General features: G+C 38.1%; 4 protein-coding genes and 1 long non-coding RNA gene across 6 annotated transcripts in view; 3 read left to right on the forward strand and 2 right to left on the reverse strand.

Moving 5' to 3' along the window:
- Positions 1 to 14,044: 14,044 nt before the first annotated feature.
- LOC104434412 (glycosyltransferase BC10) lies at positions 14,045 to 17,511 on the forward strand. The gene is made up of 2 exons (XM_010047348.3): positions 14,045 to 14,697; positions 16,535 to 17,511. Exons 1-2 carry the CDS (start codon positions 14,104 to 14,106, stop codon positions 17,174 to 17,176), a joined length of 1,236 nt encoding a protein of 411 aa, XP_010045650.2. The 5' UTR covers positions 14,045 to 14,103; the 3' UTR covers positions 17,177 to 17,511.
- A 5,581-nt stretch (positions 17,512 to 23,092) lies between these two features.
- Positions 23,093 to 24,587, reverse strand: LOC120289420. Its single transcript, XR_005547405.1, has 2 exons — positions 24,393 to 24,587; positions 23,093 to 23,514 (listed from the first exon to the last, which is right to left on the reverse strand). It is a non-coding gene; the product is annotated as an uncharacterized LOC120289420 (long non-coding RNA).
- Positions 24,588 to 46,419: 21,832 nt separating this feature from the next.
- LOC104434413 (protein SAR DEFICIENT 1) lies at positions 46,420 to 51,393 on the forward strand. The gene is made up of 7 exons (XM_010047349.3): positions 46,420 to 46,603; positions 46,748 to 46,823; positions 47,237 to 47,786; positions 49,918 to 50,078; positions 50,197 to 50,394; positions 50,491 to 50,590; positions 50,683 to 51,393. The coding sequence occupies exons 1-7, from the start codon at positions 46,515 to 46,517 to the stop codon at positions 50,916 to 50,918; spliced, it is 1,410 nt and encodes a 469-aa protein (XP_010045651.2). The 5' UTR covers positions 46,420 to 46,514; the 3' UTR covers positions 50,919 to 51,393.
- An 8,779-nt stretch (positions 51,394 to 60,172) lies between these two features.
- The window catches only part of LOC104421771 (protein SAR DEFICIENT 1), a 33,532-nt gene continuing 21,615 nt past the window's right edge, over positions 60,173 to 72,089 (forward strand). Inside the window, exons 1-7 of one of the 2 annotated variants that reach the window (XM_010033854.3) lie at positions 60,174 to 60,358; positions 60,496 to 60,571; positions 60,941 to 61,490; positions 63,686 to 63,846; positions 63,975 to 64,172; positions 64,270 to 64,369; positions 64,487 to 64,779. In XM_010033854.3, coding sequence (XP_010032156.2) covers positions 60,270 to 60,358; positions 60,496 to 60,571; positions 60,941 to 61,490; positions 63,686 to 63,846; positions 63,975 to 64,172; positions 64,270 to 64,369; positions 64,487 to 64,716 — 1,404 coding nt within the window. In that variant the 5' untranslated portion in view covers positions 60,174 to 60,269 and the 3' untranslated portion in view covers positions 64,717 to 64,779. Of the gene's footprint in view, positions 60,359 to 60,495; positions 60,572 to 60,940; positions 61,491 to 63,685; positions 63,847 to 63,974; positions 64,173 to 64,269; positions 64,370 to 64,486; positions 64,780 to 72,089 lie in introns of those variants that run through there. The other variant, XM_039305968.1, reaches the window with a different exon arrangement.
- LOC104434414 (LEAF RUST 10 DISEASE-RESISTANCE LOCUS RECEPTOR-LIKE PROTEIN KINASE-like 1.1) lies at positions 67,692 to 69,078 on the reverse strand. The gene is given in 3 exon segments (XM_039305825.1): positions 67,692 to 67,809; positions 67,811 to 68,618; positions 68,698 to 69,078. Coding segments are annotated over 3 exon segments (1,200 nt in total). The 5' UTR covers positions 68,972 to 69,078.

Consider the following 72,089-nt stretch of genomic DNA (forward strand, 5'->3'; position numbering starts at 1 on the left):
AAAAAAAAGAAAAAAAAAAAAAAAAAACAAATTTAAAAATAAAATAATAGAAAATATTGAAATGAGTGTATGGAAGAAAAGATTTATCTTATCGAATGGCAAAAACTAGTTTATTTTTAAGTTTCAGTCGAACATAAAAAAAAAAAAAATATAGCCATTTCCTAGAAAATGGCTTCTTGGAAAGTATTTTCTATAAAAGTCATATTTTTTGCAAAATGAGTGAAGTCTTAAAATAAAATTCTCAATTTTCACTCCATATCCAAATTTGTTTACTTGCCCACAAATCAATGCTTTTTTTTTTCGATATCATTAACTTCGGGAGGCTACTATTGTTCCATATGAAAGAGAGTGTGCTCATGAAGACATTAAATCTGATAATGAACCTTCGATTGGCCCAGATGTTGACCATTTAGAAGAAATGAGTGGTTATTTTTAGATGCGTAGTCAAATTTGAGGCTAAAATGAAAGTCGAGATTTTTTTTTTTTTGGAGGACAAAAGAAATTTGGGGTAAATTTGGGATTAAACCTAAAGGTGGAGTTTCTTTACGGAATTAGGCCAACATTAAACCGTATACTTTTTTTTGTCATTTCTTAAATTTTAAATAATCATATTTATACATTTCAAAAAGAGAAAGGATCTCCTACTCTCTGTGAATATTGGATGTCAATTACTGACAAATTCCAAATGTTACAATGTTAAATAAAGGGAGTTCTAATTTTTAAATACTTAGATGCCGTGCATCCGCGCGTGATCTAATTTTTTAAAATACCGTAGATGTCGCCATTGTTATGAATGTTAGATAACGACACTTAACTTCCAGAATTGCGGTAGCATGAAAAGACCTATAGAATTTTCAAAAATTGTAGATGGGAAATTATAAAAAGAAAAAGGATATTAATATATGCAAAAATCCCATGCTAGCGAAATTTCAAAAAAATAAATAAATTAATTGGCAGCTTACTTTTCTTTTCTTGAAAGTAAGTTGAAAGTTACACGATCATTCAATGATGTCACCTAATCATAGGGACGGCACCGGTTAAGAAGACGACACGACCCGAGTCATCGTTGCATGTTCACTGTTGGATTAAAGGGCGATGATAAGATCAAGGTCGCATGGGAATATGACACGAAGGCGATGGTATTGGCACCGGCGGGTTAATTATGTTCGGCATGTCATCCGCGTAACGAACTTAAGATTTCTTCTTTTTCCCGACAGAAATCCCAAAGGTACTAGCTAAGGCGAAAAGGGATTTCGCGATTGGATTTCCCCACTGTGGTTTCTTCCCTTCTCATCATCGTCTTCGTCCTAAATCTTCCTTTTTCGCTTGTTTTTCCAGTTGACCCCAGAGGGAGATTATGGAACCCTAGAAGTCAAAAGTAGAAGGGGAGGGTGATGTTTCTTTTGACTTTTTGTGCGTTGTTCTTGGACCGCGAGTGAGTAAAAGTTGTCACGTGAATGGAGCTGGCTTCCATCTTATCAGGAGAAAGGGTGGAGACGAGTAAGTTTCAGGAGTAGGTCTCCCACGTCCCGAAGAGAGACAAAAGTCTGAAAGAAAGTGAGTATAAAGGTATAAAGTAGTAACCGAAAAAAAAAAAAAAACATGTCATTCATAAAATATATATATATATATATATATATATTCGAATGTATCTCCCAAATAATAAATATAATAATTCATTAAATTATCCCAACTATCAAACATAACTTTAGATAACATGAAGACCCCATAATTTTTCAGATTAAGCTATCATATTAAAAAAAAAAAAAAAAGCTTCGAAATGTCCATTTCAATTGGTCAATTGGATGAGGGAGCCAAAAAGTCTTTTCTCTTTCTTCTCTTTTTTTCCATCGTCTCGTCAACCTTCAGCCATAGGGGAGGATTTGAGCTAGTCTCACCCTCTCCTCTCTGTTTTGTTGATTTTGTTTGTATTTTATTGTTCTTATTTTATTTTTTTTTTTCTCTCCCAATTTAAATTTACAAGCTCCTCTTTTGATTTAGTTTTCCATTTGAAAGTTTGAACTCTTCTGATCTAGATGAGGGAGTTTAATAAATATGCGTTTTGCAGATCTAATGCCCCTTTGCTCTGTTTGTTTAAGGTTCTTTGCTTTTAGTATTGATAATGATCGCAGGATTTTTGGCATCTTGTTGATTTACGAAGATTTGCTCCTCTGTATGTTAGATCCGTGTTTATTTGACCTATTTTAGTTGTCTCCATATGACAATAGTATAGAGGATGCTAAACTTAGCAACGGGCAATGTAGTAATTATTGGAGAAAGAAATTTCAGCATGTACACAAGATTCAATGGTCGGGTGCCGATTTTGTTTGACAAATCTGTTCTTGTAGATTGAATTTGTGTTTAATTTTGCTGATACTTCATTGATCCTTCTTAATTTTCAGATTTGGCTTTGCTTTTCCAATATTCATACTCTTTTTTTTTTTTTGGGAAAGAAATATTCATACTTTGTTTTGCTTTGTTTTGTCATGAAAATTTTATATTTTTATCCTTTTGAGTAATGAATATAATTTTCTTTCGAAAAAACTCAGTCAATTACAAGATGGAGGCGGGACATTTATGGTAGCACGAGGATGTTAGATGATGAGAGCCGTGAAGGAGACGCAACTTGGGAAATTGGAAAGGGGGAAATACATGGTGGACATCCAATTTTGATACATAACATATACAAGTGGAAAAGAGTTCCTTCACGAGAAGTTACTACTAGTGGAAATTTGAAACGAGGGAACTCGAGAAAAGCCATTTACGAGAAATTATTTTGATTTTCGAGAAATTATTTTAGTGCATTAAGAATACCATTTGCAGCTAATAGACCCGAAGTTTTCAGTTTTTTGACGAATTTGCATGTTTAGTTGTAGTTGTCGAAATGAATTCACACGTTTAGACACGACTGGAGGTCGAAAAGACCCGGCTTTCAAGATTTCACAATCCCGGTCCTTTTTGGCACCCCTCGTAGTGTCATCGAATGGTTAGGATTTCATATTCATTACGACTTGTAATTGTAAGTTACTTGGATGACATAATCATCTTATATGACTATTCTAAGTAGCTTGAGAGAGACGTATGAATTGGTTCGCACTATTCATAGCTTCGACATTTTCTAGGAACAACACGACGTTTGGATTGAATATTCCAAGACCACGCTCCAACAAGAGAATTAATTATTTTTTCATGTTGAATTAATCAAGGCACAATAGAATTTCTTGGAGATAAGGAATGGAGAAATCAAAGGTGATTATAGATGAAAAGGAAGAGAACGGAAGGTAAAATCATCAGGACGAATCCATCCAGCATGCGTGTATAGAGCCTCGTATCATGCACTTATTGCATGAGGGGTCATGCTTTGAATATGTTGGCGAGCATCCGATGCGTAAAAAGGTGGATCATAAGTTCATGTCGCCGGATATCAAATACTCATAGCATTAGGAAATCCAACCTGAAAACTTATCATGAAGGAAGTGGCAGGCCGTATGTATACATAGAGCAGGATAAATGATCAAATCTATCATAAACTCATTGTGCAAACAACAATACAATTATAAACTTTCTAATTTTTGTTGATTTTAGTCTTAATCCTTCACGCACAATTTCAAATGTGGCCCTCCTTATTAATTTTCGTTGAAAATTGCTTGCAGTATGTTAAGTAGGATGTCCGACGATGATTAGATGATTTCCGGTGAAAATTAGTCAGGAGGATCGCATTGGAATTTGCATGAAGATTTAAGACTAAATTGGACAAATTTGAAAATTTGAAAATTGAATTTGTATTTGTACAATTGATTTATGACGGATTGGGTAGTTTTCCTAGCGTATGTATGTATATATGTATATAACAACTCGAGCAATATTGGATTAGTGTAATGGAGTAAAACAATCTTCTCTTTTGTGCAAACCTAGTAGGAAATTATGTAGTAGAGCAATATAAATATTAGGCACACAAATAAAATATGACTTTTTAAACAATACCTTCTTAGTAAGAGGAGATAAAAAATCATAGGATCAGAGTTTACCCAAAATCCTCATTATTAACAAAAATGGATAAATAAAGTTCTTCTCTTATAAACAGTTCATAGCAACAAAGACATTAAAAACATTATTCTTGCGAATACGCATAAATTTTACAAGAGATCAATAAAAAATTTCACCAAAAATTGCAGGTTCGGTTCAACTCACAAAAAACTTGATGTAGAGAGCTCCAAGCAAAAATCAAACCATTTTGATTCGAAAAGAATGTCTCACGAATATGCTGGTAAAATTTCAGCTCAATCAGTCATGAATCGACCTCTAATGCTAACTTGATATTATACTCAATTCAGATTTTTTGTTCTTTTTTTCTCTTTTGTTATTGTGTCTCAATTAACCCTTTTTTGCAATGACCACATAAAATAGTGAGAAATCTTATTTCTTTATATAGATTATCATAGAAGCTTAAACTTTGAGGCTTGCAATTCACTGAGTTTCTTTACATGGGAGTAAATTCATCCAACATGTAAATTTTATAAATAAGTAATGTCAGATTTTTTAACATGGATAAACCGATTTTACCCTTCTCGCTGGAAATGGATATATGCAATATATATTTGCAGCTGATTTGTTTAAAAAATTTTCCTGATTGGTCCACGTTATGCAAATGTCTTGGAGTGTTCCGTACCCGCATTGATCAGAAGCGTGCATCTTCCACGGAACTCACGAGGGTTCTACCGACGGGACATAATGAGGTGCTGGCAGGTCACTTCGATCGATCGCGTTCATGGCCAAGGCATTAAAGCGAGACCAGATTTCTGGTCAATGGGCAGAAATGAAATCTCCCTCTATCTTTTTCCTTACGTTGGACCGCAAGCCATGAACAGAAATCAGTGCAAGCAATAATGATTTTCTCTGTCCATCTTTTTCTCGCTTTCGCTGCTCTCTCACTCGTCACGCCCGGATATAATAAGAGGGAATCTTGTAAGTTTAGTACACATTTGCTTTTTTATAAATAAAGAAGGGCTTTCGCACTTTCCTCTAATGTCGTTGGACATGACTCGAAAGCAATTCCTGATTGATTAGAAATCCAACGTCTGAATGATTTGTAAGAAAATTTAGGTTGTATTAGAGGAAGGTTGCATTAAAGATGTGCAAAATAGATCGCCTGAATTTAAGAATTAGCTAGTTTTGTTCGATTTTTAGAAGTGTTGGTCCAGTTTGCAATTCCTAAAAGTGGAACCCGTGTTCGAATAGTATTGCTCTCGATTCCCAATTCCAAAGGATTGGATCGGATTGACTAAATATACTTTTTTATTTTTTTTTTTTCTTTAAAAAGTTAGTGGGTTTAATTTATCGTTTCCGAGAAAATAGAAGCTAGCACAGGATTTGTCTATAGCTTTGAATTTTGTTCCCAATTATGCTTTGGACAATAAGATATCCGAATGTAAACATGAAAAAAATAGTGACCGGTAGCACTGGATTAGACCAATGGTTTGGTATGGTCTTTGATTCCCATTTTTGGGAATCTGATCGAATTGGGAACTAATCATCAGTGATTTGCATTGGACTCTTGTCGACAGGATCGCATATGAAGCAAAAAGGGAATGCCCATAATTTTTTATTTTGCATATGAATGATCTGTGGTTGAGTTTGGTCTCTTCTGCATAGCAAGAGTGCTCAACTTGTGTGAAAACTTGCGAGATACACGGAGAGCATCGAGAGGTGTTATCCAAGAGAGTCGAGAGCGTGAGAAAACTCCTTTTTTTTTTTATTAGTTTAGTTTAATTTAGTAAAGTACAAAAGTACGAGGATTTGTTTTTGTGAGTGGTCATCGAAGGAAAGAACCAAAGTGAAACGAAATGAATCAAAGTGATAAAGCGCGGCGCCCACAGCTTTGGGCGATCAGCCCCCGGAATGAATCAGAGCTAAACGAAATGAAAAATTCAACAGAAGAATGTTCGAATGACGTCGGAAGGCAGATTTTCATTGGCTTGGGGACAGAAAAATTGATTAATTGTAAGGTATTTGATTTTACTTTTGGTTCTCTGTTTAATTTAAACTATTAATAATGGCGAAAGAGGAATGATTAGCTCCTGGACATTACCATAAACATTTTACATCCGCTCAATTATAACTATTTCACACTATTTATGACTTAGAGGTTAATGATAGGGGTATGCTATTTCTGACACGAAATTATAATATAACTTTAACACGACAAGAAATTAGCAGTTCTGGATTGAGGGCAATTGAGTTCAGGTCAATTTCATGCCATCCTACGAGGCGACGAGTTATGATTGCATTGTGTCCTATAACTTGTTTAGGTTGGTAGATGATGCATTTAGACAAGATCGGGCACGACTATATTTCGTTGAATACGAATATGTTTTTTCATTTGATTTGAAGATACTTGGTCGATATGTTTTATGGGTTCATCTTGCCAGGTTGATCATGCAATCCCATTAACTCGTCTATTCATTACTCAATATTACACGCTATGTCAAATAGGCTAACACAATTAACCCATGTTGTCATGTTCGGGTCGATCGGTTCTACAATGAACACATACGTCGGCGCAACACGAACATGATCAATGAACACGAATTGTCATCCCATATGAGATATGTTGCAGTTAGGCAACGCGACACGTGTAGAAACATCGAACGGATGGAGATCGGTGCCCGTAAATTGCGGGTTGCGTTTGGTAAAAGGTTGATTTTAGAGAGAGAGAGAGAGAGGAATTACGTGGGGATCGGGCAATGGCGGGTCGGGGGGAGTTCGGGTGGCGTAGAGAGGGCACGCGAGGTGCTCGTGGGGAGCGTGCCACGTGGTCGCCGGCCACCCGCCTTGCCCACGCCCTCACGAGCCGTCATCCGTCATCCGGACCGTCCGATCCCCAACTGCCCCTCGTCCTGGGCCCCACCTCCCCCACCTACGGTCCCCACACGGGAAAAGCCCCCCTAGTTAGATCTTCCGCCTTTGACTCCAATTTCGCCCTCATCGGCCAGCCGACAACGACAACGCAAACCGGGCACGATGTTTTTCTTTAATGAATTGTGATAATCCAACGTAGAAAGCAGGTCCGGATTTATGGACTTGCAAATTATCGAGTACTTTGGTTGTGTGTACTGAGCATAGATCTTCTATGTCATCATTGGTATCTCAATTTGTATTGTATCCTAACGTTTATGAATTATAATTTCGCGTGATATAGGAAGAGGAAGTGTTCACATGAGATGCATATTGAAATCTGTTAACGAGATAGGAGAAATATGTTCCTTCACTGTACTTTGTTTCACATAGAAAAGTTAGGAGTCTGTGGGCCTCTTTATAAGTCTTGATGTCTTGTAATTTGTTTAAATGAAAATATTGGGCTAGATCCTCAATACTAGCGTGCGGGTGGGAGGTTAGCATTTTTCGTCCTCGTTCACTCAAGGATCATAATTGGTACCCTTCGAATTTTATTATTATTTTCATCTAAAGGTTATTATGCGCTTTTACAAACTTTGGAAAGTTATGTCTATTTAGACCTAATCTCTTAACATTTGGAGGGTTGTGTTTATTTGAACATAATTTCTTCTCCTCAAAAAGTTGTAATTTTTTTTTATTCTAAATTTTCGATGTCTTTTCCATTTTTTTTTAGAACATATTTGTTCGGACATAACTTGTCTTTAAAGATTGCATTCGGTTCGAAAAAGACATATATAAATTATATTAAGACGTATATTCATAGTTTTACGTCTTAATATAATTTATTCACTTTTTTTATTCTTCTTTCTAAAAAGATAAACAACATTCTTGCCAATCGTTTCCCTTGGAGAGATTCTGAAATTTTTTGCCAATAATCATTAGCAATGTTATGAGAGAACCAATTCCTTAAAAGGAATGTTATCACCCTATAAATTCCGATCCATTTCTTCCGATTCTCGACTACATTCCCTAACATATAGTCATTGGATGAATGAGATCCACGGCATTGATTCGAAAATAGGGATATGCACTAATCTCGGAGGATCAGCATTTTTTTGGTGGAAGCAGCTTTAGATTACTAAAGCAAATCTGTCCCGACATTGTTTCTAACGTGGACCACATTCCTCCGTCCATCTCACCCAAAAAGACCTTGTACTATCCAAGAAGAAGAACAGGCTGTTTTTGGCCATCAAAGGGCAAATAAAATAATAAAATGTATGAAGGTAATGTAAAATGTCAAAACATCCGATCCTCCTTGAAAGATGGGGTGTTGTGCAGTTGCAATTAAAAACATGTATCTTGCAAGCTTCTCTCTTTCTTTAACACTCAGAGCCCGGTCAGCTCGGTGATCTTATGCTTGCCACTCGTTTGAAAAATCATAAGTTCGAGTCGTGTCATGAGATGAATCCCTGACCGATATGTGCTCCTTGATGTTACTTCCTTCTAGGGAGAGAGAGAGAGAGAGAGAGAGAGTGAGTTGTAGACAGATTAAATGTTGATGGGGCCGGTCGCCAATCCTGGACCTCTAAGTATCACGTGTTATGCCGAGTGAGTGAGGGGTAACTATGACTCAAAATAAAACATTCTAATACGACTTCCTACTCTTCAAAACTATCAAATAAAAAAACTTTAGTTCAACATTGCTTGATCCGAGCTAGATCATCATATTTGAGAATTAAGGAGAAGTGATAATTTTAAAGAAAATTAAATTTTCCTCCATTGAAGCCCAATCATTTAATCAACACATTAGTGGAAGTGAATTTTATATTTCAATTGTGGACCGACGAAGTATTGAAAAAAGAGATGGTGGGAGAAAAGCACAAGAGCACGGATGACATCCCTACACGGTTCTAGATATACACCATCAGGATGGTGAAAGATAATTTTAAATTGGATAATATATTAAAAGTACAAGGATAAAGCATCTCCCCTCCAAGTAAAAAGGAGATAAGACTCCACGAAACAAGCTTTATGCTCCATAATGGTCCAATATCCCTAACAAGATCACCCCACTTTATTCAATCGGACGTGTGCCACACATAAGCTCAACACATGCACTAGAGCAAAAAAATTACTAAATTAATCTTACATAACTTAATCCTTGAGGACGGTGAAAGTAACATATGAATAAACATCATTATCTTCCCTACCTCTCTTTGCATAAACCTAAATTGCTTACTTAGTGACCTAATTGTCCTCTCAATCAAAGTTTAGCATTGGAGCACTATGGTACGAAGGACGTTTTCTTGATATGTGAACAACTTTGAACCTCCAGTAGTCTAGTTTGAGGTCGGACTCAAGAGGGTCGTGAGCATGAACGTATGGTCAGATCGAGATTACTTTACAAAAATTAGGTAGGAATCGTCATGCTAAATATCTACGTTTCTTTATGAGTTTGCGGTGGGCCTACTATTTTGATGGTTTTGTGATCTCTACAATTACGTGTGTTGGTGAAGTTATTGATGCCATTTCGGATGAAATTCGATTGGTATCAATCTTTCAAGAAATATGAAGGCGAAACTCTACTGTCAAATTTTCGAGGAGGACTGGATTCCAAGTTGGCTTTTCAATCGAAATTATGCTGCTTCTGACGTATTGTCATGATATCCTTAGTTGCCAATATGGAACGTATCTACAAAGTCCAGCCACGAGATTAGCAACCTAGCTTTAAAAGATATTATTCTGAACGCATTGAACAGTCTCCCATTGAGGCAGTGATCTCTCTCTTTGACCAAATGTAAAGAAGATAATACATGCAAGTCATAGGTTATTATCACAGTTGGTTGATCTAGGTTTTCTTACCTGTGTGGTCTTAAGAACACACTCATAAGAATTGTAAAGAGAAAGATGGAAGTTTTGGATTCTTATTACTTATGAGATGATATAAATGATGGAAGGAGACTCTTTATATATAAATGTTACTTAGATTATAAATGTAGATCTCTCTTCAATTTAAAAGGATGAGATTCTATTTCCCTATCTTCCAACTATTTACATTTATTACATAAACACTCTAGAATAATATATATTTACATTATTGCCCATCCCTAGGAATATTATAGAGAGCAGAAGAGAGGTTTGTTGGATGTTTGCAACCCAAGATTTCCATAACTAGAACAAGAACATGTATAATTGAGTAGAAAAATTAACGCATTTGTTTTGAGATCCATCTTGAAGCGGAAGGGGAAACACAGTATCACTAGCTCAATGAGGCGGTCCCCTCACGTTTAGCATTAGGTAAACGCTCATTATGTGAGGATACATGTGAGAATAGAGTTAGAGGAGAGACTTGAGTATTATTTATAGAGTTTCCAGCTAGGCTCTCTCATTACGGGCTAGGCTCAATTTGGCTCACACTAGCCAATCTCATATTAGACTAATTAAGAAACCTTTTATCTCACTTGAACCAATATTATTTTACGGTAACCGTAAAAACAGTAAATTATAATATCAATTAATATAGTCCACACCAGAAAAACTCTTACAAGGTTCGCCCAGTTTTCTTGGATCATTCACCATCCTTTGGACATGAGAAACCTCGGAGCTGTGACATTATCATAAAACCCGGTTGAACAAGATCTCGTCCCTTGCACAACTTTCGTTTTCAGTACATGCAAGCGAACCCCAGGTGGATCGAGCATCTATGCGATGTTAACGTCCAATGCATAAACTTGGAATCCTCCCGATCACGTACGCCAACCAGATGAATCTGATAAGTTCCTTTCTTTCTCGAGCAATCCTAGGGTTGGTCGCCCGTACGAAACAAGAACTATCATCGGGTTCCCAGGTCGAAGTCGAAAACTGAACGTGACATAAAGCTCATTTCCGATTAGAGCTTGACCGGCACGCTTTGGCTTAGTGGAGGAACGGGCAGCCCAATAAGACAGCACACAACATCATTAACGACGTCATAAGATCCTCCTGTCGATAAATTTACGTACAGTAAGTAAAGACAACGGCTTTGTGTCATTCTCTCTTGCAAGAGCAAAAGCAAAGTAGCGAGACTCGATAAGGGAAAGAAACACTCTTTTGCGTAATTGCATGTGACAAGGCATGCAATACCACCTTATCCGTCCATACTTTGGACAAGTGAAGGTGGTCCTTGTGATGTTAATCCGGACAACATTGCAAGGTGAGTCAGTCCATTTTTTTTTTTCCTTTTTGCCCTGGTAAATATCTAAAGCATGCTCTTTTTTTTTTTTTCCCCAAGGCGACAAAGGATGAAAGTGGGACGGGAAAGATGATACAACACCACTTCTAGGGACCAAAATTCATTTGGAGGAGATCCCCATGAGGCAACAAATCTTCCTTTTGGTTCGTTATCATAATTTTTCTTGCTCGATAAAATGACCCACCATGGTCTTTATCTCGATGGGATTAGGTTGTTGGGTTTTTCTTTTTCACTAGGGGGCATTGATTGGTTTATCCTATGGTCCAAAGTGGTTTGGAGCATCGGTGACAAGATGGACTCCTACCCTTCCATCTTAATTTGAATGTGTCTTCTTCTAGGATAAACATTAGGTAGGATTTCAGATGAGTCCAATTCCGAGTTTGAATAGTGGCGTCTCTTTGCTTAAAGCCATTTCGAGAGTCACACACCCACCATCATGTTGGTGGAGCTTCATCTGATATGGTGAGTGGATAACGGTTTTGCATTGCATCCGTGAGAGTAAATGTAATCGAAAGATGTGAACACCTCGTATTGCAAAGAAAGAAAAGAAAGAGATTCAAAGCATTAAAATCAGTAAAAATTTATGGATCATCCCCACAGATCGAATGCAAAATCCTTAGTTGTAAGTAAGGCCTGAAAGAGATATTGACTTGTCCACAGAAAGAAAAGATATTAGTACACGCTTCAAGATCTGGGCTGAATGTTCTTCGACCGAACTTATCAAGCTCTCCAAAGAAGGGTGTTTCCACTAGACTTGTTAATCTTGTGTATTCCATTGCAAGAGCACCGGATGCTCTTGATTCCATTACTTGGTAAGAATTTTTCCAGTGCCAAAGCAATAGATGATAAGAAGACATGGAGAGACTTGGTCGTAGATAGGGCTGGCCACCGGGCTGCGTGGCCCCCCACCATTGGGTGGCCGGCCGTGCCCCCATTAGGGCCGGATCAGGTCGGCCCATAGGCCCAAATGGGCTGGCCCAGGCCCGGAATTTTTTTAAAGGATTGGACCTTTGAGGCGAAATCCAATGGCCAAGCTCATGGGCCTAACCTTTATCATATAATGATTGCTCGCCTTAATTTTTTACCTTCCCAACTCTCTATTAGCTACCTTCTAATACACGACTAACCGTCTAGGAATGCATATTTCCATGACCCTCTTTAGGAGCACAAGCATGCGTGGCTTGCTCAAAGCATTGATGATTAGGGTTGTCAGAAGCGAATCGAAATTAGATTTTCATGCATTTTCTATTTGGTCCGGGATGTGATTAAAAATGGGAAAAGCAAATTGGGTCTTCGGTTTGGGTTGCGATTCTATTTAAAGTTAATGCACACCCAAACGGTTTGGTTTGGTTCGAGTCCCTTGAAAATCCAAACCGAATCGAACTATTGACACTCCTTTAAATAATTTAGCCTTAACCAACTCAATAATCTCTCAAGACAAGATCGCAATGCTATACCCTTGTGTGTACTAATCGGTCTCGAGTTCGATTCCTATGTTTCTGCAAGACTATTTTTCTTTTGGCTTAGCCGTAGTAACAATAGTAACCGAGTGGAGACCATTGAGTACATTAACAGATATCTCCAAGCCAGGAGGGAGAATGCATGGTTTTGGGCCTTGAGATGATGATCTTAAGACGCCAAAGCCCAACTTATGCGAGAGATGGATGGGCCAAGTGGGCCTGACTGGACCAAGCCTTTTTTGACTAAAATACTTTATCCATTTTAATGAAATTGTTTCATCGTTAGCTCATATTTTCCACGCGTCCTTAAAATAATTTCAATGAAATTGTTTTCTCGGAAGATCTTAGTTGGACAAACATTATTATATGCTCCGATTTCTCTTAATTGGATATAATTACAATAGACCAGATAACGGGTATTTATAAAATTAGTTACCTTTTATCAATCACAGTCTTATTTTTCTTCCAAAGATTGTAATACAATTGACATATTCATACTTTTACATTATTTGTTCTTAATCTATATTCTAACTTTTCCTCTCTTCTCTCTCTCTCTCTCTATAACTAGCTTTTTTTTTTTTTTTTTTTAATTATCATAACTCTTTTCATTCTCTTTTAAGTAATTACAGTCATGATAATTCCTAGAGATTGACCTCTATTTTTCCTACAAAATTACACAAATGCTATTGTAGTATACGTGATTTACTTTCCATTTACAAATAAAATTGAAAAAATTATTATTTTCCTGTCGATCACTTTATTATCTTCTTTTCTTTTATTGATCCTGTGTTAAATATCATATCATAAGAACACCATTTGGCCACAAATAAAATCCTATTCCATCGAGGAGTGACCAGTTGTTTTACTAGTTCTAGTTCAATAAAAGCAAAGATGTACTAATTTTTGAGACATTTTTCACTTGCAAAGTTGAGAAACAGAAAATATCAATTTTAATTAGTCTCTCTCAATCACTCTAGATGTCTCATTCTTTATTTTAAATTCCTTTAATTTTCTAGAGACACAAATTATGTTCCATATATTAAAATAAATCCCGTCAAGATTAGAATTAGACCGTGTTATAATTATATGTACGCGTAAATTGATCAGTTCACATTAGAGTTGACAAATTATTTCCTTTTCCATACATTCTTTTTGTATAGTTGTCCATGAACATGCAAAAATTACTCTATTTCTCATTTCAGGTGGGAATGCACGAATTCCCACGTGGCAAACTATGTAGTAAATTAGCAAATATATATTTATAGCCATTCATTTATTATATCCATTTGCTGTTGAAAAGGGTAAAACCCGACCCATTTGTGGAATTAAATGCAACCCCTAAGCAATTCATAAAAGTAGATTTCTTTCGCAATTTAAATCCCAATTTATGGAAATAAGTAATGGAATTTCCTAACAAGTAACAAGGGCAACAGGCACCAGCTAGCTTCTCCAAAATCTAAAAGAGCAGCTCCCTCCCTAAAGCAACCCATCTCTCTCTCTCTCTCTCAAAAGCAAACCATGAAGAATAATGAACAGCAACCACCACCACCACCACCACCACCACCACCACCAACGTCAAAACTCATCGCCGCCACCGCCCAGATGCACTTCCACCACCTCATCCACTACTTCCTCCTCTTCGCCTCCGGCTTGGCCCTTGGCCTCGGCCTTGCCATCTCTCTCAATAACTTCTCCTCCTTCAACCTATCCCTCCAGCTCAACAACAACAATCAACTCTCCCTCCAGAACCACCCCGCTTCGCCGCTGCCGCCTTCTCTCTTCAACCAAACCCCGACGCAATGGTGCCGCACCGTCGTAAGCGACTTCTTGGACCCGCCGACCCCCATGCACGACATGGACGATAGGGAGCTCCTCTGGAGGGCGTCCATGGCTCCCAAAATACGACAGTACCCGTTCAAGCGCGTCCCCAAGGTTGCCTTCCTGTTCTTGACGAGAGGCCCTCTGCCGCTCGCTCCGCTGTGGGAGAGGTTCTTCCGAGGGCACGAGGGTCTTTTCTCCATCTACGTCCACTCTCATCCAGCGTTCAACGCGACGGCGGACGGCGGGGAAAGCGAAGGCTCAGTCTTCCACGGCCGGAGAATTCCTAGTAAGGTCAGTGATGGGCAGCCTTTATTAAACGTCCAATCTTTCCTTTTCAATTCATTTTCAATTAGGCCTTGCTCTAGCCTCTTTAGGTCACGTAAGCACCATTGATCATATCATACGAATAAAAATCTCGATCACTCATATATGAAACATTAGATGAGACAAGCTCTTCACAAGTAGTACAATGCATGGTGAAAGGTTTTTATTACACGACTTCAATGCATGCATATAACCTTGGGGCGAGTCATGAGGAGCAATTTTTGTGAATTCCATAATCTCGGTAAAGATTGCGTGTGTATATATATATTTTTTTTTTTTTTTTTTTGGTAAAAGTAAAGATTGCGTATATATTATGATCTGATTTGTGAATACCTTGCAAAATCGATGGACCAATCGAATTCCGCCGAAGGAAAAGTTACCCTATATTAGGTGAAGGCTTAATCGAAAACGAACCTATGTTTAAGCTTTAGCTAGGCTGTGTCCTGTCAAGCTATGCCCCTCTGAGCTACGGCCTATGTAAAACCTTAACATAAGTTCGCGGTTATCTAGCGTTTAGGTGATGAAATTTCACGAAAGCAGCGAGTTCTTTTGTCTGCTATGAACAGTTCCCGGATCCGCTTTCCTTCCTGTGTCAACCAAACATTTATTGACATGAAGAAAACATCTAGTAAGTTGTTATTTAAGTCAAGAACATTGCCATTACTATGCATAATTGGCTAGCTCATGACCCGGTTAAGTCGCGGGATTCACCTGGGAGGCGGCCTACCGGGATCCGATAGCACTCCGGTAGGATGGAGGAAATCGAGCTTGTGCTATGGAGTTTCACGCCCGAGCCCGTCCCGTGGGGAGATCGCATGGAATTTGCCACATTCGAGACTTGCTTGGATTCCACTCCTTTTGCATGAAACTCAAAAAGAGAGAAGTTCCAATGCCTCGCTTCCTTTTCGGCATTCCTTTCTTCTCGCGGTCTCCTGAGTGAAAAGTGCAAAAGTGTAAAAGCCGAATTTGGCCGCCGAAACTTCAAGAGCTACGAATTGAACCTCCCGATACCAAACTTCGTTATCATAAAATGCGTATAGTACCTGAAAAACTTTGTTTTTCGCACGAGTGAAAGAAAAAAGAAAAATATCTCTGCCTCTTTAGTAACCCGAAAGATTTTCAATTAAAACTAGCAGGAGAAAAAAAAAAAATCTCCAGTTGATATTGCAGAAATTTTTTATGCGTGCTTCTGTTGCTGGGCTTGATCAGATGCAACTTAGCTAGGCCTGGACTTAAGGGTTAAATGTCCTCTGACTTTGCTGGGTATATACAAGCCCATGGCCATTCTCACTTACCCATGTCTCTCTATGATGTCGGCCTTCTCACTTTTCATTCTATAAAGCCCATTTTCTTCTTTGTTTTTACTTTTCTTCTTTTCTGTTTTTCAAATTATTTTCCCTTATACTTCTATTTGTAAGTAATAGCAACAAAGCACACGGGCGTGAGGAAAAGAGGATGAGAGATTTATTCTAGAAAATGAATTTAAATGAATGTTAAATGAGAGCTCTGTATGGTATTGGAAAGTAAGTTATGATGGGAAGTTGTTGTAGGATAGAAGAAAACTCAAATTTTGAAATCAAAATTCCCGAGAAGACTACAATTATTAATCAACATATTTTTTTTATGGAATCAAAATTTGTAAATGAGAGTTTGAGGGCATTTGAGAAAGGAAAAACATTTAAATTCCTTAAACATAGGAGGTCAGGTTTACTTTGTATAATGATAATATAGCTTAAGATTAGGGATATTATTGCAGAGTCAAGTCACTCAAATATTTAACGCTTCAATTTTTTGGTTCACACAGGAGGTCCAGTGGGGCAACTTCAACATGGTAGAGGCCGAGAGGCGCCTCCTCGCCAATGCACTACTCGACATCTTGAACCAACGGTTTGTCCTCCTCTCAGAGTCATGCATCCCCCTCTTCAACTTCACCACCATCTACTCCTACCTCGTCGGCTCGACTAGGTCATTTGTTGAGGCCTACGACAAGCCTGGGCCTGTGGGCCGAGGCCGATACAACTTGCGGATGCGGCCCGTGATCCAGATTGGACAGTGGCGGAAAGGGTCGCAGTGGTTCGAGATGGACCGGGGCTTGGCGGTTGAGGTGGTCTCGGACATGAAATACATCTCCGTGTTTAGGAGATTTTGCAAGGGCTCTTGCTACTCGGACGAGCACTACCTGCCCACACTCGTGAGCATCAAGTTCTGGAGGAGGAACTCGAACCGGAGCTTGACGTGGGTCGACTGGTCCAAGGGCGGGCCACACCCGACTCGGTTCGGCAGGTGGCAGGTGACCGTGGAGCTCCTGAAGAGGCTGAGAGGCGGGAGCAGGAAGTGCGAGTACAATGGGAAGAGCACGAGCGTGTGCTTCTTGTTTGCTAGGAAGTTCTTGCCCAATGCCTTGGACAGGCTGCTGAGATTTGCTCCAAAGGTCATGGAGTTCTGAAAAGCTAAGGAAAAAGCCCATGGATTTATACTTCTTTCTATGACCATTTTGATGATGTCTTTTGTCTTGTTTCACATTTTTTTAGGATTTCCATTGCTCCTGTTTCTTAGGTGAATTTAGAAATTATTTGGCTAATGTTAGCAATAATCCTGATCGGGTGTTGTGGGTGGCAAGCAAAAGTGGGGGAATTCACATTGAATACCTTGAGGGCCATGTCCTTTGTTGCACCTTTTTTTTTAGGTCTTTGTTGTCAATATCATTGAAATGTCTCAAATTCCCTGTGTTTTGGGAGGTAACAAGTAGCTATCTTTGATGTTTGAGATACTTGAAAATAATTGTTCTTTAGTTATGTTGCTGCACTCTCCTGCATGAGTGATATTGGTTAAGCGACAAAGTGGTTGCACTCCCATGAAGTTATCGTGTGGGCATGATGTAGTAAATCGACATCGTCGTTGTGTTTGGAAAATCTCAATGTCGATCGATTTGCTTCACCATATATCATTCCTAAAAGAACTGGAATCCTCAAAATTTAGGAGGAAAATTTACATCTTGAATTTACTCCCTGTAGATTATGACACGTCCTCAGTTTGCCTTCTTTGATTGTCCAGATGGCAGCTCTATGCCCACCATCCATCCATTGTCATCACAGGCCTCGACCGGTGTCTCTCGGCTTGCGCCGGTGCCACCACCCCCTGTCCCCCCTCGCTGCATCAAGTTTGAAGAAGATATGACCTTCAATAAGAAAATCATAGTAGCTGATTGAGTGTGGCTCATAGAGAGAGTAAACGGAGAATTCAAGGTCTTCTCCTTGTTCGAGTCATTTCTGCCCAAATACTAAGAAGTGAAGTTGCAGTTTCCTCAATCACAACTTTAAAGTCAAACTTTTTTTCTTCCTAAAACTTTAGAAAGACAATCCATCCATCAATTTAGCGTGATTGACTATTAATTACCTTCAAACTTACATTGCTTGAAAATCATCCTTAGTGACTTACGTGCTGGATTCCAGTTTTCTATATATTGAGGTTACATTTGTTATTGATTAGTCCCAAACCCTTTATCCGACAACTTTTAGTTAATCCAGTTGGTTAGCGACCAAAAACACACTAATTTCAAAAATCTATTCATTTTCTTAAGTAATTTTTTTTTTTCGTTAATTATGGTATTTTCAACCCTAATCCAGCATCATTCATAGAAAATCATTTCAATTCTCTTTCCGGGAGGGAGGGAGAGGGGGAGGAGAGAGAGAGAGATTTGCTGTTTTGGAAAGAGTCTAGGACAAGTCCCCAAGTGTGTTATTATCGACAAGAGACCGGTTTTGTTTTGGTGATTTCATGATATCATGTCCGGTTTGCCAGTGCATTCCTAGCTAAACACATTATTGAGGACTGATTTGATTTTAGTCATCTCTTGTTTGATCCTCAAGCATCTAATATGAACTCGTCTCATCATTTTGGGCAAAGAGAAAATGAACCCAAACTCTAGGCTATCAAAACGAGAAGTGGAAACAATAGCTTGCTACCTAGGAAATCTTTTGACCTCTAAACATAAATTTACAATGATTACACAGAAAATTAAGCAACTCTTAGAACTTAAATTAATTGGCTATACATTAGGTTTTGGGATACGTTTTATCCACACACTGACTGGAGACGAGCTATCAATGTTTTCTGGTCATGTGGATGAGCATTGAGCTAAAGCACTCCTTAGGCAATCCACGACATAACTCATGGAGGGTTGGTTTCCATCTTTACCCGAACATAATCCCCAACGAGGTGAGCTATGTTTGCCATTACCATTATCTCGAATGAGGCCGGAATTGGCATGTTTGGGTCTAGAGCCTGGTCAATTTCACCCTGAATAATGCATGGCACTACAATGGGTGCATTCGGGAAGGCTTTTGGGGAAAGTTCTTTAGAAAATGTAAAGACCCTTGAGTTCAAGGAGTTTTTCAAAATGCAAATTGTGTTTGGTAAATCGTATTTGTGAAAGTCCATTGTGAAGTATTTTTGAGCAAAATAGTGTTTGGACAAATTAAATTTGCAAAAACTTTTGTTATTAAAAAAAAAAAAAAAAAAAAAAGGAGAGTTGGCTAGCCAAGGGCTTGGTTGGATACTGTTGGCGAAGAGCTAATAGTTGCTGGTAAAGGGTAGGCGGTGCGGCGAAGGGTAGGCGTCCAGCTAGGGTCGCCGTGACCCAGATCATCTAGGTTGTTGCAACCCTTGTCGGACAGTCATCGCGACCCGTTGTGCCGTGACCTCCGTGCAGAGGTCGCTGAGGCCACTTGATCTGGTTGCGGCGACCCTAATCGTGACCAGATTGTGTGATTCGGGTCGCGGCAACCCTATCCAAATGGTCATGAGACCCACTGCATCGTGACCTTTGTGTAGAGGTGGCCGGAGCATATAATCTAGTTGCTGTGACCCAGATCGCATGACTAGATCTGTGTGCGATTTGGGTTGCCATGACCCTCGTCGCGTTACGTCCTCTGCGCGGTGACCCTCGTTAGAGGGTCGCGGGACCCTAACCAGACCACCTACCCTTCGCCGCACTGCCTGCCCTTTGCCACACCACCTACCCTTCGTTGGCGACCACGCATAGATGCTGGTGATGTTCAGTAGAGAGAGGGGAAGGAGATGAAGATGATGACCAATTATTGGGGTAAAACCGGAAAAACAAAATATTAATGAGGACAATTTCGGAAGAAAATTTTCGCTAGCTTGAAAGCCGGCATGCCGAGAAAGCCCAAGGCAGCTAACCTGCCTTGGGCTTTCAGCCTTTTGAAGGGTTGCATTTGGCGAAGGCAAGTTAAAAAAAAAAAATTGCCAAACACCAAAATTTGGCCCAAAGGCCTTTACATGCCCAAGGGACTTTGGGAAGGCAGTTCTCAAATGCACCCAACGTCTACAATATGACGTCTCAAGCCACCTTCATTCTAGTGTAATGCTTTGCATCCAAACAACAACCCAAACAACACGATGCCAAAGCCACACACATTGCTCTTAGTCGTTAGTTTATTGCTTGAGTAGTATTCTAGAGGCATATAACTCGAAATGCCGAAAACATGACTCATAGAATTTGACACTTCATCCTTAGGAAGAAGTTATAGAGTCCAACATCTGCAACTTTAGCAATCTAGTTTCCATCTAGCAATATGTTTGCTGACTTCGGGTTTCGATGTACTCTTTGAGGACTTGTGAATTCATGCAAGTACTCGATTCCCCTAGCAACATCTAGTGCCACCTTGAGCCGCGCATTCCACGACATCAAAGCCGAGCTTCCAATAGTGTGAAAGTGGTAGAATAGTGAGTTGTTCTTCATGTACTTAGCGACTAGAGCAAGCTCACTACGACCTGCATGAAATCCCAACATCCGAACAAGATTCTTATGATTGACATGACGGTGAATTTTGATATTGATGATGAATACACGGTCTTCAAATCCTTTTTTGGTTACATCGTTCCACTTGATGGCCACTTCCCGCCCATCATTCAATATCCCATGATACACTAAACCAGCGTTGCCCATTCCAAGCTCGCTATCATTATAGAAATCATTAGTTGCATGAACTAGCTCTGCCTTCGAAATTTTTTTGAAAACCCGAGAAGCAAAATCTATTGTTAGAGAGCACCACCTCTCTCTCTCTCTCTCTGTCTAGATTTTTCTTTACCATTCCTGTTAAGACCAGTCTTCTCTCTCATTTAGAATGCTCTAGTCGGTTTCTTTGACTAGAGCTACACGCAAGTTGGCAAGTTGGCAAATTGCTATATAAAATAATAAGAGAAGTGTGTAGAAAGATGGCAAGGTCGGTTAATGCACCGACATTTGCAGCCTATAAATAGAAGCTAGTGCTTCATGTGCATGTGAGGTGAGTGGAGTGACGTGTGTGAGTGTATTGTGTAAAGTGTGCATGAGTGTGAGGGTCTTGTGTAATAGTGAGTGGTGCAAGAGAGTGTGGTGTTGTGAGTGACGTGTGGAAAAGTGATAGTGTGTAGTGTGTAAAGTGAGTGATGGGAGAGTTGTGTATGTGAGTGTGAAGGTTCTTTGTATGCTTATGATGTAATTAAGCATTATTGTAATATTGAGAGAGTGTTTAGTATAGTCACTCTTTCGTAAAATCAACAAGTGGTATTAGAGCTGGGTTGTCAGGGATTGTCAAGCCAAGGAGTGAAGGACGTTGGAGTTCTGCTAGTGCACAATCTGGGATTGTGAAGTCAGTTAGTCCCAAACCAGGCTTACTTGGTATAGTACTAGGCATTACAACCAAGTCATGATGGTAGATTTCTCGAGTTCAGTAAACGGCGTCGAGAAGCTTAACAACTTCAATTATAATAATTGAAATATCCGCATGCAATATTACTCGCTATGTCAAGATTTGTGTGATATAGTTGGTGGCAATAACATCACACCACCCACGAGTGATGGTGAATTAAGAAAATGAAACATCAAATTAGGTAAGGCTTTTTATGTCCAAGCTATAATTGTTGAAGATGAGTTATTGCAGCACATAAAGAGTGCAAAGACCTTGAAAGAAGCTTAGGACAACTTGGTGGCATTGTTCGCAAGGACAAACGATGCCAAGTTACAACAATTGGAAAATGAGCACCTTTCAATTTCGCAACAAAGAATGATGGTGAGTCAATACTTCTCTAAAATTAAATCTATTTGTGAAGAAATTTCAAAGTTAGATCCTTAGAATGCCATCTCTGAGACAAGAATAAGAAGACGAATAATTCATGGATTAAGGCCGGAATATAATGGTATTGTTACGGCCACCCGTGGATGGGCAAGTGAGCCAACTCTAATTGAGTTGCAAAATATATTAGCAAACCAAGAGGCCTTAAATAGAGATATGTCTGAGGTCTCAGTAAAGGAGGATGAAAGTGCCCTCTTCAATAATAAAATAGGGTTTAAAAGTCAGAGTAGAAATGGTACAGGCATTCGAGATGGCAAACATAAGAAAAGTAATGGAGAATGTTAAAAGTGAGTAGAAGGAATTGGACCTTGGCTAGGGGGAGCTCGTCGAGATAGCAACAAGGATGACAATGAAGATAAGAAGAATAGAAGGCGTAATGGACGGTGTTACACCTATGGCAAAGTATGTCACTTTGCCAAGGAATGTCGGTTTAAAAGAGTTGAAGGAAATGTTGCGGCATCTAAAGAAAATGATAGTGAAGAAAATTGGGATTTTTTAAGCATCCCTTGTAGTAGAGGAACAAGAATAGCTTACGGCCTCCTCCATCATAGAGTTAGAAGATGTGACGGCCCTCATCACGGTAAGTGATGAATTGATCAATTATGATGAAGTTTGGATAGTTGATTTAGGGTGCGCAAATCACATGATCAGAGATCAAGCTATCAAACATGTGTGAGTACAATGGTGGACGAGTAGTTGTTACTACTGTCACGACCCGAACATCAGGCATATGCATATCCCTCAATGGTCGCTTTTAAATTTTGTGACATTCTAGGAACTATTGCCGACCCATTCATTATTTTGCACATGTGGAAATGTAAAACAATTTCCATACAACAAAGTAGTGGGATAGAAACGAAGGATAATATTTTTCACAAGCCACACCTACAACATCATAATACTTATGTAAATAGACCAGTTTAACACCCCAAGGTCTGATACAAAAGCAAAGCTGTTTTATTACCCACTAGCTAAACTTCTATCTATAAGGCTGGAGTTCACTATTACACTACCATACTTCTCGATTTCTCTAGGGTGAGCTGTCACCCTACATCCAGTCTTGACGGAAAACCTGTCATCATTTGAAAGGAGATAGCGAGAGTCTTATTCATCCTTTACTGCGACCGACTGTACATAACTTAGCCTCGACTGTACACGACTTGGCCTTCATCAATTTAGGGACTTGAAAAATTTTAGCCCATAATGGGGTGAGATCACATCTCAGCGAGTAAATCCCATAAATTTAGAGTAGGAGAATGATACACCCTGCATGCAATCTAGTCACATTTCTTATCATTCTTTTAATGCCAGCAAGTTCCTGCATATTAGTATCCATTAAAACATTCCTAACGGTATCAAGTTCATACATCACTTGAATACTTTAACATGAGCATATGCAAGGGCGTGAATATCCATATAAGCATACATGCCATAGTCAATGCAACAGATAACAGTCTTCTAGCAAAACTGGGCATCGCCTCGCACCGTCGAGCGCGGCAACGTCTATACTTAGACAACATTCCGATTAGGAGCATCGGTCCAGCATCCACTGCGATCGGCATTCGTTGACTTGGGGCATTCCCGAAGGAGCATCGTCCGGCTCCAAAGGCTCGTGAAGGAATCTCATGTCATGAATGCATATAACCTATGTTACACTTCAATAATCAATTTCATATAGCATTCACAGCATCAATTAGTCAATTTTACAGCAAGAATACTTCAGCACAAGCATACACTTTTACTAACCAAAATTGATAGGAAATTGCCCAATAACGCTCTCCCAAATTCGAAATCAGAATTCCACTCATTAGAGCTCGAAAAATTCTTAAATTTGGACACATACTAGATGACACAGAAAAAAAAAAATTTCACGAAAACACCGAGATCCAGATCTCTCTGGATTCGGCCCAGAAATTCTCTCTATCTAGCACAAAAATCGGGTCCAGTTCCAGAGAGCCTAACTCATCAAAATCAGTTCGGTTTTAGGTCAAAATTTGGTTCATTTGATTTGAAATTCGAGTATGTTAAACTAAAAATTTTAATAAACAACTTTTTTGAGAAAACAATTGGAAATTCGACCTCTAAATGTTAGTAACAGCCCTCAAAATCATAACAGGTCACGATTTACAGAACTGTCCGAATTACTGCTTCAAGAATGATGTAGTTAAAATCGTCATCTTTTTAATTTCCAAAAATTCTGAGAAAAATATATGTTATTATTTAAGATGTCTACAACATTTCTTTAGAGGGAATTTTCTTCAAAATCGCAGCACATAGTCGTCTACAAAATTAGCAAACACGCACGTCTAGGAAACTGTTTCAAGAACCAGTTTATGTTCTTGGTCGAATCATCACCTACGGTTATTATCTTGTCCTTTAAACCACAACTACACCTCACTATGACTAGTATAACATTTCCAACTAATACTCATCCATATATAATATCATCTACATCTTTCCAATTTGTACGAATTTCTAAATAGAGGTACTCAACCCCTAATCCAGATTTAGAAGACAACTCACCTATTTACAACTAACGGCGGCTCTTGTTGATGGTTGGACAACAACACAGAGACCGGCCTTGAGTCTCTCGGTGGTAGTGTTGAGCTGGAACAGTGGAGGGATGTACTGTGGTGTGATGGCAACAGCAACACACTGATTTATAAACTTTTTGGTAGAGAGAACTAAATATGGAGTTTGGTCGGTTGCGTGGTTCTTCTGCGGGTGAGGGGGTTTTTTCCTCACTGAACTCCCCGACCTATATATAAAAACCATGGTGGTAGGTGGTCGACGTTTATGTGGGTCTAGAAATTTTGGTAACGTCACGTTCACGCCTTGCTCTATTTTTTTTTCTTAGTCGCCGGTTTGTCGTCCAAGAGGGAGCACAAACGGGAGTTGCACGTTCAAGGAAGAAAAAAGTAATAGCTTGCACGGTTGAAAGGGACAAGGGAAAAATAAGAAAATAAAGAAAGAAAGGAAAAGGTGGAAGTAGCCAACGTGCTGTGAAATCAGCGGACGTCCATACGCAGGTAAAGGATGGGGAAAGAGGAAGGAAAATGCTTGGAAGTTTCCATTGAAATTTCCACCAACTTTTGGGCTTATTTTGCCATGGAATTTTGCTCACCCATTACCATCATATGCCCCACAACTTTTCCCAAAGTTGTCTCTTCTAAATGAGATGAAAAAAGAGTTGGAATCCATCGTAGGCTGTTGAATCCGAATTTGAAGTTAGTTCTCGTAGCTTTTTTCCACGGAGATTGAGTTCCTATCACTTTCAAGTGGTCCCCCAATTTTATGCATCCTTATCTTCACACAAATGGCATGGAAATTGAGGTGAAATTCTTGGCCAAAGGCCTTCCTACGAATTTCCTTACTTGAAGAAACCTATCCTCATTTTATTTTTACCAATTTACCACTTGAGTTTATAGGGTCAAGTCCCCTATTAGTCACTTATAAATCTTTTTTAATTGTTCCATACTAAATGCCCAAAACCTATTTAAAAAGTGGCATTTCCTTTTATTCTTTTAATTTGTTATTCTTACCCTTTTTTCGTTAATAATTCCGTCATCCATAAAATTTGAAAAGATGCAACAACATTCCCCAGGATTAATTGTGACACGTGAAAATTCTTAATTTTTGAATTCGACATCATTTCCTCGGTTAATTTCAGTTAAATGTGATTTTAGTGCAACCTAAACTATCGGTTAGTTTTTGAGAATTTTCGGTGCAAATGACCCGTGATCGATTATTCTCGAGCCATAATGTACATCTTTGACGCACTGGCAACTCTCGATTGTTATGAAAAATCTCGAGATTTTAATTATGAGCACATGGTACCAAAATAACAGAAAAATCGGTTTAATGCCGATCGACAAGAACTCTGTAATTAGATGGAATCACCCAAGCCTAATTTTATCTCTATCGAATGACCTATTTCCGATTTCTAATAGATTTTCGACTGTGCTGAAATGATACTTATAGACTAACACGGTCGAGTAGTCGATTCCTAGTCGAATTCTCAAGTTTGTTGCATCAAAATCCTTTAATAACTTTCCCGATTAGTCTAGTTATCTCATGAGTGATTAGCTTAGAGAATAGCGCTATAGGCACGTCGACGAAAAGCCCGATTTATTTAATTGAAAATAGAAGCGAAAAATCAGACTGTCACAACTACAAACAACTCAAGGTTGCTGATTACCTATGTCGGCCAAACGATGATAACACATCGATTCAGTTCACATCAAGTGGAATTGAAAAATGTGTACCATGTGCCGGGAATGAAGAAGAATCTATTGTCCGTGGGATAACTTATAAACTCAGACACTTATGTGATGTTTGGTTCTAGAGATGTTAAGGTGTACCACAATTTGAAATTTACTAGTACACAAATCATGGAGGGGCATCGATTAGAGTCTGTTTATGTGATGTCAGCTTAGATGGCATATGTGGACAAAACTCGAAAGAGTGAAATGCCCGATCTGTGGCACGCACAACTTGGGCACGTGAGCTACTATAAATTAAAGGTGATGATGAAGAAATGTATGCTAAAAGGTCTTCCTCAGTTGGAAGTCCAATGAGATGTCATCTGTGCCGGATGCCAGTACGAGAAGGCACATCAGCTTCCTTATGAAGAGTTTGCAATTAGAGCTAAGATGCCTCTTGAGCTTGTCCACTCAGATATATTTGGACTAGTGAAGCAACCATCAATCAAAGAATCAAAGTACATGATAACATTCATCGATGATTTCTCCAGGTACGTTTGGGTTGACTTTATGAAAGAAAAATTCGAGGCATCAAACAAATTTAAGGAGTTTAAAGCAAAAGTAGAAAATGAATTAGGCAAGAAAATACTATGCCTCCGCACAGATAATGGGGGAGAACATACATTAGATGACTTTACAAAGTTTCTTCAAGAATGGAAGATACATCGACAATTTACTTGCCCAAATACGCCACAACAAAATGGAGTTGCTGAAAGAAAGAATTGGCTTTTGGCGGATATTGACACCTAAATTTTGGCTAGGTATTTTGAATTAAATTGCATAAGAAAACTAGGGACCAATTTGGTCCTAACAAAAATGATTTTTGTATCACCTAGGTCTTAGTTTTTATTTGTATCCATTAAGTTTGATTTTCTATTTTTATTTTCCTTCTTTTCACCTTATTTCAGATGAATAGAATTATATATACATAAAAAAAAGCCCACGGGGACTGGGCCTTCACACCCAGCTCCCCCCTTATCCTTCTTCTTCCCCACACATGGGCCAACCTATTCCACCATTGATTTTCCCTAGGCTCGGCCCTTATGCCTCTTCCTTCCTTCTTCTTTCCTCTTCCCTACAACTCATGCATGTAGAGAAGAAGAGACAGGTGTAGACTACCTACAATAGAGAGAGGAGGGTAGATAGGCGATGGACAGGATGTTTCTCAAGCGCCATCAATGCCCGCCTTCACTACCAAGCATGCCTTCGCGAAGAAGAAGAAGAGATGGGACATCGGTTCGGCCAAGAGAGTTCAGTTGGCGAGCTAAGGACCGACGACCAAAGCTCCTCCATTGACCGGACCCTCCTCGCTTATAAATAGGTGGGTTGTGAGCTTAGTTCATGAGATAGCAAACTTAGAGAACTTCTCCGGAGAGATATCAAGGGAGGCTCGAAGAGTAAGCAAGCCGAGAGAGAGAGAGAGAGAGAGAGAGAGAGAGAGAGAGAGGCCATATTTGAGGAGAGGTTGAAAGGGTGAGAAATACTTGAGAGACCATGAGGGTAAGTTGAGAATCACGAGTAAAGGTGGACTGAAGGGGAGAGTCGTCGATTGTCGTCATGCTTTGTTTGCATCAGAGTTACGATAGGTTCCGTTTGGATTTGTCTTGTTTTTTTGGTTTGCTGTTGGTTTCCTGAGGATCCTAGCTCGGAGATGAGCAAGGTTGTTAGACATAGCTCGATCTATAGTGCCTTACTATAGGTGCATGAATTAGCGAGCACTCTTGAAGAAGGAGGCTAGCACTTGGGCTAGAAATACTTTTGTGAAATGGACATTGAAATGCCTAGGGAAAGAAATAGAGAAGTGAAAGAGTAGAAAATAAAGCAAAAAAATAAAATGAAAAGGAAAACAAGAGGGGGAGAGGAATTTTAAAATATAAAGGGTCTATCTATTGTCTCTTCGTTCATAGAGTACAGAAGAAGGTGGAGTTTATTTTTCATTTGTCTAACAACGTGAAGAGAAAGAATAAAGGAATAAAGAGAAAAAAGCATAGAGAAGTACAAAAAAGGTGAAAAGATAGCATGATAAAATACAAAATAGGTCTCTCTCTCTCTCTCTTGTTGAATTTGACTTGTGCAGAAGGGTCTTCTAGAAGAAGACCACATAAAACAAAAGAAAAAAAAAAGAAAAGGAAAAGACAAAAGAAGAGAGAGTGAAAAAGGAAAAAAAAAGTATGCTTGTTGTTTTTGGGAGGGCGGGAAGCACAACCTGAGTCGGTCGGGCCGGATCCAAATTGGGTCGACCTTCGGGTCTTATCCGACCCAGATCCGTTGTTTCGATATAATATGATATGATATGATATGATATGATATAATCTAATCTATTATTATACATTTTTTATAAAAAAAAAACAACAAAAAATCCAAAAAAAATTATTTATGCTTTTAAAAAAAATTAGAAAAGGTCTAAAAAATAGTTTTTGGTTAGTTTTCTACATAAATGCATTAAAAAAACTAAGAAAAGAAAGAAATCATGTTTAAGTTCTTGGAAACAAATATTGGCTTATTCTAATTATGCTCTTATGATGCATGGATTTTTATTTCCTTAATTTGGTGAGAAATTGAATCCTAGAACTTGTAATTGGTATAAGATATTGCAAAAAAAAAACCTTGATATTTGAATAAGATTAGGTATCAGAAGGGCATTAGTGATTAATTAATGTAATCAAGTCCTTAATCCTAGTTTTTCTGGTTGTGCATGAGTGAAGTATTCCTCCCAAGATTTCACTTGAGTTTCTAATCGACTCACCCCAAACGATTAGTGGCGACTCTTATTTGAAATTAACTTGCAAGTTAAAAACTTGAACCATAAGTCGTGAATCGGTGGGTTTGGGAGAGCCTGGGTTAAGCCTAATAGACTTAGTGAGCCATTAGCCTCCGTATCCGCTTGTGCGTAAGGGCATCGAAAAAAGAGAGGTCGCGACAGCTTGGTAACTTCGCTCGAAACTGATTTTTGTGGACTTAGGCTTTTTTGTCTTGTTTTCCTAACATGGGTATTTTTTGTGCAAGCTAGGATTTTAAGGACTATTTCTAATTTTGTTAAAATAGATTGTTTTGTGATTAGAAACTGCCGTGCATATTTCATTATTTTAGCACTACATGTGGCACACACAATCGGTCGTCAAACCTGGGCCGCCATAGGATATTTTAAGATGGTGTTAAGAAAGATACGGCTTTGAACACGAGATCACAATATAGAGGTTGCCTTTCTTTTCCCCGAATTTCTTTAGGTAGAGCTGAGATTAAGATGGTATGATGCTAACGCGAGACTGCGACGGGCAGACACCCTTTTAATTTCAAAAAACTTTCTTAGTTAGACATCAAGCCACATGTATCATGTGCATGCCTATGTGTTTGCCATTTTCTTTAAAAGTAAAGTAATTTTTTTTTTACTTAGTTTACTTATTGCCTCATGGCAAAATAGGTTAGACGTAGAAGTACCAATTTTATATACGGGAAGAGTCGATATTCAATTCATTCTTTCTCCCAAGGAAGAGCTCCTCAGATGGTGGGATTAGTTAGATCAGCTTAGCCAAAAACGTGTCGAAGCAAGGATCAATCATCTCCTCCCATTGCTTCGAATCAATGTCCACTCTGGGGTCATGCAGGCAATACCACATTTTGGTGCCTTGAAACATCCACCTTCATATTCGACAAATTTGAACTAACTCCGACTCTAGAAGAGTATAGTCTCGCCATAGGAGTGCCCTTGGGAAAGGAGCTTGTTAGGCCACTAACGGGTATTGACCCTGTGATTAGTCTAGCATGCACGGTTTTTTAGAACTCATTCGGTAAAAAGAATTGTTAAAGCCAATAATAATGCTTTCCCACTATCATCTTTGATTGAATGTTTTGAAAAACAACCAATGGCCCAGAAAAGCAAAATCTTCCTCTTAGCATTCTTTGGATTTATCTTTTTCCTCATCAAAAGAATGCCATAAATCCTTTGATTGCATGGGTGGTAAATCAAGTCGGTATTAGGCTAGGATATGTAAACATGATTTTAGTCGAAACATTATTGTCCCTCAATTGTTTCAAAGAAAACAAAGAAAAAATTATAAGAGTTGCTCCGAAAATTTTACAAATGTGGTTCTTTTCCCATATCAAAGCGTTTGGGCACCTTATGCAAATATTTGAAATCAACAATTTCACACACTCACAACGAAGATTTCAAATCTTAGAAAATACTCCCCCGATAGGAAATACTTTAGTTGGATTAACTTTCTAAGGAACCCTTCCTGAGGCATTCTTATGGCAAGCTAAATGGTTCAATAAAGGAGAAGCGTGCTTTGCGCTTGAATCACCTTATATTACCCATGTAGGGTGGCTCATTAGTACGGGGCCCTTCAAGAAATCCCGCCACCGATCAAGCCAGGATTGTTTCGAATCCTCTTCACCCGTGTGGGCTATGACTACTTAGAAGAAATCCGTAAAATCCAGAATGCATGAAGTAAATGCCACATTGAAAAGATTGTTGTACCTAGAAGATTGAGAGGATAGGAGAAAGCCCATAACGCATTTACGTTCTACATTCTCAACCAAACGATTCCCAAGGAGCTGCAATCGGTGATCCCTAACGTAGTTGATAAATTCACTCAGCAAGAATGGATTAAGTCTCTTGAGGGAAGTTTGGAGATGAGCAAGACACATGTATCGGAGCTAATTCGAAAGAACAAGCAGCTTCGCAAGACTAGGACTTCCCATCGCATATAAAAAAAGGCAACCTGGTCTTCTAATGTGGATATTTATAATTGTTCCATCTACTTTCTATCTTTTATGCTTTGTCTGCTTTATAATTAAGGAGTCTTATCTAGCGTGATGTAATCCCCAATTTTAAATAAAAATGACTCGACCCTTGCCATGGGCCAATGTTCTATCTACTTCTCCCACTAATGTTCTTCTCATTGTGTGCAATGAAGGTAATTACGGTACAGTTGCATTCACCGATCCAAAAGCAAGATTGGCTAAAGAGAAGATACTGAGCCGTGTTGCGGTTGTGGAAAGCGAAATGAAGCAAGTCTTTAATGTGTTTCAACAATTCTTCAAAGCAGATAGACTCCATCCAGGGTAAACTTGCTCCCGCCTTGGCCTCAATTGAAGTATTGTTACCACAATCATCCATCGGGGGTGATCAAGGTAGAGATATCGACGATAACATGCCTGAATTGGAGAATGACCTGCACTAAATCATGATTGAGAGAGCTAAGCCTAACAGTTTGTCTAAAATTGAACATGATAAACATCTTGAGAAGCTTGAGGAGAGGCTAAAACAACTACAAGGCCTCCAAGATTTTTACGGACCTCTCCGTCTATTCCAAGGTCAAAATACCAGAAAAATTCAAAATGCCCAAATTTGAGAAGTATGATGGCACGACTTGCCCGTAGCTTATTTGCAAATGTACTTGGTTCGAATGACTCGGTACATCAATAATGCACCATTGATAATCTACTTGTTCCAATCAAGTCTAGTAGGCCCTGCCCTGAGGTGGTACATTACGAAGAATATGTACTTTCTAGACATGTGGGGCGAGGTGAGTGAAGCATTCCTTAAGCAATACAAGTTCATAATGGACAATTCTCCTTCTCGAGAGGACCTTGAACGTACCAAGAAGAAAAAATCCGAGTTGTTCAAGGAATATGCCATTAGATGGAGGAATCTAGCCGTCCAAATAAGTCCGAAACCAACTGGTTTTGAGTTGAGAAAAATGTTTATCAAAACTCTCCCCTACGAGTATCGCAATCGAATGGTAACCACGATCACCGAATCATTTAATCAACTCATTCTAGTAGAAGAACATATTGAGATATGATTAAGAGATAGATGGTTTAATGAGCCGGCCTCTACAAACAAAAGATCTACCCCAAAAAAAGAGAAGGGGTTTGAAGTTGAAATTAATGTGGCCTATTCTCAACCAAATCATGATTGCACTCTGGCAATTCAAGTTTTGCCGGGCAACAAGGAGGAGTGCGTTAGTCCTCTAGTTAATCACGAGGTACTAGAAGACAATGCACTCTTCTCCCTAGACCCCTATCCCAAGTCTTGCTTTCAGCTTGAAGACAGGCTAAATTTGATTGCTTCAATTTTTGTTTTGCTTGATTCAAATGATCTATTCAAAATTCAAATGTCAATGGCAGTGGATATAGACAAATCTAGTGATATTATGAATTCAATAAAGGATTCATTAGAATATGAAGGTAAAGAAGACTTAAGAGAGGCACTCGGGATGAGCAAGGTACCTAATCCTCATCCTTCTGGTAAACGAAAATTAGTAATATGGCTTATTTTCGTAAAGGACCAACCGAGAATGGGAAAACTAATATTTTTGTAATTATTTTGCGGCCAAGTATATTTACAATGTTGATAACGGAACTTCTGCTATGTTAAAGCAGTTGAAAAAGTGCAACAAGTATCCCCCCAATTTAGATAAGAAGCAACAACTGTTTGTCGCACATAGAGTAGATATGACTCAAATGACATCGGAGCATATTACTAGTACTAGTAATGCTAATATCTTAACGACATGGAAATTTGATTAGGATCATTGTAGGCAAATGCTTCTTCTGATAATCATAATGGATGAACAACCATTTTCAATGGTTGAGCGCGTTGGATCCGTGATTTATTAATTAGTTATAACTCATCTTCAATCACATTTCACGATTTACTATGGCTAAGAATTGCAAGAAGTTATTTCTTTGTGAAAAAGCAAGTTTGAGTACTTACTTTTACAAGCTTAAGTGTAGGATCACACTCATGACCGATAAAAGGAGTTCCATTCAGAACTTGAACTATATATGTCTCACCGCACACTTTATTGATGATAATTGGAAATTGTATAAAAGAATCATCAATTTTGTGATGATGCCTAATCACAAGGGTAAGGATAATGGGAAAATGTTTGAGAAATACATCTATGAGTGGGAAATAGGGAAAAAAAATGTCATGCTAGTTCGAATGATGTAGCCATTAGTTTTTTGAAAGAAAAATTATCAAGAAATAGGCTATTGATTTTAAATGGAGATTTTTTAAACATGAGGTGCACATCTCATGTATTGAACTTGATTGTTAAGGAATGGATTAATTGAGATATGTGATTCTATGGTACGTATTTAAAACGTGATTAGGTATGTGAGAAGTTCTTCAATGAGATTTCAAACATTCCAAGATTGCATTAGGATTACAAGGATTACTAAAAGGATTCATTAGTGTGCTTTGATGTTGAAACTAGGTGGAACTCCACCTATCTCATGTGAGACACTGTTTTAAAGTTTAGAAAGACTTTTGAAAGGATGGAAGAAGATGATCTTTCTTTTTTAACTGAGCTTAACTATGAAACTCCTAAACATGAAGCTTAGGAAAATGCCAAAATTCTTTTAGTATATTCAAAGAAGTTTTATGATGCCACCAACAAGATGTCCGGAACTCTACATACCGCTTCCAATGATTATTTTAATGAGATATCCACTTTATATAAAGCTCTAAAGTAAATGAAGAAGGTATTGGATCCTAAGGTGAAAGCTATGAGTGTAAAGATAAAAGGATAAGTTTGAAAAATATTATGAGAGTTTTGAAAAGGTAAACATGATGGCGTTAATTTCGGTGATATTAGATCCAAGGAAAAAGATGAATTATGTGTAGTATTATTAACGATGATAGTGCAAAAGTTGATGAAATGTCCGATAAGGTGAGGATTGTACTTGAACATTTGTTTTATTTTTATGAAAAATCTTATCTTGGTTCTTGTGAAAGAAATTTGAGTGGTCAATTTTTGAGTGATATTGGTAGTAGTTAGGATCTTGATTATCATGAGGAGGAGGGTGACCAGAACGACCTCGCTTTGATTGAAGATTTTACTTCGGATATGGCATTTAATCATTTCTACATGAGGAGAAAAAAGTGTGTGCAAGCAACTTATTTGAACTTGACAAGTATCTTAAAGCCGATTGGGAAGAAGGTTGTGATATCGACCTTTTGACGTAGTGGAAAACTGCTAGCCAAAAGTTTAAAATCTTCTCTTTAATGGCTTGGGATATTTTGGTAATTCCTATAACAACCGTTGGTTTGGAATTGACTTTTAGTACATCCGGTCATGCATCTAATAGCTTTTGAAGTTCTTTGACTCCTAAAGTGGTGGGAGTTTTGATTTGTACTCAAGATTGATTGAGATTGACTACTCTGACTATTAATGTTGAAAAGTGCATAGAAAATGTAGAAAAGTTTGAGTAGGGTAAGTCGTAAATATATCTTTTTATCCTATAATTCTTTTGTATATATAAAAAGTGAATGCTTTATTTAATAGTTTGTTTTTGTTAGATACAGATGATGTGGACTTGAAGCTTACTGGTAAATAGAGTTTATAAGTGGAGGAAATATGTGTGGTAAGATTTTCCATTAAGAATTCGAATTCCATTTTGTGGTAAGATTTGTACACAAAATTACTTTATGTTTTATTTGATTAAGTTTGATTGGCTAGAGAAGTCTCTAATTCTTTAGATTGTTTCATTTTTTCTATTTAATTTGATTAGTTTTAATTAGCCAATATGAGCACTGCTCCTTCCCAAAGTTTATGCTTCCGACTCTATGGAATCATCCAGAATTGAGGAGATATGTGATAGGATCATGAGTTGAAATTTTATCCAGTGGATATCTTTGGAAAATACCTAAATTGAAGAGGGTTCCTCTACTTGAGAATGGCTTCCTTCTTTTTTTTTTTTTTTTTTTTTTTTTGTGATTATCCACTTTGAACTTTGGGATTCATCAAATGCAATTCATAGTTTTTAGATAAAGAGAACTACATGTTGCTTAATGCTTCTTCATACCATATGCCTCATTTTCTGTGTAATATGCTTTTGTGGGAATCTTCGGTTTGTAGTGGAAGAATGGTGACTACCATACAATGGGCTTTGTATACAACATTTGTTCCAATATAGCATTGAATGATCACAACCACCAAACTGTGCACCAAATTTAATGTCACCATTGGCTCAACAATAATATCCATGCGTCTTTGAGAGGTCTTGATTTAGGGCTTTGCTTCTCGTGGTTTTCGCAAGACGAGCCCTCAAGCTAGAAAATCCACGGGACACCACTCTGACACGCCCATGTTTTTTCCACATGAATAGCTATTTCTGTAGACCAATTATACATGCATATGTTCAATGCATCAGGTAGGAAAGCATCGCGGGATCGAGAAATGATTGTCTCGATCAATTTGTAATCTCCCTTGCGTTCATTCGGTTCCACGATTTGCTCATTCTCTTCTGTGCTCTTCTCCTTCTCCCCACTCCTCCCGATACCTATTCAGTTGTTGATAAGCTGTAAACAAGCGCGTGTATAGAGCAACAGGAACATTCACATAGTTTTGCTCCTTTGATCACGTCATTGAATTTAGAATTCGGTCCAATTGTTAGCTCATATGGAGGAATGTCTTGCATTTTGGTCGAATCGACTGATGATGATTGTCTAGATATTGAGCTCGTTCGCTCTTTTTCCTTTTGCTTTTAATTTATTAGGATTTACCCAAAATTGCATCTTTTGTTTTAATTTAGATTAGGTTTGCCTAGAAGCTATTTTGTTTCGTCTATGTATGCTATAATTCGCTCAACATTCGGTTTGTTTCGTTAGGCAACTCACGATGTTTTCGAGATGGAGCAGAGCACTTAATAAATTATCAAGGGTCAGTCCAAGGAAATAAGAAGCAAGCACATTTCTCAATTTATTTTTTTCCTCAACCAACAAATTACTAGTTCCATCGGACTAGACCATGTCGGTTTGGTTTCCGGTTCCAAGATTGATTGGTCCGGTTCCCGATACTAGAATTTGGGAACCAATGATTCTCGGTTCCACCTCGAAACCAAATCGGACCGAGAACCGACCAGTCCTAGTTAAGATCAGCTTTTATGGCATGGGAGAAAGGCGACGGTAGTACAAAGTAAAAATAAAAATGGAAGTTGACATGAGATGCATCCTCCGTATATTTAGTTAGGGAAAAATACATTAAATATGCTGTAACTTTCGTAAGGCGCTTAATTTAGTATCAAAACTTTTTCAAGCGATCACTTGAATGCTAAATTTATTATAAAAATGAAAAAGAAAAAGAAACCGACTACTTTGTGTGTTCACCAATTTGGGTCGTCAAAAAATTTGACGTTACAATAGTTTAATGCTTTTTCGATCTACGTGGCTCATCGGCAAAGTGAGTCGGCATAAATTACCCTAAATGTAAACAACGTAGTTTATGTGTGCCATTTGCCCCAAGGTTGCGAATTGATGCTAAATTCTTTTTCTTCTTCAAACCCTGTTTTTCAAATACGAAATTTATGCAAAATTAGGTGTTCAATTTGCAATGGAGGGTAGGGACCGAACGAACTTCGCCAAATTAAGCTTGTTCCAATCAAGAATTGGGCGAACAAGAGCTGGGAAGAGGGGGAGTGACATAGATACCTAAACGAACCAGTTGTTTCTTCGGACGAATATGATGACATAGACGAAGAAGATGAAGGAGAAGAGAAGGTAAATTGGCGAGTTCAGGGAACAGAAACAAAAAAAAAGTCTTTCATTTCGTGGAACAATTTTTAGTTTGTCGTTTGTTCCGGGGAATAAAAACGAATAGAAACACGTTTGGTAAATTTTATTCTTTTTTTTGTTTCTTTTAATTTTTAAACATTTTTATTTTAAATCCTATCCCAACAACCGAATCCTCCATTTCTCTCTCTCGAGGTCCTTCGATGGTTGGCCAAGGAGGCCGGCGACCGGCGAAAGAAAAAAAGAAGAAAAAAAGAAGAAGAAAAGAAGAAGAGAAGAAGAAGAGAGAGAAGAGAACAAAAAAACCACGGTTTAGAACAAGAAACAACAATTTGTTGTTTCTTTTTTTTTTTTCCTATTTCGTTCGGAAACAAAAAAAAAAAAAAAAAGAAACGCAACCAAATGCGTTCTGTTTCTTTTTGTTCCGAACAAAAATCCGTGTTAAGTGTTAAAACACTTTTTGGAGTGTTACCATGCACGCCCTTAGTTGTCTTCTCCAAATCCTATCCCAACAGCCGAATCCTCCATTTCTCTCTCTTCTTCTTCGATAGTTGAACCACGGTTCCTCAATCTTCTTCTTCTTTGGTCTTCCAAGAGAAGACTCAAGGATTAGAGTTTATTTTCAGGGCAATTTTGGGGGAACAAGAAGGCCGAACAATGTCGTTTTGGCCCCCTTTTTTGCCACATTAACCAAAGATTGTCCACATCTAACTCAACTTTCTTAAAAAGAAAAAAAAAAAAAAAGACAAAAGAGTTAAAATTTAATTCAAAAAAAGAAGTGTCGAAATCACTTGAGTTCACCGGAAAAATTTTAAATGATCGATCGAGTAAAGAGTCTATTTCTATAGCTACGATATATTTTGGCCATCCAAGGGCGTGCGACAAGGATGTGTTGTGGGCATGCCGGTCTAAGCTTCGGGTGATCCTCATGACCAAGATCTTGTCGCATTATTTCTTTTCTCCTCTGCCTCTTCGGGTCGTTCGGTGGGGGTCGGGGCCGATGGCTGGAGGTGAAACGTTCTGTTCTGGGGTGGTCCTCGGTGAAGGGAAGAAATGTGAGAAGAAACGAAGGGAGAAAAAAAAAGAAGAAGCATGGGCTTAATTAGTCTCGTGAGATTTGGGTTTCTTTGGTCTGGGTTAGTTCGGGCTGGGCTCAGAAATTAGATCTGGATCGGGCCTGTTTGTTAGTGGGCTGGTTTTGTCTCTAATCAAGGAGGGGGCCTACTATAACGGCCCATTTTGTGTGTGTGTGTGTGTGTGTGTGTGTGTGTGTGTGTCCATAGCCTGATCCCAAGGCTGACCTTCAGACCATATTTTCGGAGCTCCATTTGACCATACGTGCGGACCGAGCCCAGCAGCTGCTTGGGTCCATATTTTCCGAATAAAAATTTGTTATTAATTTTTTTTTTGAAAAAAATCGAAAATCCCAAATATTAGAAAATATCTTAGAAATAGGTCTTGATCTAGTTGCGCAGCTTTAGTAATAGATTTAGCCTTGTTTTATTTAGTTAGCATAACTCTTAGATGGTTACATTTTATAAGCTTAGTCCTAGTAGATTAACCTTTAAAGATATTTAAGAAAAGAGATCCAACATTTTGTGAAACATGGGTTTGTGAAAGCCCACGCGTAATTGAGGGCCGTTGGTTTAACTTTAGCAATACCTCTAAACTTTGTCTTTTCTCCAACATACATCGCGGAAAAAGGGCCGTGACAACCATTAATTCCTACAATGGCCATATGGCTTTGATGGTAATTAACTATCATGTTTTCTTCGTATAATGGTAGCATGGATTAGGGATACAATTGAAGTAATTGTTTCTTTGCAGCCTTTTCAATTGTTGACTTCAGCTTGCTGCCACGCTACATTGGATGGTTTATTATAAATTAATGCCACGTTAGATTTTTCATCGATGCAAATTGCTTATGGCTTTTAAGTGATCGATTTTCAAACTTGTGGTACTTAAATGAGTGAAAAAAGGTCATGGCTATCAAGTGAGCATCATATATAAGTTATGACACTCCTACTAATCTAATTCCCATGTACATCATAGTACTCCTTTGGGTGATTGTATGATATACAAACATACATTAAACGATAATGATGTTAATAACTTTTATTTGATATTTATAAGTACATCTCATTAAAGTTTATTTACTATCTTTGAATATACAATCATATTTGACAATACATATTAATTACCAACTAATATGTTCATGACTTAAAACAAATTGATTTACTTTTGGATGAATCTCTAAGTTCTTATAATAAATGAACTTCAATATAACCATGACACCAAAAAGGATGTGTAATATATCAATTTCAATCATATCATCGATTAATCATGGGTAACTGAATAAAACATTATAAAATTTTAAAATTCTAGATACCTTAAGATTCGGCCACTTTGGTGACTAACAAAACATTCATAATTGAATCTTAAATGGTAATACACAATAATTATGTCATAAATTGATTATCTCTAAATATTAATATTTAATCATTTTTGTTATAAAGTTTTCATAAATGTATGAGAATCAAATTGTACATTATGATGACTTAAGTATACATATCAATTCATATATAAATATATGAATACATATAGCAAAACAATTAACGTGCTAGAGAACAAGAAAATATATATACACAATGAGTACTAAACGCAAACAATAATTTACATGTGATTCTATTAAGTAAGTACTTGTATTAATCAATGTGTTGGCGGTGTATATCTTTAACGACCATTAAGGACACCATATATTAATTTAATAAAATATATATGAGATCCTACATCATATTCTGATACCAACTATAAGCAATAACATATTTTTTTATGCAGAAATATTTAATTAAATATATAAATATTCTTGATTTATTTACTATAAAAGGGATGAAGATATATCTTTTTTTTACTATGAAGGCATTTGATTTTCTCTCTTAATCCACTTTTATTTTAAATTATTTTTATTTAATGGAGAATGAAATACAACTTTTCATTATCTTGGATGAAAAGAGGACTATACTCTTTATACAAGTTATCAATATGTATTTTTTTATCAAAGCACATTCTATTTTCATAGTCACATTTTTTTTTTGGGTAAGAATTACACATTCTCAAAGAATTGCATCTTTTCATAGTCAATAAATTTTTTTTTATAACGTTCACATAATTGTTAAACCATTAATTAAAAATGTCATGTGCGTCACAATTATTCTTACAGACTAGTCAAAGGGTAAGCTCCATTGCACCAGGTTTTTTATTTGGGGGGGGGGGGAGGTGGCCATCAAGCTCTTGAAGAGGTTGAGAGGTGGAAGCAAGAAGTGCGAGTACAATGGTAAGAGCACGAGTATTTTCTTCTTCTTTGCTAGGAAGTTCCTGTCCAAGGACAGGCTGCTGAGATTTGCTCCAATGATCACGGGGTGAAAAACCAAGCTCTTGAAGAGGTTGAGAGGTGGAAACAATGGTAAAGGAAGTTCCTGTCCAAGGACAAAAATGATCACGGGTTCTGAAAAACTAAAGGAATAAAACACATGGATTTATACTTCTTTCATTGACCATTTTGATGATGTCTTTTGTACTGTTTCACATTTTTTTAGGTCTTCCATTGTTCCTTCTTCTTAGGCGAATTTAGAATTCATTTGACGAATGTTAGCTGCAACCCTAATCGAGTGCTGTAGGTGGCAAGCAAAAGTGGACTAATTGACACAACCATTTATATTGTTCTTATCTGGGAGATTATTAACAGAGTGATAGACGTGCACATGGCATTGAAGACCTCGAGGGCCATGTCCTTTGTGTACCTTTTTTCCTGCATTTCAAATGTTGGGGTTTTGTCTTCGTTGTCAATATCATTGAAATGTCACAAATTGCCTATGTTTGGGAAGGTAACAAGTAGCAAGTAGCTATCTTTGACATTTGAGATATTTGTAACTATTGTTCTTAAATTTTATCTCTGCTCTCTCTTCACCTACTGACTGGATAGGAAGTATTTTATGCATGCGTAGTATTGGCTAAGCGACGAAGCTGTTGCAGATACAGTATTATTCTTTGTCATTCGACCCTTGTGAGCCTCGTGGTGAATAGATTTGAACGAGGGCTGCCGCGAGTCAAGGTGAAGGTTATGAGGTCGCGCAACCTCGGCGAGCTTGCGGTGGGCAAATTTGTAGAGCTTGGGTCTGCTCATCAGACCTGCAAATCTTGACAAGTGGACAGATATATAAATCTTGACGAATAGAATTGCAGCTTCCATGAGCCTCACAAACGGCAACGATAGCGACCCTCTGGCAACGTGAATCTGCAATGTCAAAGAAGATGTACAATAAACTTATAAGAGCAAGACTAGAAAACGGAAATGTTAGTGAGGGCAATTTTGAAAAAACCAAAGTTTAGGGTGTGTTTGTTTCACGAAAAACATAACGTTTTTGGAAAATGTTTTCCGGAAAACCATTTTCCAGGAAAATGGTTAGTTTTCCTTATTTTGGTGAAACGTGACTGAAAATATTTTCTAGTGTTTGAATTGCATTTAAAAAATGATTGAATGTGTAGAAGATGCCAACCAAGATGAAGAGGAGGGAGCAAAGCCAATGGGAGTGTAGGAGGGGCTAGGGTTGGAGGAGGTGGCAGTGATGAAAGGGAAGGGGCAAAAGAGAAGGAGAGAGGGGAGGAGTTAGGGTTTACGTTCACAGGCAAAGAAAGAAAGAGAAAACAAGAAAAAAGAAAAGGAAAAAACATAAAGAAGAAAGGATAGAAAAGATATAATAATAACAAATTCAAAAATTTTAATTAGAATTTCTTTTTAATAATAATTTCTTCATTAAGTAAGGACCTTAAAACATTTTGAAAAATGTTTTCCGGTTCTTTCAAATGGGAAATCGTTTTTCTAAATTTTAAGCTTTGGAAGGAAAATATTTTCCGTTGACTCATTTTCCTAAATGAACCAAACGCTAGAAAATGAAGAAAATGTTTTCCCGAAAATTATTTTTCGCAAAACAAACACACCCTTACTTATCTTATGAAAATGCCAAAAACTCAACTTTCTCAATGTTGGCATTTTTCTAAAGTGGTCCAAAGAGAATTTGTCAAATATCTTAAACTTTTTTTCTCAAATGACTTGAGAAGCCCAAAATCTCTTGAGAAAAGCAAACTAAACACACCCATAGAAGGTTAACTATAAAATGAAGATATACATAGAAAATCCAAATCCGCCTTATGCCATGTTGCTGTCGACGTGATACCCCATCTCGAAGAAAATGACTGCAACAAAAGGAGATGAAAGTCCATCAGACTTTTCAAAGGTCGAACCTAATAGTCAACAGGGCTCTTTCCCATTCTTCCTAGTTTCTCATAATCATTTTCTAGGGCAAAAGGCAATGTTGAGCGGGGGAAAGAAAAGGGGCAGCTTCCACGGTCGCAGTTGCTCGGTCCGATCGGGTCAGACTCGCACAGAGTATAAACAGAGAATTCGAGGCCTTCTTCTTCTTCTTCTTCTGCAAGTCATTTCTGGCAAAGTTCTAAGAAGCCAGGTTGCAGTTTCCTTCCGACCAAAAAAAAAAAAAAAAGTCGCAGTTTCCTCACTCACAGCCTCTGAAGTCAACCTATTTTTCTTTCTTTTGAACTGTAGAAAGAAATTCCAGCAATTTAGCGCCGTGGACTATTACTACACAAAATAACCCGATTGCCTTTCAAATTTACATTTTAAAAAAATCACTCATATCGACTGATGCATCAAGTTTTGGTCCTTCATTTATCATGGTCGCATCTAATATTAAGTGATCCCGCGTGACGTGAACCAATATAATACAAAATCAATATAATTAAATTTTTAGACGGATGAAAATGTACATGGCATAGATTATTATAGGCCAATACCTATGCCACAAAAAAGGGAGTAAGAAGTGCCACGCGTAAAAGTGCATATATCATGGTCGCACTTTCCCGGAAGAGACGTTAACAACATCCCCGGACGACGAATCCGTCGCACTGAGACCAGAAAACATCTGATCCGCCGGGGAATTTTCCCGGAAAATTAAAAAAAACGCGGGGTTCGAGGAAAATGACTGGAAATTGCGAGGAATCTGGAGATTCAGCCAGTAAAAGGACTTCCATTTCTTTATGGGAGTCGCTAAAATTTCAGGACCTTTGAATTATAATATTTGATAAAACTGAGCGAGACCGTGTGACCCACGACCGTGTTTGGTCCGGTCCAAATGCGTGGCATGTGCGCGCACACAGACGCGGGTTCCATTCGGATCCCAAAACGGGCCCAAAAAGAAAGGACGGAGCAAAGGCAAGACCATGGTTGTTACGAAGCTTGACCGAGTTTCCGAAAATGTCAAGTGCTTTGAGAAGTTGGTAGCCCGGGTCTCTTGTTCTTGGGTAAAGAATTCGGTAGATCCGTTGAACGGAATGGGTCAGTTGAAAATGGTTCAACTTAAATTGACCCATTTATGTTCAATATAAATTTAGCGACCTAAACCCGATCTAAAATTCAATTTTAGCAACTTTTTCTCCATAGATTGTTTCACTTGAAAAATGGGCGACCCCATGGAACACGTCCACCACCATATTAATAACCCTTCAGTTCCTGGCTTTCTCGGCTTCGCCGTTACCCTCAAAAAGAGACTAGCAAAGAAGAACAACAAACTAGGCTGAGCTTGACCTAATTATTAGATGAGTTGAAAGTGAGTTTATGACATAACCATTTAAACTCATATGTTTTAGACATTTAACTTTAAAACCCATTTGTGACCTATTTAAATAAATATGGTTAGAATTTGGTTTATAACCTATTTTAACAACCCTAAAACTTAGGGATGATCCAACAAGCATTTAAAAGGCTAAAGAAATACTCCAAATAAATTGGTCGGGGATGATTCGTTTGAGGAGGGTATAGCTTGACATGAGCCCATCGGACTTGACCCGAGCTCTCAATTAATCAAGTCAAATTGAATTGTCTAAGCTCGACGCAAAATATTGAGATGTCGAATTGCCCAATTTATGTAATCAACTCTAATTTGTGGAAACATGTGGGATGAGATTATAGCAAGACATATCTTCTCATTATATCCTATAACCATAATTCTTCACGAAACTCATTTCGTCAATTCTTGTCAATAGAAATCGTGGACGGGATAACGATGTGTTTAACGTATCCAGCTATCTACATACAAGTCTTCTTCATTGTCCTTTATTATTAATTTTTTCATATTTTAGTAATTCAAGGCCAGGGATAATGAATTTCCAATTGGTCATACTTGTTGACAAGTCATGGCCTTGGATTTTTCTCTGTGCAGTCCTTGCTCGCCACGAGTAAAGCCGCAAAAGGAATGAGATATTTCTAGGAAATGAATCTTTTGGCACATCACATAACTGAGCAATCACAATTAATATTTATTTTTCTTCGTTTAAGATTAATATTCGTCTCTTTACTTGAGCCATAGTCTGACCGCGACAGATTTAATTTGATATCGTTACTAACCTTAATTTCCATTGCCCCACAATTAGGCAACGAGAATCGGAAAATGGAATGCGAACAAGTTATAATCAGTTTATCAACATGGCTAAGCATGTGAATATTACATTAAGTGAAACCGAATTGAGAGTAGACTCATTTATTAAATTGTTCATACAAATCGAGGCGACAATGCACCTACATGTAAAAATTGGTTTTCATGAGCTGCAAGATAATTTAGGGGATGCACACGTTACATGATAATAAAAAGGACTGAATAATCATAATTGTTAGTACTATAAAATTTTTTAAACTGGTATACACATATTATATTTACCTCATATTTTGTCACAACAAATTTTAAACTGATATATCTGCGATAAATCCAGCCTTTGTTAGCTCCTGTCCATTAACCCATCAAATTGGTGATGCAGAAAAACACGTGGCAAAAAACTCAGATGATCGGCAGTTGACATAAATCTAAGATGGAAATTCAATATAAATGGATCTTCTATATGGCGTCATATTGGAGAAGTCAAATTTGAAAAATGAACTGTGATTAGAAAATTTGCTAATTTTACCCTGGGAGCTCCTTCATGTTTCGAAAATCTACTTAAATCCCTACTTTTGCCTTGAGATTTTAGTGGATTTGTCATAGTGTGCTGGTTTTTGAATTTTTTTGACACTGGGATTAGTTTTGATAAATTTAGAATGAGTATACTAATTTGAAATTTATGACACGAAAATTAATATTAGATAAATGTGGCATGTGTATATCAATTTTTGATTTTTTTTGTTTGTTTGTAATAGCCCTAATTTTAAGTAAAGGATAAGTTAAGTTTGGCTATTTTCTACATTCAAATTGGGCAAATAAACGCTATAACATGTTTAATTTGGATCATTGAACTAATCGAAATAATTAACTAGAGAGAAGATGTAATTTTGTGGTTTGGCTTGCACCGATATAATTCTTGTTTGAAACTTTTTTCAAATAATAATAGTCTGATCTTATTCTAAGGGTTTAATGATTAATTTTTTCCTCCATCTTGCGCTTGCTACTTTTATCATATTCCATTTTTACCCTTGGAAACCAAATCTGAGGACAAAGACGCCCGCTAAGGGTGACTTTAGCTAAGGGTCAAGCAACAATGGTCGAGGATCGGCGACGCAAGTTGAGGACCGGCTGAGACTTTACGTGGCCATATGTGAGAAAAACTTTGAAACCCTTTGCTGGGAGTACACGGAGGAGGTCAGAAAAATTGACCAAGGGTCGGGCGATGCCAGCCGAGAGTTGAGCAACGCTAGCCGAGGGTCGAGCAACAACGGCCGAGGGTCAAGCAACGCTTGACACCAGCCAAGGGTCCGATGAGAAGTGCCAAGGGTCGGGCAACAACAATGGCCGGGGGTCCCTGGGGTCATTGGAGTCGCCTGGGTTGTTAGCTTTCCCCAATGGATGATGGACACATGGAGACATGAAACTTTCATCAATAGAGACGATAGAGACAACGGTGACGATATTTGCTCTAGATAAAATGGCTTTACATCTCCTTAAAGTTGAACCAAACGTAATCTAAGTATCATTTGAGGTCAAGCTTTGATTCGTCACCATGAGATCCGGCAATGTGAGCCCAAACCAAATCATGATGTATCGGGTGACAAGATGCGGAGGGGAGATAGCGGCTCTGTGGGTGCTTGGGAATGAAAGATGGAGATGGCGGTGTCATCGTGGGGCGAGGGTGGGGCTGGTGACGTTGGTGTAGCGGGAGGAAGGCACGGCCTCGTTCGTTGTCATGACTAGTGGTATTGGTTGCCTTGCGATGGGGGTACAGTGACTGAAGATATACTAGGTGTAAATGCAAAATAAGAAATAGCCAATCTGTTCAGCTCTTACAAATAATTCATCTAATTTTGGAGGGTCCTGATTTTAGAGAATCCCTCATCGCGCCATGGTTCCATACAAAATATATATGGTCTTTGCAACAAAATAAGAGAGAGAGAGAGAGAGAGAGAGAGAGAGATGACTTTTGGGGGAGTCAACGTCAAAGTCGTTTCATTTTGCAAGCATATGTCACCACGAAGCCCCTGCTGCCCAGCTGTTTCTTCCACCGTTCGTCGAAATTTCAAACGCTTACCTAATACTTTATTATTCACCTTTTCTACAAACATTTCAATCAAAACCTCGTCATCTTCTTCTCTCTCTCTCTCTCTCTTCTCCATAAATACCCCCTCTGTCCCTTCCCAACTCTATTGTTCTTTCCTCTCGCTCCTTTTCCCTAACAGACGCGCGCGCTCTCTCTCTCTCTCTCTCTCTCTCTCTCTCTCTCTCTTTCTCTGTCTCTCTCTCTCTCTCTCTCACACACACACACACACACACACAGACGCACAATTTGACAGCTTTTGGGACTTCATCAATGGCTGCAAAAAGGTTATTCAGCGATTCTGGTTCGGACTCCGATCAGCCGTCTGAAAAACGGACGCGAACTCGACCTTCTTTGGCTTCGTATGTTTTGATTTCCTCCTATTCTGTTCGCTTTTCCCCCTCATTTCTGAAATTTTACTCGATCTGATTTTTGTATTATTTATTATGCATACAAACCTTCTTTGAATTTCTCATCATATGAAATTTCTGTATTTCTTGACCCAGTGTAATAGGAGAAGTGTTGATGGTGAACTCCTTGAAGAACTTGTGCTCGGGCTTGGAGCCGATGCTTCGTAGAGTGGTAGGTTCTTATTTCAATTATCACTTAATAATATGTTCTTGAAAGTAACCTTCTCTCTTTCTAATTTACATCCTTCATCAAGATAATATATATTTTATTTTCATTGTTTTTTTTTTTTTGGTAAAAATATTTTCTTTTCATTGTTGATCTTTGTTCATTTCGAAAAAGAAATTAGAGAGAGGACAAACGGAAGTGGGTTGAATGCTATAATTTTCATGTATGATTGGAGAAACCCTAATGAAATCTCTCATGCATCACAATCACTTACCTTGTACTATGAGTCTATGATCTCATAGTGAATTACTTTGCCACTTAAAACATATCAACTGAAAGCCCTAGACCATAACATATTATGATCACAGGCAAAACCCTTAAATTTTTTTGGTCTAATTGTTTCTCTATTACTTCCTCAGGTAAATGAAGAGGTGCACAGCAGCCTTGCACGGTGCTCACGCATGCTTACGCGGGTCCCCTCGCTCCGAATGCAAGCACTGGAACCCCCGATCCTCGAGTTAAGATTCAGCAAAAGTCTCACTCTGCCTATTTTCACTGGAAGCAAGATCATGGATGCGGATGGTTCTCAACTCCAGATCATGCTTGTTGACACAAGAGGCGATCAAGCGGCCCCCCCAACTCTTCCTAGCCCAATTAAGGTCGAGATTGTGGTCCTGGACGGTGATTTTCCTCCAGGAGACTGCACTAATTGGACGAGTGAGGAATTTGATCGGAACATCGTTAGGGAGAGGCAAGGGAAGAGGCCTTTGCTCGCTGGAGAGCTGAGCGTGACCATGAGGAGCAATGGGGTGGCTGCCATTGGGGATATCGAGCTGACCGATAATTCAAGCTGGATTAGGAGCAGGAAGTTTAGGCTTGGTGCTAGGGTTTCTCCTGGGAGCTACCAAGGCACTAGGATACATGAGGCCATGACCGAGGCATTCATCGTCAAAGATCACCGAGGAGAATGTGAGTTGTTTGAATTTTTTCGAGTAGTTGCACTAATATCCGTTTCTTAGTTATGTATAGATATATGATTACATAATCAAACCTCTCAATACACAACAAAATTCATTTCCATTTCATAGGGTATTCAGATAAAACAAGAAACTTGCAGCTAACCGCATGAAATGATGAATTCTTTGTACATGAACTTGTAGTTTGTTAAGAGAAGATATCATTGATTCACATGCATAAGATATTATAATAAGATTTTCGCCTGGATGATCTTTCTTTATTAGCATTCTGGGTCTCGAAGTGCATTGATCATTGTTGAACTATGCATACGAAAACCTGATTCTCATTAGGTTTTTCTCGAGTTCATATGCAGTTCTGTTCCAAAAGTATACACTATAGATATCATCAAGGTTGGTACATGTCAAGATTGATATTTAATACACACTACCTAACACTTCAATCATAATTTAGTGAACAAAAGAGATCAAATCTCAGTCTTCAGTCAAAAGTGCCCGCTCCGATGGCATACTGAGCATAAATTTGTCGCATGTTCTAGATTAAGATAGATAGTCTGATCATGTAACTCAGATCAAATACTAGGGGAATCTAGGTCTTAAATCATGCGGGCTCCGCCAATTCTTTGCCACGTCCTTGTCCAACTATAACCTAAATAAGAAGAGATGAAGCTACCAGTCCATGATCTATGTCCCAAGTTCAACACTTAAATGGGCAAATTAAATTAGGGTTTGCTTTTGTATCCCCCATTCAACATGGAGATGTGGTCAATTCTAACATTCTGAATCTGTTTTGGGACCTATTTCAGAAGGGGGCTTCTTTAGTTTCTTTCCCTTTTCTTATAACTTGTAATGGATCAACAATATAGATTAGCTCATAAGGATATCAAGTTAAAGCTTGATCTAGCGAGAGCATGATGAAGCATATTTTCATTAATTGAGATGATTAGTAGTGGAATTGTTTATGTAGTAGATGAGATTATGCGCATAACCTAATGTAGAATGTCCTAAATTAGACAATAATTTGATAGTTCATTTAATTCTATACACACATACAATGTATGGCCCTCAGCTTCCTAAATCTTGAAAATTTGGGTTGGTTTTGATTAGGGTGCTGGATATTAAATTTTAAATTAAACACACTAAAAGTATTCTTAAGAAACATATATTAACATTCAAAATTGCCTCAAGCTTTATATAATTGCTGAATGTTAAAATATATTTTTTGCTTTAAAAAGAAAAAAAAAACAATAAATTACCTTCTTGTTACGAAGTTTTATTTTCCGTTTTCTTTTTCATGGGAATTATCTAGTCATTTTGGTGGGTCACTAATTAGAAGTGATTTTACGGGGCACGGGTCAAGACATCACCCCTAAAGAGCATCCACTTTCACTTGTTCAAGACTTGAGCCTTTCGTCGTCTGATATAATCCAAAATCCAAAATTAAAAAAAAAAAAAGAATTAAAAATTCAGCTACGAAACTTGGGGACAAATCTTTCTAATCTCGTACTTTTCTATGATTTAACAATCATTTTTGCCTTCGTCGTCTTGCCAGCTGTAGTGCCTAGTGGGACGCATGATTGACCATTAAATTAAGGGTTTTTTTAGTATTAAATTAGACCATTGAATTAAGCTTGTTTCATTAAGTAAAGACAAGAAGAATGTTGTTGAAGCAAGCTTTTACATTAATTAATTGGTCAAAAGATAATTTGTGACTGCATATTCGCGTGTTTCGCTGCAACCGTCCGGGTCCTCCACTAATTAAAAGAAAATTTTGAATCAAGTGAAGTCAATAAATATGTAATTTAACGAGAATGGAGACGAAAAGGGAAGATAAATAGAAGATGACATTTGTTATTAGGCGAATTTTGTATTAAATGGTCAGGGTTTTATTTGATTCTGTTCTGCTTGCAAACAAGATTAGTTAGTTAAGGAAGTATAAGATAGACAAATTGATGAAATTAGTCGGATGTTCTAATTGATCAATCAACTCATAACAATATGCAAATTGAGTTAACTAACTAAGTAAGGAGTCCATCACTATTTTCTTTTTCCTATTCTTTTGTTTTTTTGCTTTTCATTAAATTATCTAAAATTATTGTCCTTTATTTTTTTTTTGGTTATTTAAGTGTACAAGAAGCATTATCCACCGCAATTGGGGGACGAAGTGTGGCGTCTAGAGAAAATTGGGAAAGAGGGAGCATTTCACAAGAAGCTTTACAAAGCAGGGATTAAGACTGTCCAAGATTTCCTGAAGCTGTCTGTTGTGGACCCAAATAAGCTTAGAACGGTACTAATACTAGATTTTTTTCTTCTTTTGTTTTTTTTTTTTTTCAAATTTTGCTTCGCTAATTGGAGATTAATTATTATTTTTCCCTTCCTTTTTTATTTTCTAAAAAAAAAAACAGATATTGGGAACTGGTATGTCTGAGAAGGTCTGGGATGCAACCATAAAGCATGCAATGACCTGTGAGAAGGGTAACATGCATTACATATACCAAGGGCTCAACTCCAGCATCACCTTGAATCCAATCTGTCAAGTTGAAAGGGCTGTGGTTAATGGGCAAATCTACACCCAAAGGGACCTCACAAATAACATCATCAGGGTATGCATTGATCTTATTTGAGTGTTTCATGCTCTAGCTCAAGTTCTGTAGAGCCATGTTGTTTAATTTATGATTTTTATAATATGGTACTTGCAGCCCCATGTTGAGAGTTTGGTCAGAGAAGCTTACTCACATTGGAGCACATTGGAAGAGACTGAAAGTCTTCCCTTTCCTGAAACAGCTCAACCGCCACTAGGTATCACATAACATCTCATTTGTCTATTTAATGCATATAAATATCATAATCTTTTTCATTACCCAATTTAAAATATGATGTATTTAATTCAGGCGAGGTGGAGGATCAGTGCCCCACACATTATCACCTGGCAGATAAAGCTTTTGGGGAGTTCCTGCCAACGAGCCATCATGCACAGCTTGGGGCTAGTAATGATTGGCAGATAATCTCAGCATTTCCGGCCACTCCTTTTGAGCATGCGATCAGGTACAACGGCATCCCGGAGACATCGTCGTCGTCTGATGGTAACAGTCTTGCACCCCCAAGGTCTTTCATGGATGGGAGCTAAATTAGGGTTTGATCGATGCACTAAAGTTAGGTGGTATATATAGTCAATCATGTAATGAGGGAATCATCATGTGAGGCAAGCAGTTGTAGTTGGCGGCCTTCGCAAAAAGGGTCTTAGTGGTTCGAAATGGACCTCGAACTAGTGACCGAGGTCGTCTCGGACAAGAAATGCATCTCCATGTTTAGGAAGTTTTGCAAGGGCGCCTCCTATGCGGGCGAGCATTACTTGCCCACTTTGTGAGCGTCAAGTTTGGGAGGAGGAATTCAAATAGGAGCTTTGGACAGGCTGTTGAGATTTGCTCCGAAAGTTATGAGGTCCTAAGGTTAATTTGTCAAATCCTATGACAAATGTTAGCGATAACCCTAATTAGTGTTGTATAGGTGGCAAGCAAAAGTGGAATAGTTAAGCAGCCATCTTTTGTACTTGTTTATGAGATTTTTTATAGAGCAATAAAGTATGCGCATGACGTTGAAGACCTTGAGGGCCATGTCCTCTGTGTGCCTTTTTCCTCCAGTACAGATTTTTTGGGGTTTTTTGTTTGTTTGTTTGTTTTTTTCCTGTTGTCACTGTCATTGCAATATCTCCAATTGCCTGCTTTGGGAGCTAGCAAGTAGCGATCTTTGACGTTTGAGATCATTGTAAGAATTGTTCTTGAGTTTTGTCTTTTCTCTCTCTTTATCTATTATAGACAAGATAGAAAGTGTTTGGAACAAGGATACTATAAGTGTCACAATTACGTACGGTATTCACTTGACTGTTATAACTTATTTTCCTATTACCTAAGCGACACAATGGTTAAAAATTGTTCAATTGAATGCCATTAGTAATTTATGGTTGAAAATCTCAATGTAGCATTACTTTAATAAAAATAAGTCAACGTGACTCGTCGGAGAAACGAGATCAGTAAAAGCTTGCATAGGGATGTTTGATTTGGCCCTTTAATTGCCCCAAAGTGATTTGAAGATAAACTTGAACTTGGTGAAGAAAATATGTTAATTTCGAGTGTGAGCTCCTATGCCCGTGTGTCGATTCCGTCGTTTGATTCAAAGGAAGAAGAAAAGAAAGCCATGATGTATTGTAGATTGTTGTACAAGCCATGATGGAAGGAAATAACTCAATTGGAAAAAAAGAAGAAAATCATTCAGCCAAGCAGAAAAGAGAGCGAAGCGAAACTCCAATCGGCATATCGGTTCACCACAGAAGAGGACGCACTCATCTCGTCCAAGAACGAAGAAGGATAGGAGAGCCGAAAATCCACGAAGCCGTGTTTTTGCCCGCGCTTTCGCCCCATGGAAGTCGGGCCGATGCTTTCCTTTCTGTCACGAGGGAATAAAATTGGATTAGTATCGAGCAGAGTCTCTTTGTTGCCTGATTTTGCCTTATGTTTAGGAACTATAATAATGGGAAAAACAGGGGAAGTACATACACCAACGCAGCTGCGATCAGGCAGTGGATGACACCGGCCCAAAGCACCAGCCCTCAGCCCACGACGTGAGAGAGAGAGGATGAGCTTAAAATTATGCACTTGAGCAATAGAAAAAAAGAGTTATGATGCTCCAATAAGTGTCGTGCAAAAGCTATACTGCTTGTGATGTCTTCATCCCAAAGTATTTGAGCATAAGTTGTATAAGTTAATCGATTTACTTGTGTGCATATGATACAGGAAATTGGCATTATGGTGTCGTATTTGGAAAATCTCAATGTTAATAGATTTGCTTCTATATGTATCACCGATTGATATGCCGTATATGCACATGCACAGAGCAATCATTCCTACGAGAATTGAATTTCTCTAAACTTAGGAGAATGAATTTGCATCTCGAATTTACTCTCTTTAGATTAGAACACATCACTAGATCAAAGTCTTAGAGGACTCTTTTCTTTTTCCCTCATTTTGCCTTTTTTTCATCCCTCGAGCAACGACTATATGCTCTTGATTCATGCCCGGAACGGGTTGGATGATCTGTGATTTTACAAAAATATTAGGGATTTTTCATTGTATAAGATCACTGGATAATTTTAGGGATGCTTGTACATGCGAATCTATTATTTGGCTGCTGAAATATGAAGCATTATAAGAAGGTTAACTTCAAAATGTAGATAGATATAGAGGATCCGAATCCTTCTTGTGAAATATTTCTACAACTAAATGAGGAAAAGTATCAGAAAAATCTCAAACATATTGTACATGTACCAATTCAATAATCAACCTTCCAATTGTGTCAATTTAGATCTAAACATTTTCACATTTTGTTAATTGAATTCATCCAGCCAATTTATGATGGGAATTATTGACATTGACGTCGATTATTTACATGGTATTATCGATGCTGACGTGAACTTTTTTTAAAAAATTTCTTTTGTTTTCTATACCTTCTTTTGGACTGAGGGCAGGAAGGGCCTCACGGCCCTCGCTAGATAAGAGTGCCGTCGGCCTTGCTTAGATTGGGCGAGGGCTACGATGCCTTCATTTGGCCCAAATTTGGGCAAGGGGCTAGGGGCCATGGCAAAGGCGTGAGCCCTCGACTAGTGCCCAACAAGGGCTGCAACACTCTTGCCTAGTGTTAATGAGGGTCGCCAGCTCTTAATCCAAACAAAAAAAAAAGAAAAAAAAAAGAAAGGAAAAGACAAGAAAAATATTTAAAAAATTATTAAAAAATATTCACGTTAGTACCAATTGCGCCACATAGGGTTGCATGCATCTACGTTAGCAATTTATGGCTTAAATTGACCAAATGGACTCATTAATAAGATATGTTTATGATTAAATTTATACAATTAAAATATTTAGAATCAAAGCAGCATAAATATAATAAGTCTATAATTTTAAAAAAAAAAAACTTTTGCCCAGAAGAAGGGATGAAATCCAACATAGATCTTTTCAAAGTCAAGACTAATTAATAGTCAATGGGGATATTATTCATCTTCCAAGTGCCTTGTTATATTTTCTAGGGCATAAGGCAATGTTGATCGAGGTGAAGAAAGGGGAAAATTCCACAGTCACAGTTGCCCGGTCCGTTCGAGTCAGACTCGTAGAGAGAGAGAGAGAGAGAGAGAGTAGAATAGAGAATTCAAGGGCTGTTTCTTCTCCCTCTTCTCCAAGTCATTTCTGCCAAAGTTCCAGGAAGCCACGTTGCAGTTTCCTCGTTACATACCTTTGAAGTCTAAGTTATTTTCTTTCTATAAAACTTTAGAAACTAAATCGGACTACCAACCAACACGTAAAAATAACTCAATCTACCTTCAGACTCACGTTGATTTGAAAAAAAAAAAAATCACCTGTATTAACCTACACATTCGACTGATAACGTTTGTCGCTAATCAATCTTGTGCCACATGGATCGACATGACATAAAAAATCGCGATTGAATGGGTGATCCATGTCATTACATGATCAAAACTCTTTCGTAAAGCTTCAATAATTTCCAAGGCCAAAACCTCATATACCAAAAGATAGAAAAAAAATAAAATAAAAAGACTAATATCATAAAAAAATCTCAAATTGGTACATACATGAAAAATTTATCATAATTAATTTTTTATCACAAAAAACTCTAAACTAATATATTTGTGATAAATTTATTATAAATTATTTTCAACCACCAATAACTCCTAATTTATACATTTATGATAAATTTATCTTATGTTGGTTTCCGTTAAATTGAATTAATATTACAACAAATAAATGATAAAATTTCAAATTGATATACCTATTAATTATCGCGTGTTATTCAATTCAATAAGGGTAAAATATCCTAAATGTAACCTATCTTGTGGTGGTGAGTTATTCAATTCAAGTAGGGAGCCGTGGGAGGTGGGTCTCTGCACTAAATGTGGTTTATCATAGTTGTTATCAACGGTTTAAAAAAATATAAATTTTATTTAAATTTCAAATAAATTTATCTTTTGTATTAATTTATGATTTTCACAATCATAATCCGACGGTGAAGAGTGGAGATGGTAAGCGCCACGTGTAAAGTTCAGTTACTTTACGCAGCCGCGCTTTCACGGAAAAGACGCTAGCAAGACCGCGGGGGGCGACAATCCGACACGAAAGGGACCCAGATCACCTGGTCCGAGGGGCAATTCCGAGAATTCATTTTCCCTCGTGGGGTTCGAGGAAAATGACGGGAAATTACGAGGAATTCGGATATTCAGCCAGTAAAAATTGACTTATTTTTCCAATTGCGGGGAGTCGTTAAGATTGTCAGCATAATAATATTTGCAAAACCGAGCGAAAGACGACCCGGGACCGCGTCCGGTCGTGGTCCGGAAATGCGTGGCATGCGGGCCGACGCGGACGCGGGTCCGGTTCGGATCCCAGAACGGGCCGAATAAAGGGCGATGAAGGTGAGGCACGTTTTTGCTGCGAAACTCCCAAGGAGTTTCCGGGAATGGGGAGTGCCGCTTTGAAAGGATCAAAGGGGTTTGAAACTTAATTCTTTTGGCTTCCTTAATGAAGGGAACTGGATATTCGAAAGTCGTGTGTACTTATGAAGATTGAAACAAGTCACGGACGGCTCATTTAAAATTGGGTATGACTAAATCGAGCTTCATTGAATTTGAATTTGAATTTTATCTTTGAATTCATTGATAAAAGGAATTCGATATTTATAATTCATGTGTACCTATAAGAGATCGAAACTAGTTGGAAATTGTTCGTTTGAAAGTAGGTACGTCTTATCTTGACTTTGATAGCCTTGACCCGATCCCCTCAATGAATCGGGATAAGATGCAATATCTAAGCTCGCTCAAATGAGATTAAGATGTCAGGCTGCTTGGATATGTAAACCGACTTTTTGGGATAGATCTTGTAATCATATGCTTTTTCTACAATTACACTTGCGATAAAAGTGTTGTTTGGTTTATTGTTAATAGTCGATTCAAATATCTTGTCAAAACTACAAAATTAAATATTGGAATTCACGAATTTATTTTTAGATATTGTGATAATTATAGCTTCTTCCCTAGATATGGGTAGTTAGCATCCTTCTATTTTTTATTATTGATGTTCATAGTTTAATAATTCTAAGGCTAATAATATTTGGTAATTATACTTGTTGACAAGTCATGGAATCTTGTATGGTTCACTGTATAGTCTGTACCTACTACAAGTAAAGCCGCAAAGGGAATGAGATATTTCCCGGAAATGGACCTTTTGACACATCACAATGAGTGAGCAAATTATAAAATATATTTTTAGGATTGCAACATGTAGTCCGATCTACACGAATGGCGAAAAAGTCAGGATCTTGTGTTGTTTCATCTATTGTTAAAATATATACCCGAATTGTTTTTTTCGTCTAAAATAAATATTCGTCTTTTTCCTTGAGCCATAGTTTGACTGTGACAGATTTGATTTGATTTGATTAATCATGATTTTGATTGCCACATAAACGACAGGCAAAAAGAACCGGAAAATGGGAAACTAAAGAGAACAAAGTTATTTTCAAAGAAAAATATTCTGAAAAATCATAAAATGATATATATGTGATAAGTTTAAATAAAATTAATTTTTTGACTATAAAAAATTTCAAACTAGTATACTTGTGATAAATTTACTATATATTTTTTTCTGTTAAATTTTACCGTCAAATTACTTAGTTAAATGATACGTAATAATTTATAGGTGTATCAATTTGGGGTTTTATTCTCATTTATCATATATGTATCAATTTGTGGTTTTTCGTGATATTAATCCAATTTAATGTAAATTAATGAAAGGTAAATTTGTCATAAATTTATTAAATTGGGTTTTTTGTGGTCAAAATATTAATTCGGATAAATTTATTATAGATATACCCGTTTGGGATTTTTGATGATAAAAAAATAATTTCAAATAACTTTGTCATAAGAGTATCGGTTTAGGGTATTTTGTAGTATTAACCTTATTTTCAAGAAATCAATGAAATTAGTTGAAAACTCATTCATTAGATTATTCATACATGTTGAGATGACGACACGTGCACATATAAATATTCAGGTATTTGTTGGGCTATGAGATAATCTAGTTCACGCTTGCGATAAATGGTTTAAATGAAAAGGCTTGAATGATCACAACGATTGAAAACACTAAAAATCTCCAATCAATATATCCATGCCATATTTATCTCGAATTAATTCCCATGTCACAAAATGTTCCAAACAAGTACCCCATTGATCATCAATTAGTTTTCGCTCAATATTCTTGTCAAATTGTTAATATGGGATCACAATTACCAAACAACTCGGATAATTGGCAAGTGATGTCTATCTAATTTGAGAATTCAATACAATGAATCTATTAAAAGGACGTCGTTTTGGTATGGCAAGGTCTGAAAAAAAAATAAACTGAGATTGGAAATTCTACTAATTTTGTCTTAAGAGCTCATTCACAATTCAAAGATATGCTAAAATCCCTAATATTGTTATAAGATTTTAGAAGATTTGTTACAAGTTTAGCAGTTTGGATTTATTGTTAGGTAAATGTGACACGAATATATCAATTTGGAATTTTGATGATATGAACCCTAGTCTTTAATAAAAGGATAAGTTAACTTCATTTATCTCAAATTGGACTAAAAAAACGCTTGAACATTATTAAATTGGATTATTGAACTACTTGAAAAAATAAATCGGAGAGAAAATGTAATTTTGTATTTGGCTTGCATCAATGCAATTCTTGTTTGAAACTTGTTTCCAATAGTATATAGTCTGATCTTATTCGAAAGTCAAACTAAGTTAAACCCAATTGCAAACAACCTGCATCCTATGTTCTTTCAATCAAACAATGATGTTACATTTAGTCTTGTCTTGTTTTTATCGTTGCCGAATAGTATTCCCTCTGCCCACCGGTACTTTGAGAATCACAACAAGTTCCATTTTTTTTTTTTTTTTTTTTTTTGGTGTCAAGGAGGAAACTATGAAGTCGCCGAGTAAACACTGGTCTATGATATTTTTGACGGGCTACAATCTTTCTCCATTGCATATGGACAACACCGTATTTCGGACTCTCTAGTATGGACCAACTTAAACTCATAATTAATCTAATGCTAGTGGTCATGGTTGTCTTTTGATTGTGCATCATCACCTAGTGACTTTGCATAGTAAGTATATTGACATCATAAGTGTTATAATTTTCTTATAATACTCACTTGAATGATATATATATTCAATCAATTAAATGCCACATTTGTTGACTATATTACCTTCGGTGGCATATCATTCATCTTATGAGGCTTTTTTTTTTTTTTTAAGTGTTGAAATGACTATTTCTTATAGAAAACATATCCATCGTAGATTAACTACTTTGACTCTCTTGTGATACACACCCTATTTCTTTCTTTGATTCCATCACCAAGAAGAAGAAGAAGAAATAAGAAGAAGAAGAAGGAGAAGATGACAACGATGACGAAGAGACAGAGGAAGAGGAGGAGGAAGAGGAGTAACTATTAGCTTACTTTAAATCATAGACAGCCCGATTTCATTGGAGATTTGTGATATGATGACGATGACGAAGAGGCAGAGGAAGAGGAGTAACTCTTAGTTTATTTTAAATCATAGATAGCCCGATCTCACTAGAGATTTGTGATACTGGTGCATGTACGTATTACCTTCTTCTCGATGCACTCACTCTAACTGCAATACAACATTATTCGTTGGCTCTCCCAATTGTCAACGTCGTCTCTCTTCGTAATCTTATGGAATTCCTTATTTTGCTTCCATTGAGCTCTCTTATTGTGGAACCAAGTGGCCACCTTGCTCCTATTTCTCTTTGAGCTTCTTTTGATGCTCTAGCCTCGACTGGGATTTGAAGATGGACTCCAATGATCTCGACTCAGCTTCTTCTAAGGCTCTCGCTTGTTCTCCCGTAGGTAGTTACTTGTAATTGTATAAGTAATTTTGAAGGATTAGGGTTAAGGTTTGCTTATTGGCCCTAAGTTAGCCCAACTTGTCAATTTTAGGGCAAGAACAAAGGGTCAATGACATGGTCTCTTATGTTTTTACTAATTGGACTTCAGTGAGTCATGTCGGCCAACTTATCATAAATTGACACAATGTCGGATTTTCTGATAAGAGAAATCGCTGACGGCATCCAAGCCAATAATTTTTAACCAATATGGCACTTAATTTTTTTTTTTTTAATGACGTTTATAATATCCTTTTTTCACAGACAAATTAGGGCTAACTATGAGAAAAGAAAGAGGGAGTAAAAAGAAAACAACATTCATAACCAATGAGTGCCATTCAATTTACTTTCTACTTATGTGTTCAGATCTTTAAGGCTAATTTTATCTAATTTTAGAGGATCCTAATCGGAGAGTATTTCTTGTCTTAAAATGGGGAAATTTACCAATGCAATTTTAAATCTATTATAATTGTATAAATTCAGTTATAAACATTTTTCTTTGTTAATAGAGTTTTAAACATTTTGCTTATGCCAATTCAGTCTATTATGCCAATTTGAGCTATCCATCACTGATGTGAAAGACACCTGTTTTACATGCTACAATTAGTGCTGTTATGGATGATTTTTAATAATATTTAAATATTATTTTGATTTATTTATGTTTCCTTTTTTTTTTCTTTTGCTTTCTTTTATTTTTTTCCCCTTCTTCCTCTAATAGGTCACGCAGAACTTGGTAACAAGCCACTAGAAAAGGTGAGCCTCGCTAGTGGCCAACCTTGCCAACCTAGCCTCTAGCTAGTCACCGAGTTTTGGCAATCGGCTAGGGAATGAAGATGAAGATGAAGAGAAGGGGGAAAAAGGAGAAAAAAAAGAAGAAGGGGAAAATAGATAAAAATAAATCAATAAATCCAAAAATCCAAAAAAATTAAAATATTATTAAATTTGTCAATGTCTGTGTCGATCACTAACGTAGGAAAATTGGCATTTATACAAGCTCCGGCTAATTAAAATTGATCAAATGGATTGAATTATCATAATTGCAATAAGTTCATAATTTTTTTTTAAAAATTCTCCCCCAAAAAGGTGTGAGAAAATTTACATGGTTTTGGCAACAAAGTAAGAGAGAGAGAGGAGAGAGAGAGTTGACTTTTGGGGGAGTTGACGTCAAAGTCGTTACATCATGTAAGCGTAGGTCACCACGAAGCCCCCGTTACCCAGCTGTTTCTTCGACCATTCGTCGAAACTTCGAACCACTCCAAATAGTTTTAATTGTCGTTTTTTTTTTCCTTTTTAATGAATATTCTAATCAAACCTCACCATCTTCGTCACTTCTCCTTCTGCATTCTCCCTCGCATAAATACCCTTGTCTCCCTTCCCAACTGTCTCTTGCTCTTTCCATTCTCACTCCTCTCTTCCTTCACCAAAACTCTCTTCCTCTCTCAATAGCTCTTGGGATTTCATCAATGGCTGCAAAAAGGTTCTTCAGTGAATCCGGTTCCGACTCCGACCCGCCGTCTGAAAAACGGATGCGAACTCGGCCTTCTTTCGCTTCGTATGCTTTTGATCTCCTCCTCTTCTGTTCGCTTTTTCCCCTCGTTTCTGAAATTGAACTTGACCTGCGTTTTCTTTTGCAAACGAACCTTTCTTTTGATTCCTTATAACATGAAATTTCTCTATTTCTTGACCCAGTGTAATTGGAGAAGTAGTGATGGTGAACTCCTTGAAGAACTTCTGCTCGGGCTTGGAGCCGATGCTTCGAAGAGTGGTAGGTTCTTTATCTTAATTATCACTTATTAATATGTTCTTGAAAGTAAACTTCTTTCTAATTTACATAAATCATGAAAATAATATATATTTTCTTTCATTTTTGATCTTTGTTCATCTTAACAAGAAATTAGAGAGGACAAGAAAAAAAGAATCGAATGCTATATTTTTCATGTATGATTAAATAAACCCCAATGAAAGATATCATTCGTCACAATCACTTGACTTGTGCTATGAGTTTATGAGCTCATAATGAATTACTTCGCCACTTGAAACCTATACACTGAAAACCCTAGACCATAACATTTTATGATCATAGGCGAAACCCTTAAATTTATTTAGGTTTGATTGTTCTACGTTGCTTCCTCAGGTGAATGAAGAGGTGGAGCGCAGCCTTGTACGGTGCTCGCGCACGCTTCAGCGAGTCCCCTCGCTCCGAATCCAAGCCCCTGAACCCTCGAGCCTTGAGTTGAGGTTCAGCAAAAGCCTCACGCTGCCCATCTTCACCGGAAGCAAAATCGTGGATGCGGACGGTTTTCAGCTCCAAATCATCCTTGTTGACACAAGTGGCGATCAAGCGGTCTCCCCAACTCTCCCTAGCCCAATCAAGGTTGAGATCGTGGTCCTCGATGGTGATTTTCCTCCAGGAGACCGCACTAATTGGACGAGCGAGGAATTTGATCGGAACATTGTTAGGGAGAGGCAAGGTAAGAGGCCTTTGCTCGCTGGAGAGCTGAGCGTGACCATGAGGAGCAATGGGGTGGCTGCCATTGGGGATATCGAGCTGACCGATAATTCGAGCTGGATTAGGAGCAGGAAGTTCAAGCTTGGTGCTAGGGTTTCTCCAGGGAGCTACCACGGCATTAGGATAAGCGAAGCCATGACCGAGGCATTCGTTGTCAAAGATCACCGAGGAGAATGTGAGTTGTTTGATTTTTTTTTTCAAGTACTTGCACTACTGTTTATTCTTAGTTATGTATAGACATATGATCACATAATCAGTCCTTTTAATACACACAACATGATTCATTTTCATTTCATAGGGTATTCGACCAAAAAGAAACTGGCCACTTACCACATGAAATATGAGTTTTTTCACATGAATTGTTGCTACCGATATTCATAACCACAACCACATACACAAACACATCTGAACACTAATTCACATGCATAATATATCATAATAAGTTCTGGTTTGCATGATCTTTCTTTATTAGCATAGTGGGTATTGAAGTCCATTGATCATTATTGAACTATATATACCAAAACGTGATTCTCATTAGGTTTTTCTCAAGTTCATATGCAATCTTGTTCGGAATATATATAGTTATAGCTATAATTGAGGTTGCTACTTGTTAAGATTGATATCTATTAGACAATAGATATCACTTCAATCATAGATTAGTAAACAAAAGAGATCAAATCCTGGTCTTCAGTCAAAAGCACCCGCACCGGTGGCACACTGAACATAAATTTGTCATCTTGTTCTGCAAGGGTCAAATTAAGATAGATACCCTGATCACACATCAAAAACTGGGAGATGCATCATGCGGGCTCCATCAATTCTTTGCCATGTCCTGGTCCAACTACCGGGCAATTTCACCATGAATAAGAAGAGACGAAGCTACCAGTCCAATGATCTGTGCCCCTACTTCATTTGTCAAACGGGCAGATGAAATTAGAGTTTGCATGGCGGTCAATTCCATCATCATAAATCTGTTTAGCTTCTGCCCCTTTTCTTTGATTTGAGATAGATCGCAATATGAATTAGATTGTAAGCATATTAAGGGAAAAGCTCGATCTAGCGAAAGCACGATGAAGTGTACCTTTGGCCATGAAGATGATGATATGTTTTCTCACTCCACGTGAAATATTCTAGATATAATAGTGCAACTGTTTATGTGGTAGATGAGATTTATGTGCATAAACTAAGCATAGAGTGTCTTTGATTAGACAATATAGTTCTTAGTCCCTTTAATTATTTGATTCTGTGACAGGAGTTAATCAAACCAAAGTATATGTACTTTAAAGGCCCTCACCTTCCTAAATCTGGGTAGTTTTGGGTGGTTTTGATTAGGTGCTGGATATTAAATTATAATTTATGAAAAACATTTAGATTATTCTTTAGAAACAAATATTGACATCCAAAGTACCTCAAACTTTTTATAATTCCTAATCATCATCTTTAATTAGAAAGAAAAAACAGCATATTACCTTCTTGAGTCGAAGTTTGATTTTTCTTCTTCCTTCCTTTTCTTTTTTTTTATCCATTTGGAGTTTTCTAATCATGATGGTTGGGTCATGATGGGTTATGATATGACATCAACCGTGTATAGCACCCACTAGCCCTTCTCCAAGACTCATGCCTTTTATCCTCCTATCAAATCCCAAATCCCAAACTTTTAGCAATAAAAAGAAGAAGAAAAATCCCAGATTCTAAAATAAATAAATAAAAAGAAAAAGAAAAAAAGTCAGCCGTGGAACTTGGGGACAAATCTTTCCGATTCCTCCTTTTTCTATGACTCAGCCATCATTTTGCCATTTGTCGTGTTGCCGGCTTGTAGGACCGGTGGGCAACGCGTTACTTGACCATTCAATCAAGCTTTTTTTTAGGGTTATTAGACTTATCAAAGTAAAGCCGCAAGAAGAGTGTTGTTGAAGCAAGCTTTCCCATTAATTAATAGGTCAAAAGATACTTTAGTGACCCCACATATTCGCGTGTTTCATTGTACTCGTCCGCGTCCTGCCTTAATTTAAAGGAAAATATTTAAATCAAGTCAAGTCAATTATTGTGCAATTTCAATTAAATGAGTATGGAAAGGGACAGAAAAATTAGAAGACGACATCTTTTGTTAGGTGAGTTCTTAGTATTATATGGAGAGGGTCGGTTATCTTCTACTTGCAAACGAGAATAGCTAGTTGAGGGAACTATAAGAGAGGCAAATCGCCAGGAATAGTCAGATGCTTCGGAACAATCAACTCATAATACTAAGTACATTGAGTTAACTAAAATTAATTAAGTAGTAATCCCCTATTTTCTTTTTCCTCTTTTTTTTTTTTTTTGCTAATAATTTCATTGTCTAAAATTTCTCTTCTTTTTATTCTGTTATTGAAGTGTACAAGAAGCATTATCCACCACAGTTAGGGGATGAGGTGTGGCGTCTAGAGAAAATTGGGAAAGAGGGAGCATTTCACAAGAAGCTGGGTGAAGAAGGAATTCAGACGGTCCAAGATTTCTTGAAGCTGTCCGTTGTGGACCCATCTAAGCTTAGAAAGGTACTTGTCCTATTCTTTTTATCTTCTTTCAATTTCTCTTATATTTCCCCTTTCAGGTTTTGCTTCTTTAATTTGGAGATTAATAACTTCTTTTTATTAAAAAAAAAAAAAAAAAAAAAAAAAAACAGATATTGGGAGCTGGAATGTCTGAGAAGATCTGGGATGCAACCATAAAGCATGCAAGGACCTGTGACAAGGGCAACAAGCACTACATTTACCAAGGGCCCAACTTCAGCATCACCTTGAATCCAATCTGCCAAGTTGAAAGGGCTATAGTAGATGGGCATATCTACAACCACAAGGACCTCTCAAATAACATCATCAGGGTATGCACTGAATCTTATCAGATTATCTTATGCCCTAGCCCAAGTTTTGTAGAGGCATGTTGGTTTATTTTATAAATCTTCAATATGGCACTTGCAGCCCTACATTGAGACCTTGGTCAGACAAGCTTACTCACATTGGAGCACACTGGAGGAGATTGAGCTTCCTTACTACCCTGAAACACCTCAACTAACACTAGGTACCGCATAGTATCTAATTTGTCTATGTAATCCATATATGTATGTATGTATGTATGTATGTATGTATACGCCATATTTTTTAATACCCGAATTAAAATATGATGTTTTTAATCCAGGTGAGGTGGAGGATCAGTACCCAACACATTATCAGCTGACAGATAAAGCTTTTGAGGATTACCCACCAACCAATCATGTACAGATTGGGGCTGGTGCTGATTGGCAGATAAACCCAGCATTTGTGAACACCACTTTTGAGCATGCCATCAGGTACAGCATCCCAGAGGCATCATCTTCATCCAATATTAACAATCTTGCACCTCCAAGGTCTTTCATGGATGGGAGGTGAATTAGGGCTAGATCGATGCACTGAAGTTTAGTTGTACATAGTCAATCAGGTAGTTTGGGGGGGTGTGAATCGCCATGTGAGGCAAGCAGTTGCAGCTGGAGCAATGGCATACAAGGGATGTCTTTCCCATTCTGTTCTGTCAATTTTAGGCATAGAATACTGCAGTTTTGAATAACTCATTGTCAAATAGAGTGACTGTTAGTTTCAAGCAGTTTAGAGAGAGGGACTCAATTTTAGGCATAGAATACTGCTTTCTTGAAGTTAAAGTTTTGCTTCAAGTAACTCAGTGTCAAATAGAGTGAATGTTAGTTTCAAGCAGCTGGTTGACATTCTCTTTTACCCTGAAGCTGATCAGCAACTGATGAATCTCCATCGCTAAAGCTATATCTATGCGATCTCAAATGAGTTCTCTTTCTCTTGTTCTGTGGTTCTGAAATGGCATCTCGGGTCTGCGGTTCATACCTTGTTCATTCAGAGCCCTTGGTTTCGTTACTTGAGATCCTGGCAATTCTTCATCTTCTTCGAGAAATATGTTCTCAGACTACGTTAAGTACCCGTTCACCAGAAAATGACATTGTTGTCGAATGACAATATACCTTTAAGGTTCAGCCATTGCAGCGGACGAGTTGAGCTGTGATATGGTAACTACCATGAATTACAACAGTAGGCTTTTATAACCAAAAAAATCCTAATTACAGGAGTCAATCCCCATGCTCCTGCAGTATTCCTACACGACAACTGAATTAGGGAACAACAATACTGCAGTATTGCACCCTTAATACCCTTTCCTACTTCAATATATTCTTCTATCTTGACATGATTAAGTCTTTAGTGCATCCACTATATTGGCCCCAAATGACTTCGTTGTGTTTCCGCTCCTCATTCGTCGCGACTCTCCCTCGAGGTCAGGATTTGATGGAGCGGGTTTAGTGACTTGCCAAGCGGGAATGGGCGGTCCCTCAGAAAGAGTGAAGGCAAACATGTTCTAAGCCAGCTTGAAGTCCTGCGGTCGATTGAAGTTCATACATAATTTCGCCCCTACTTTCATTTCACATCACAGTACGAACCCTGGCCATTGTTGGACGGTGTAGTAAAAATCAAAGTCATCAGGAGCCCAAAGAGCAGACAGATAAGGCATTGCCAAAAATCCCACGTCTCAGATTTTCAAGAATCCCCTTCGCAGACTGCTCTTCTTCCACGAACGCCCCTCAGTCACGTTAGACTCTGAGCGGCGTCTCTTATCAGAGTATTCCACATAAAAAGATCCCGTTCAGCAATTTAAGCAAAAACGGTTGGAGAGCCTAGCCAATTGCGCCCGAGATGGCGATCGCGCCGGTAAAGATGGGCTCTCGAGGAGCTGTGCCATAGGCTTCAATGTCCGGAGATCCATCCAGTTTCTCCATAGGCTTGACCGATGGTGGCAGTGGGTGCTCCGGTCGTTGGTTCTCTTCCTGATCATTGCATAGAGTACTCTGTTTATTATGGCAAAAACAGAGTGGGTTCTTTCACAGTCGCATTTTTAGAAACCTTGAATTACGCAAAGCCATTTACAGGCTTCTTTAAACTGAAAACAGCCGTATCACGAACGGTACTTTTTTCTTACTAAGCTCAGAACAATGATATTTTCAAGCTCTGAAGTTTAGTCCTTGGAATGGCTATGGCGGATTTGTCGAGACGACCAAGATGAAGTGGAGGGGTGGTTTTTGGAAATTGGAAACGTAGACCCCACCTGGACATGTGAAGAGGTGCGTGCTCCAGCGGAGCTTCACGACCACCCAATATTTTTCAAGATGTATGGAGATTGGGATGATGCTAGAGTGATATAAAATGGTGATGAGGTGTCCTAGTGAATTGAGGAGCAAGCCTATTTTGCGGGCCGGGCCGGGTCGTCCGGGCTCGGGCTCGCCTTAAACTTCATTTAACTCCACTTTTATGCTCGAAAAATTTGACGGGCCAAAAAATTTAGTTTTTCTCTTTTCTTTTGTTGGGCATGAAATTTAGTTTAATCGGCTAGAATTGGGCCGAAAAAGTCCTAATGGGCTTTATCATAAAAGTGGACTCGATCTCTCGGCGTTGACCGGCCGCTGGTTGAGCGAAAATCTCGTAATGGGATGAAGGTCTTCAAATTTTAATGTCCCTGGTTCGTAAATTAGTTTTCTTTAAATCACGCATTTAAGAATTGCCGGCGAAACTCTAGTGTCGACATTGTTTTATGCCGGTCAAGCGAAAATCTCATAATGGGATCAAGGTCTCCAAATTTTAATATCCCTAGTTCATAGATTAGTTTTCTTTAAATCACGCATTTGAGAATTGTCGGCGAAACTCTAGTGTCGACATTGTTTTCTCAGTTGCTTTTGAAGGTAGAGATCTATTTGCTGAGCGAGCAGCCTTGAAAATGAGATAGAAGGTGTTTTACCTCAACGAGAGCTCATGATATTTATTGTCGGATACATCCTTTGTTATGCTATAACATGTATCACGGTCAATCGAAACGTGACAATTAAACTGAGTTGACTAACCTTGCCTGCCTAGTGCATTACTATTACAAGGAAGAACTAGGAAGAACAGAAGCCATGGCTATTCTATTGGATCGCTCTCGGTTTGCGAATCGTTTTAGCCAGAAATCCAAACAAAGCTTTCTGGGCAATGCAGTTGGATGGTACCAATGAGACATTCAGCACACTATAAAGTCGATGTTGAACCATTGTTTCTGTGGTCAAACCTACCCAAAAAAGAAAGGCTAAGTTCTCATATCCAATTCAGAAGAGAAAACAAAGACGAAAGTGTGCCCAACTACTATCTCTCATCCACATAATATTCCCAACTCAGGAAAGATACCCAGTATGGAAGAATATGATAACAAACAAAGGAAAAATATCATAATGTGGTTATCCTCTTTATCTCACTCATACACATTGCCTCACTACTGTACATATCAGCTATCTTCAGATGATTTCGTCTCCTGTAATGGCAACCTAACCAGTGGCATTGGGTGTTGAATTGTTGCTAACCCATTTCCCCGTGACTGAAACCGGCAAAGAAGTTAACGGATTGTTCTTCAACAGAACAGCATCATCCGCTATATTCTGTTTGGTCTGACTTCTCCATGTTGTCTCCACGGTTTTGTATTTCCTTTAGTGTTTTTAATACCTCTTCCATCGATGGCCTCATGTCATGGCCTTGCTCCAAGCACTGGAACCCCAACTCCGCCACCGCAGTAATCATTTCTCCAGTCCTATAGTCTGTATCGAACCCCAGATTTGGATCTACAAGCTCGTGCAAGGCGTGGCTTTGGATCTTGTTAATGGCCAGGGCGGATAGATTTATCTCGTGGCGATGCCTAGTGATATCAACTGCTGGCAAGGAAGATATGAGCTCCATCAAGACTACTCCAAAGCTATATACATCGCTCTTCTCAGTCAATTGGTAGCATTGAAGGTATTCTGGATCAATAAAACCTGGTGTTCCTTGCGGAGCAGTTGAAACATGAGTGACATTAACTGGGAAGAGGCGCGACAAATGGAAATCCGCAACCTTGACTCTAAAATTCTCGTCCAGTAGGATGTGGCTGGTCTTCACATCTCGGTGGATAACATCAGATGCGTGGAGATACACCAATGCGTTTGCGGTTTCTATGGCTATGTTCAAACGGGTGGACCATGGGGGTGAGCCGGGTTTAGCTAAATCGCTGTGAATATGATCAGCCACCGTGCCATTTGGCACATATTCATACACGAGCAGGAGTCTATGGCTCTGCCGGGAGGTGCAGCCATACAGTGAGACTAGATTCGTGTGGCATAAGCGAGTAAGTATATCGACTTCGTTCACGAACTGCTCGACTCTTCTGTGGTTGCTTTCGTACAATCTCTTGACTGCAACTACACGCCCATCTCGGAGTTTGCCTGCAAAGCTTGTTAAGGTCATGGCAAAATCTTTGATGATGGGCTCACTAACTGTGGACAATTTTAGTGTTGCTCTTACCTTTGAAAACAGTGCCAAAGCCTCCATCACCAAGTTCCGCTGCTGGATCGAAATCGTTGGTAGCATTCTTAAGGTCGTCGGAGTCAAAGATGGGCAGTCCATGGTAGACACTGCCATTCTCAAGGGTAGCTGATGTTTGGGCCATATCCGCAGTTCTGAGGGGCGCAGGTCTTGTACTGCGAATCCTCCAACGCAGCCTGATAGACTTAGCTGGTGAAGACGATGACGAGGACCGGCGACAACTAGCTCCGCAGATTAGGCTTTGGAGATTCATTTGAGACTGGAAGGAGGCGGGGGATAGCAGAAGATAGGAGAAAGAGGCAGGAGAGGGTGTGGAAAGCAATTTGCAGAAAATTCAAAACGGGGTTGGTTTGAACTGGTCCTGAAACTCCAGTCGCTGTCGCTGTGCTGGTTCGTCGATTTTGAAGCGAAGGACACCGAGCGGAGACGAAAGTGGCTCCGGGGCGCGCATTAGTCAAACGCCCCATGGCTTACGCCAGGGAAATTTTTGCGCCCCTGGAAAAAATCCTGGGAGGAACAACAAACCAGGAAACTTCCTAGTCAAAGGGACTTAGGTTGGAGGACCCACCAACGTTTGTTTTTTAAATGTTGACTTTGATGATCTACGTAATCATTAAAAAAAATCCTGACTCCCTTCGTTTTATGAAAAATAATTTTCAGAAAAGCGTTTTTCGAATTTTTTAATATTCATTTCATGGAAAATAAATTAGTTGTGGAAAGCAATTTCCACTAAAGGAAAAAAGATCTTCTAAACGAGGGAAAATATTTTTACTTTTCAATTTGAGGAAAACATTTTCCTTACTCACTCTCTCTCTCTCATATCTTATAACCCCTTATTTCTTGTTTTCTTTTTTAATAATTGAATTTTAAATTAATTTTCTTTTTCCTTTTTTTTTTTTTTCGCCTTCTTCTTTGGCTGGTTGTTGGTTGTCACTATGGCAAGTGGCCGGCCAAAGAAAAAGAAAATAAAAAGGAAGAAAAAAAAAAAAAATGATTTAAAATCGATTTTTAAAAAATTAAAAATATATATCTTCAAAATAATTTAAAATTTGATTTTAACAATAAAATAATAATAAATTTATTGAAAAAAAATATATATAGAGAAGAACAATGAAAAATACTTTCCAGTTCATTTTCAAGTTTTAGATGAACATCGGAAAATAGTGACATTCTCTTAGAAAATGAGTGTTTGGAAAATTTCCGAAAAGCGCTGTATTTTCCATGAAACAAACGGAGTCTAAGTAGACAAGTTAATTATTATTATACCAAACTTTAGCGCAAACAAAAATTAATCACATTTCCCTAAATTTTTATCCCATGTCGGAGTCCTCACAACCCCGAGCGAGCGTAGCTTACGATCCAGCATAGTCTTGAAATTAGTCAACGGACGATGGGCCCAAATCCCACATCAATGGGCCCATATTTTTGGGCTCCTATTCATGGGCCTGAATCAAGGAGTCAAATTGGGGCTAGAAGGAAGACCAATCTAAATGGCCTTCCTCAGGATCTCCTCCTCCGTTGACGATTGACAATTCAACGTTGGGACGTGCTTGGCTCGCAGCAGACCTTCGTGACTAGTCAGCAAAAACTCTCTCTCTCTCTCTCTCTCTCAGAATTGCTGGCCAAGCAGTAGCTAAGTGGAAACTTCCTCTTGCTTTGCGCCACCGAAGATAAAAACGAAAGAAAAGTCTTAATCATTGTCGCGTGATATTCTTAGATGGAGGAAGACAAAGCAAAGGGTAGTGCCATCAAATTTCCAACAAAAGAAACAAGCAGATCACATTCGATCGAATCGAGTTTTCTCTAGACAAATTATTGGGGTCCATTGATCATAGTATTGTAGAGGTACTAAGGGAAATTAACTCTGCAGAAGCTCAACGTTTGGTGATTTCTTGCATATTCTACATGGTCGATAACAGAATCCCATGCGCCAGTACTGTATGAACAAGAACTCACCAAATGAAGTAGAGAATGATCACCTAGGAATGTTACCAAAAGAGTGTATATGTTAAATTTTGTGAGACCACCGTCGATTGTTCTAAATGCTTAAACTGTTGGATGATGACATAGTTTATTATTTAAATATTCTAATACTCTATCTCGCGCTTAATATGATATTTTATCTAGTACTAAGCGTGAAATTTAATTAGGGAGGTAAATGGAGCCTGGTAAAAGTTGAACTCAGGACCTCTAATTTTGATACTGTATGAGATTTTGTGAAACTAATATTGACTATTTTAAAAATTTATGCTGTTAGATGAATGCATGCTTTATTATTTAAATATTTTAATAATATCAAGAGTTCCAAAAAACCTTAACTTACACAGCTCGTTTACAAGCTTCTTTAAACCGAATGCATCCGTATCACTAATGGCACTTTTTTCTTATTAAGATCAAAAGAATGATATTTTCAAGCTTTGAAGCTTAGACGTTGGAATGACTATGGAGGACTTGTCGAGGCAACCGAGATGAAGTGGTGGGGTGTTTGTGAAAGAAGAGTAGGTGATTGAGAAAGGAATTTTTGGAAATCTAAAACATAGACCCTCAATCAGTGAGTGAAGAGGTCCGTGCTTCTGTGGAGCTTCTGGACCACCCAATATTTTTAAGATGTATAAAGATTGGAATGATGCTAGGGTGATATGGAATGATGATGAGGTGTCCCAGTGAGGTGAGGAGCAAGTCAATTTTGCAGGCCGGCCTAGGTCCTTCGGGCTCGGGCTGGCCTTGATCTTCATTTAACTCTGCCTTTATGCTTGAAAAATTTGACGGCCAAGAAATTTAGTTTTTCTATCTTTTTGCTGGACAAGAAATTTAGTTTAATTGGCTAGAATTGGGCCGAAAAAGTCCTGATGGGCTTTATCATAAAAGCTGACTTGATCTCTCGGCGTTGACCAGCCTATGGTCAAGCGAAATTCTCATAATGGTGCTCAAGGTCTCTAAATTAATCACTAGTTGTTTGAGTTGGACCTTTTCAATTTGGAAGGAGGAGGTGGGGGGGGTTCAAATCTCCACATTTTCCTATGGTCAATTTCATTTCGTTTGAGTGGATTTCGACCCACATTCTACAATAATGTAAGTGTTAGAGTAGGCTAAGAAAAAAAAAAAAAAAAAAAGGTCTCTAAATTTTAATGTCCCTAGCTCATGAATTAGTTTTCATTTAAATCATACAATTGACAATGGTCAGCGAAACTCCAGTGTCGACATTGTTTTCTCAGTTGCTTCTTAATTTATTTGCTGAGCAAGCAGCCTTGAAAATGAGATAGAAGGTGTTTTACTAAAGCAAGAGCTCATGGTATTGTTTATCCGATACATCCTTTGTTTTGCCATAACAATTGTCACGGTTGGTCGAAATGTGACAATCAAACTGCACT

This window comes from Eucalyptus grandis, chromosome 2, assembly GCF_016545825.1.
Source record: "Eucalyptus grandis isolate ANBG69807.140 chromosome 2, ASM1654582v1, whole genome shotgun sequence".
NCBI classification, from domain to species: domain Eukaryota; kingdom Viridiplantae; phylum Streptophyta; class Magnoliopsida; order Myrtales; family Myrtaceae; genus Eucalyptus; species Eucalyptus grandis.

What these genes read in the sequence shown, in the direction of transcription:
- LOC104434412 (XM_010047348.3), top strand. Translation starts at nt 14,104, where the DNA reads ATGAAGAATAATGAACAGCAACCACCACCACCACCACCACCACCACCA. An exon ending in GCCGGAGAATTCCTAGTAAG is followed by an intron (nt 14,698 to 16,534) that starts GTCAGTGATGGG and finishes TGGTTCACACAG; the next exon opens with GAGGTCCAGTGGGGCAACTT.
- LOC104434413 (XM_010047349.3), top strand. Translation starts at nt 46,515, where the DNA reads ATGGCTGCAAAAAGGTTATTCAGCGATTCTGGTTCGGACTCCGATCAG. An exon ending in AGCCGATGCTTCGTAGAGTG is followed by an intron (nt 46,824 to 47,236) that starts GTAGGTTCTTAT and finishes TTACTTCCTCAG; the next exon opens with GTAAATGAAGAGGTGCACAG. An exon ending in CAAAGATCACCGAGGAGAAT is followed by an intron (nt 47,787 to 49,917) that starts GTGAGTTGTTTG and finishes TGGTTATTTAAG; the next exon opens with TGTACAAGAAGCATTATCCA.